Source organism: Phoenix dactylifera, chromosome 5, assembly GCF_051530095.1.
Source record: "Phoenix dactylifera cultivar Ajwa chromosome 5, Ajwa_hap1_PhDact_Kaust_v1.1, whole genome shotgun sequence".
Taxonomy (NCBI): domain Eukaryota; kingdom Viridiplantae; phylum Streptophyta; class Magnoliopsida; order Arecales; family Arecaceae; genus Phoenix; species Phoenix dactylifera.
The window spans coordinates 6,483,737-6,545,892 of NC_143194.1; the positions used below are offsets into that span (position 1 = coordinate 6,483,737).

At 39.3% G+C, this 62,156-nt stretch overlaps 3 protein-coding genes and 1 long non-coding RNA gene across 5 annotated transcripts; 3 read left to right on the plus strand and 1 right to left on the minus strand.

The window, feature by feature from the left end:
* The first annotated feature begins 2,309 nt into the window (after positions 1-2,309).
* LOC103721127 (uncharacterized) lies at positions 2,310-20,936 on the plus strand. Its single transcript, XM_008811192.6, has 2 exons — positions 2,310-2,955; positions 17,106-20,936. Exons 1-2 carry the CDS (start codon positions 2,575-2,577, stop codon positions 17,259-17,261), a joined length of 537 nt encoding a protein of 178 aa, XP_008809414.1. The 5' UTR covers positions 2,310-2,574; the 3' UTR covers positions 17,262-20,936.
* Positions 18,622-41,856, plus strand: MEE11 (RNI-like superfamily protein). The gene is made up of 4 exons (XM_008811197.6): positions 18,622-19,020; positions 40,070-40,380; positions 40,922-41,209; positions 41,439-41,856. Exons 1-4 carry the CDS (start codon positions 18,622-18,624, stop codon positions 41,452-41,454), a joined length of 1,014 nt encoding a protein of 337 aa, XP_008809419.4. The 3' UTR covers positions 41,455-41,856.
* Positions 41,857-42,743: 887 nt separating this feature from the next.
* LOC103721129 (SGNH hydrolase-type esterase superfamily protein) lies at positions 42,744-44,785 on the plus strand. 2 transcript variants are annotated; one of them, XM_008811193.6, is made up of 6 exons: positions 42,753-43,250; positions 43,330-43,457; positions 43,554-43,680; positions 43,778-43,890; positions 44,008-44,257; positions 44,376-44,785. In XM_008811193.6, exons 1-6 carry the CDS (start codon positions 43,010-43,012, stop codon positions 44,603-44,605), a joined length of 1,089 nt encoding a protein of 362 aa, XP_008809415.3. In that variant the 5' UTR covers positions 42,753-43,009; the 3' UTR covers positions 44,606-44,785. The 2 variants fall into 2 exon arrangements, with proteins under 2 accessions (XP_088577634.2, XP_008809415.3); XM_088721508.2 differs by having other exon boundaries at positions 42,744-43,250; positions 43,330-43,680.
* A 6,739-nt stretch (positions 44,786-51,524) lies between these two features.
* Positions 51,525-58,737, minus strand: LOC148703344 (uncharacterized). The gene is made up of 2 exons (XR_015986941.2): positions 54,796-58,737; positions 51,525-52,106 (listed from the first exon to the last, which is right to left on the minus strand). It is a non-coding gene; the product is annotated as an uncharacterized LOC148703344 (long non-coding RNA).
* Between the last annotated feature and the right edge of the window lie 3,419 nt (positions 58,738-62,156).

A 62,156-nucleotide genomic window follows, 5' to 3' on the forward strand; every position in this document is an offset into this window, starting at 1 on the left:
AAGATCTTATCGACTCCAAGATCTTCTGTAGTCCAAACAAACCTTTAAGGAATGGCTTAATAGATGATTGATTGATAGGCTTTTCTTTATTAGTTTATTCGTTTACTGCCTTACTAATGCTTGGGACATGATTTTCTCTATCTCCTTACTACGTCTTTCACATATTTATGGATGGGAACTAAGAAGCTGAGTTGTCAACAAATGAAAGTATAAAAGTTTGTATTACTAATTTTCCATTTGAGTTGTGGAATTGTATTAGAGACTATTTGAAAGAATACGATAGAAAGCCTTAACTCTCATTTACTTATAAAAAAATATTATTATTATTTTTATGATATTTATTATTTTGCAAAAAAAACTTTTGCGGCAATTCTTGGTAACAAAAAAAATTTTGAACCCATATAATGCTTGAATGACAATTTATAATCTATTAAACCTCGAATAATAATGTTTGCATAAAAAAGATATATTCGAAGGATAGTTGATATGGCAAACAAATTTTCATCAATATAACACCAATTTGCAAATTTACCTAATATTATATGTTGATAAAGTTTAATAACCAATATTTAGAACTTAGAAGAAAAATCTAATATTTAGAATTTTTAATTTATTTATTTTTCAAAATATCTTTCTCTCTCTTCGCACTCTAGTAACTAAGGCCGCAAATGGGTCGGATCAACCCGTGACCCGACCCGACCCGACCTGCGTAGATCCGAACCGATCCGAATTTTAGGACCCACGGATTCGGATCGGATCTAAAAATTGGATCCAAATCATTTTCTGGGTCGAGTCTGGGTTTACCGAACGGACCCGATTCAATCCGAATGGACCCGAAGAGAGAGAGAGAGAAAGAGAGAGGGAGAGAGAAAAAAAAAGAAAGGAAAACTCGGATTCTCTCTCGATCTATTACACTGTTGAAACCTCTGGTGTCTCGGTAGCTGGGTTTTTTTTCCTTCTGTTTTTTGGTTTTTGTTTCTTTTAACTTTTGAAGGGAGAAAGTGAGGAACGCTGAACTGCATATGGGTCATGTGCCAGTTTCTGCAATGGAATTGGATTTTGGAAGAAGGTCTGGGATTTTCTTTGCCCTCCTGAGAGGGGAGCTGGGAGACACCAAGTTCCGTCCAATGAGTCATATAAATAAAAAATAGTGTGATATGAAATATGGCTTGTAGACAGACTTACTTAGTTCGTCACGGGTCATATATTCTGACGGGAGGTCAATTGCAAGTCTTTCAAGCCATGGGTCACCCAGGCCCAGCACCTCATAGTTATGGTATGGCCAAATTAGATTTGCCCAAAATTCTTTTCCAAAAGCATAAAAAATGGATTCGATTCAGATCGAACCCGACCCGACTCGGATCCGGACCCGATCCGGATCCGACTCGGATCCGATCTTCAACTGGGTCGGATCTGGATCCAAAATTAGGATCCGAACAAAAAATCGGATCGGATCGGGGTCACTTAGGATCCGACCCATTTGCACCCCTACTAGTAACATAGGAAGTCTGCGGCAAGGCTAGAGGTGGCAATCGGGTCGGGTCAGGCATAAACAGGTCGGGTCAAATACAGGTCGGGTCAGAAAACTATAAATCTGAACCCGACCTGTTTATTAAACGGGTCAGAAATTGCAAACCTGAACCTGACCTGTTTATTAAACAGGTAACCCGACCCGACCCGTTTAACCTGTTTAATAAACAGGTAACCTGTTTACCCAACCCGACCCGACCTGTTTAACCTGTTTGCCCAACCTGACCCGTTTAACCTGTTTAGACCTGTTTAATCTGTCCAACCCAACCTGTTTAACCTGCCCAACCCGACTTGTTTATACCTGTTTAGACCCGTTTAACCTGTTTAGACCTGTTTAACCTGTTTAACCCGTTTAACCCGTTTAACCCGTTTAACCTGTTTAGACCTGTTTAACCTGCCCAACAGTTAAACGGATTAAACGGTTTAAACGGGTCAGACATCTAAAACCCGTATCCGACCCAATTAATAAACAGGTTAAACGGGTCGACCTGTTTACGACCCGAACCTGTTTAGGCCAAATCCAAACCTGTTTATGGCGGGTCGAACACGGATCGGATTGGCGGGTCGGATCATATTTTGCCACCCCTAGGCAAGGCACCCCGCTACCACTTACCACCGTCCTAACGTTCAACGACAGAGCCGTTGGATGTCAACGGGGTAGCAGCGTCACTGGAAAATTTGTGTCGCGGGCGGTGAATTTACCCGGATCTCCGGCATTTCAAAACGACAATGAGTTAAAAAAATAAAAAGTTGGATTTGGTGTTATATTTTTCGGTCCCATGTCTCCATCTTCCTCCTCTTATTGAGTCCAAAGTTGAACACTTCTCGAACGCGAAGAAAACGGCAAGAGAGAGAGAGAGAGGGGCCGAGACAGGCCCAAAGAAATACGCCAAACGCCATAGGAGAACTTGTCCACGCCGACGCGAGAGAGAAAGAAAGACGCAAGCGGAGCCACCCACCCACCTCCGGCGTCAATCGTTCGATCCACGTCGTCGTCGCCCTACGTCTCCGGCGGATGCTCCGTCGCCGCCGGCGGTGGCGGCGATGAGAGAGGAGAAGAAGACGATGGAGGGCGCATCGGAGGAGCTTGAGCGACGGAGCCGCTACCTCAGCTCCCTCATTCAGCGCACCAGGCTCAAGCCCGACGGCGAGCCGGAGAAGCAACACCATCAGGAGCCGGCGAAGCCTGATAAGGAGAAGCATCACCACCACCACCATCAGCGGCAGGAGAAGAAAAAGAAGAAGGAGGGAGATGAGGTTGTCGATGGCGGGGAGGATGATCCACAGGAGCAGCAGCATAACGTGCGTGTGAGGGCAGCGGACATGCCGCCGGAGCTCCAGAAGCGGGCGTTCCGGTGCGCCCGCGAGACGCTCGCCACCATGCCCAAGCTCGACAGCAAGCGGCTCGCGCTTGCCCTCAAGAAGGTACGCTTTCTTCTCTTGTTCCTACTCTCCCTTTGTTTTAGATTTGTTGTTCCCCAGGAATTTGCTTGCTAGATTTCACCTCCGCTCTCCGAACCCTAATCCTCTGTGGGGACAGCGACTGTTAGATAAATATGTGTTTTTGTTGTAGTTATTAGTTATTTATTAGTGTTTAGTATCTCAATTAATGCTTTAAAATATGGGTCCGATAGAGTGTCTTGATATGGATTTTGGTGGGGACTGGTAGTTCGTTTATGGTAGTGATTAATTTGTGGTGGAGTCTGAACTTTAATTGCTAGCTATAACGGGACATGATGTAAGTTGCTTTGTGGTCACCTATCATGTTTGGATTTGTAGCTGAGGATGGAGATATGATGTTGTAGTTTTGACCCTTATCATAGCTGGTACGTATTTGGATTGCTGATACTTTATACAGTGATATAAGAAATGTACCAATCGCTATATTTCATACAGCCATAAAATTTCTGATCTGCAATTTTGACATGGCTGGTATCCTCTTAATATTCTTCACAAATAATATTTTGTTAATATTTTTTCTTTTTATTAAGGTTTACTGTAACCTGCTGTGAGAATACATAGTTGATTTCCTTTTCTAGACTAATTGACTTTGTCCTAAGCCCACAAAACAATATGGAGTTCATCAGCTTTGTGAATTTTATTACCTCAAAAAAAAAAGAGAGGCAAAAGTAGTAAGGAAGACAATAAATTCAAGACAGGAAATTTCTAGTTGTTTCCTTTTTGTTGAGTTGATTCCTGCCTCTGATCTTTCCCTTTTTTCCCGGAAGAGTCTTTTTGGCTGTATAGATATCTGGTTACCATGTCCTTGTGACATCTACTGACTTTGGTGGAAATTAGCTGAGAAGAGGAGGTGGGATGGAGAAGTATAAGAGATTGGGGAGACTCTTGATAGCTGATCCTTCAATCCCCATTTTTCTGGGCACAAGGAATCACATATTGGGTCGGTTCACCTTGGGATTGTGGGATTGACAACCTTCTCGGTTCTCACTCTCCTCTCTTCTTTAGACTATGCTCCTTTGCCAATACTGATTTAAGCGGGAGGTGCCATGTCAGATATGGTAGCAGGAAAAGTTTAGCTTCCATGATGTCCAGGAGATAGAACACTACTAGATCTTGTACTAAAGGGTCACATTTGCAACACTTTGTTGATTTAGAAAATCTTGCTATTGTTTTGCTAGCAATAATACAATTGACACAGTTTCTTTGCACAATGTCATTTTGAAGATGATCCTTTTAGAGGCTTCTAAATTTCAAAATCTTTTCATTTTTGGGTTAAGTGTGCTTGTTTCTGGCTACTTGGTTGATATGGATTATGGAGTTTAATAGGATGCTCGCCTTTGGTTTGCTGGTCTTTACTTGGTGGAAAATTTTCCTTATATTTTTTCTTCTTTTCTGAGCTGCTGCTGTTTCATGCTTTTATTATCTTGATCCCTCATAAATGGATTTTTTTGTTTTGTTGTTAATTGGACTTGTTATTCAATTACTGCTTCTGAAACTATGCTTGTCATAATTTATTTTGAATCAAATGATGGATCTTTACTGGACCTCATGGCCAAGTGATTTTCTTCGACAGAGCCATATTAAACCGGTCTTCAATTACATCACGGATATTATCAGGCATTGTCCATGATACCATTTCTATCGTAGCAATGTCTTGTGGCTTTCATTGGTTATGCTTTTGAGATGTTTACATGATTGTAGAAGTAAGACGATTCTTGGTAACTCCTATTTAAAGTCTAGCATTGTCTTGTCGACTTTTGTTAGTACTGATTTGATATTAGTCTGCTCCCCGTGGAATGTGTCTGTATCTTCCAGTGAGCACATCTATATATTATTCAAGTTTCATTGTTGCATGAAGATATTTGGTCATTTTCAATACATTGTTCAGTAGTTTGTTACATGCTATATGTGACACTTTTAATCTTCTGTCTGCATTCATCTATAAATATATGCAGGCCAGACATTGTTGAGTTATTTTGGATTCAACAATTATCATTCTTGGCTATATGGTACTAATGGTAAATTCAACTTTTGGCCAAAATGTTTTTTGCATAGCTATACATCTATATTATTTTAAATGTAATTGTTAGCATGCAATCCTGATTTTATTTTGGTAGTTCTTCTTGGATATAAATGAAATTACTAGTTTAGGAAGTGTTGTGAATATGAGGTCCTGAGTTGATTTGAACTTTTTAGGGATTTGTCTAGTCCAGCACCATATTTTAGTCAAGTTGCGGCATTCTAGATGATGTAGCAAGCAAGGTTCAGGCATCATATTAATAGTAACATCACGCATTAAGGTTTCGACTGCCAGATTGGAAAGAGCAGAAAGAAGATAAGAATGTGCTAGGGGCATCTAGATTCACGAAGTTTGGGGATCCTTTAAGATTTAAAAAATGGATTGGTGAATGTAGGATATGCAGGCTATCTAGAGGGGGAAAAATACATTGGATCCGATAATGAATTCCTTCTCATTAAACATATGTAAGGATTCCTAAAGAACAAAAATTTTGACGTAGACAGTCCTAAAGGCTTCTCATTAAACATGTGTAAGGACTCCTAAAGAATCTAAATTGTGACTTAGATAACGCTAAAGACCTTATTCAACTTATACTATTAGTCCTTCGTAGGTAAATCAGGACCCTTGAAATGTAAAGAGCTAAGAATATTAACTTGGACTATCTGGAAGAGTGGTTGATAGGATAGTTCCATTTTTTAAAACTAATGAGTAAGAAATTTCATGTGCATTTTACATGATTAACAAGCATTCTTCCTGAAGTTGGTACTATTGTCCTTTTGGATGAATTTATTTCCTTTTTTTTGGTGCTACCTGCCACTACAATAGTTAGGATTTCTTGAGTGTTGTTGACACACTCCAGGATGCTCGGAAATCAGAGTACAGCATGACACTCATTCGCACCCAAAGAATGTCACATCTTCTTATGTCAGCTGCATGTCTAGACACTTACTGCAAGTTAAGGCACTTTAACTCAGTGTAAGGCAGTGGGAACTTCATGTGGAATGTCATGTAATTTTTTTTTATTAATCTATATGGCACAGTTCATGTTTTGTGACTAAGAAAATTAAAGGTAGTCACTGTATTTTGGTTCATTTGTATGTTTCTGTTTTGAATATTTGTTTCATGCAAGATAACTTTGGCATCTGTTATTCATGGAGGTTGAGATCTTAGATGCTGTAAGAGACCTAGACATTTTGACATCATGCCAAGTGACTATTAAACACTAATTTATTGCTTTAAAAGCATGTTAGTCCCATAAAAGGAAGTTGGATATCTAATCCTCTTTCTTTCTTTTACAATTTTTATGTATTCAGTGATTTATCTTCCCTTTCTTTGCACATTCCCAAATCACCAAGGGGAATGATCCCCAGTTGAATTCAATCCGTTGCTGTGTTTGCTGATTTTGGATTTCTAGAAATCCTCAATGATGAACTAGATCTCTAAAGGAGTTTTGGGACCATTTTTGTGATTCGATGTATCTTATCAAAAGATGGTTTTTGTACTTTAGTTAGTAAAGATCTTTGCATGGTTAGCTGAGTAAATCATAACCATAACCATCAATTCTTATCTCGGTTATTTCAGGCATGAATCCTTGTTACCACTTATTCCTACTTAGGGCTATCTATGATGTTATTGCAAATTTCTCCAAGTCCTTTTTCAAAACTCTTGCCCATGTCAACATAGATCTTCTCTCTGTCTTCCAAAATCCTTGACTAAAGATCATAGTACTTCACCTCACCAGTTTGTCCTAGACTTCATAATACATGCCCGTGCTATCTAATTGGTTCTTCATGGTCTAACTCCTATAGTTCCTTTGACATTCTTATTCCACACTCTATCCTTCATACTATTGCCTCACGTGTTTTGAAATTCTCACTTCATTGTTGTGGGATCCATTTCATAATATGTATGCCTTTTGCAAAAGTATGTCAACCACTATCTTTTCTCCCATCTTGACTTGTTACTAGGAAAATGGCTTAGCTAAGAACTCCTCCTTCTTCTCCTCCAAGCCTTTTCCCATCAAATTTTAAAGGCTTAGTTAAATGTTCCTTACAAAGACACAAATGACAAAAAAATCTTTTCAAACATCACAGTCTCCAATTATTCAAGCTAGGAACCTGAAAGAGAGCCCTGCCATGGTATGTCCTCCACCTCCAAGCCTTTTCCCATTAAATTTGGGAAATGGCTTCTTTACAAAGGCACGCAAGATAGAAATATTTTCAAACATCACAATCTCCAGTTATTCAAACAAGGAATCTGAAAGAAAGCCCTGCCATGACATGTCCATCAAGGCTTTCTCATTTCAATAAAATGGTTCAAATTTTGTCTGATTTTCGATCTGAGCTCAGAGAGATGATAAATGAGAAAGGTAACAAGAAAGAAAATAAATGAGAAAAGAACCCAAAACTAGGCCTGTGGAGTCCACCCCAATGAGAGGACTGAATGCTAGTCCACCATGATTAGCTAAAATGTCATTGAAGTGATTTACACATGTAAAGATCACGTCTTTTATATATTTGGAGGACAAGTTACCTACTAGCATATGCCAATTGACACTTCCAAATCTATGATTTCATCTAAATAACTCATATTGTTAGAACCTGCTGAATTGGGATTTTGATCTTAAACGGAGAGAATGCTGGAGGCAAACTATAATGCTGAATGACTCCTTAAAAGTATATATTCCTCCTTACCTTATTCTTTTCCTTTTTCTTGCCATAGCTTTTCTTTTGAACTAGGTGCATGTCGTCATAATTGCTGATGGTAGGGATTAAGTGGCCAGGACACCTTCTGGTGCTGATTGGATCCAAACCCAATTTTCTTCTCCTTCAATGTGTTGCTGCTGTTCTCATCTAAGAATTCTCACTCCCATTATTCATATGCCCATCTCATCCTTCTCTCATGAAGAGACAAAAGAATTCTTTCCAGCATCTTTGGTGAACCCAAGAATGAGTTTTTATGCAGCTGTTTTGTGGAGGAAGAAAGATAGGGCATGATGTTGGAGGCAATAATGAGACAATGAAAGCATATTCTGGCTAATGTGGCCCAGATCAGAGTCAGCCAGGAAATAATTAGATAATGATAGGCATATTCTGGCATATCGACTTCTCTATTAATATCTCTTATTTACTCATTCTGATCATGCCTTTAATTGAATTTACAATTCACATTATCCTCTTCTGGATCATGTTGTCAAACTGCCAAATAGATTGAAGTTCCGTTGAGGCATCAAGTAGTCATTTTCAGTCAAGCTAGTATGTTATGTTAATGATGAGAGGTTAGGTGACCTTAATACTTATTGATCAGTTACTAATGATATCTTGATAGTTCACAATGTTTGTTCTTATCTTTTTGACTTCTCAATAACAGAAGTTGCTTGAATGGTGCTGGGGCATATATTACTCTTGCTGCTGTTATGCAGACTAATGTGGTTATGAAATTTGTAGACACGGGATGATTGAGGATATGAAATTGCAATCTCAAAAATGTACTGGGAGAAGGTAGCATGGAGTACAAGGGTGTGATAGGACTTAAGGCGACAGGTACTAAATTTCTACTTTCTAAAATTTTTGTTTGAATGTAAAATTAAAATTTAATTATAAAAGTTGGATTGAAAAGTGAAATTGAAATGAGATGTGGAGGTTGATTTAAGAAAATGAGGAGAAAGGTTTTATTCTCAGCTTTTGGTTATGGGTTATGTAAAATTATTGGTAGCCTAGATATTTACAACAGGCTTGACACTTCAGTTTGGATATCAATGACTGAACTAGTCTAAAGAAAATGGAAGTAGTGCATACAGATGTTGCAGAGGATATGGACTATGGAGAAGGGGTTCTTGATGTTTAAAATGGGTTGAGTTACTGATGATTTGAAGGTTTTAACCAATGTAAGATAAATGTAACTTTTAAGAGATGAATAGAAGCTTAGATGAAGATTGCAGCAAAGAGGATCATAATTGGTGGTCCATGCCACCAAGATGCTTGCATATCAAACCTAGGGTTATGTAACTTTGCATGCAGAGCCACCTTCAAAAATAGACAAACTCATTTATTGTTCAGAAGATGTTACACATCAGAGCACAAGTATTTTACAAGCTCTTATGGGTTCATGTAGTTGCTGGAGGGACATAAAAGGGGAAAAATCCCTACTCCTTGGGAACAAGTAAAAGCTTATTAGAAAGGAGAAGAATCCTGTTATCTCAAGGGTTAGATTTCCTCCTATTATCTCCTAATTAAGCAAATCATTTGTAGGTTATCGACCTTTCCAGAATGGAGAAAATGTACCCTGGCTCAGAGAAATTTTTTTGGCATTGTCATACCTGTTGGAGATTTTGATTTGTGTGAGTAGGAAAATTATGGAGAGACCAAAATGGAAATTTAAGTTGTCAAGAAGAGGACAAAGAATGAAGCTCTAATGTTTTTTGTAGCTCAGAAATGTTTGGAGCATTTGATCTCCAATCCGGCAGGAACTGGATACTCTTTACTACAAGAAGGGTGCAAGATCCAAACTAGGTGTGGATCTTAAAGTCCTTACTTGCAGAGAGAAGATCAAAATTATATGATGTCAAGGAGAAAATAGCTAATGGCCAGAGCTTGGAGAAATTAACATGAGCACATACATCATCACAATTGTAGAAGAGAAAAATCACATTGGCAATTTGATAGTAGAAAATGCAATTCAAAGAGAAGATGAAATTTAAATTTTCCAGCATGCAGTCCAGTGAGGATACTTAAGACCTGGATTTAAGGATTTGATACTTCACAGGTTAGGAGAATCTGGTTCAGGAGTTTTAAAAGAGGTGCTTCTGCCTATCAAAGAATTAGAGATAATGGTCTACCAATGGTATGTCGAACCCATCCAAACAGGTGTATACCGTACCTTATCAATGCCGAACTAGTACGCAGTACAGGGGGTGTCTTGAGTATTGATACACCAAACTGACCCGCATTCCGAGCATACCCACTGTTCCAAGAAGGTACCTATATAGCATCCATAAGAATTTTGAAAGATGAGTTTCTACAAGTCTCAACTCTAGGCCTTCTTGTTTTCCTTTTTGTTATTTATTCTAGGCTGTCTGGTATTACCTCTTAACATCCTTGGCAATGATATTATAATATGCCCGTTGTCAAAGAGCTTGCCCAGTCTGTTTCATCTCAGAGCATAATGCTGCAATACATGATGTGTGATTTCATCATGCACAGTATAGGTGCTTGAATTACTCTCACTTTATATTCTTCCAAGAAAAAGTTCCCTATAGAAGCTCTCCATATAACAAAAAAAGATATTAAAAGGCTGCACAACATGTGACATTGTTGTGTTTCATAGCATCTTATTCTAATAATATTTGGTTCCCAATCTGGCGAGATGGTTGTAATAGACTCTTCTTGTGAGAAGACATCTATCTCCCAGCTCCAATATCTGTCATCTCTATTCTCTAATATTTTTGTCAACCTTGTGAGACATAAGAACGACTCAAATATGCCATAGATGTCAAGCTTTAGTTCATCATAATTTGCCTTCTACAAATAGGGCTTTGCATGCCCCTTCATCCATCAGACAATGCTCACTATCATCTCATGACTATGAACCAATACAAAAAAATCTTCGAGACTCTTGCTTTCCCTGCATAATCTTAGAAGATCTAACATTTGCCATTCCAACTATGTATTTTATGTTTTATGCCTCCTGAAGGCTTCCACCTCTGCAAAAATATCCTTCAAGAAAGGGCTTTCCACACCCTTTCACACACCATATAGTACTCTCTCACTACTACATCATGAAGAGGAACCAATATAGAAAATTAGAAACCCTGAACACTGATGTGGAAGTCCTTTCCATTCATAATTTTGAAAAGTCTTGACCATTTTCGCCATTCCCAACTTTGTACTTTACATTCTATGTGACCTGCGAGCTTTCATCCTCTACAACAATATCCTCCCAGCACTAGAAACAATTTATTTTCCTTAACCACCTATGCTTATCGATTGTAACAATCTTTTTCTAATCACCCTTGTATATATTAAACCCTTAGAATATGTAGGAATTTACCTCATTAAATTTTAAAGATGCTGCACTACTAAGTTACCCTAATCTTTCAAATGATTGATATCTCCAATTTTACTAAACTAATAATGCCTTTCTCTAGCATATTGCTAACCCTTTGCTTTTGCAAAAGATCCCTTTTATCTTTGATCAACTTAGCCACAATGGAAGCAGGTGGCCTCCTAGAAGATGAAATAAGCTATATTAGCCTTTTGGTATGGAGCTCCTTATTGTGTTAATCAGGTTCCATAGCTGTTTTTTTTTTTCTGTAATACTAGTAGATTGAATAGAGTTGTTTTAGAATTTGTGTTTGAGTCTTGCACATCGATGATTATTTGTACATCTAACTTGATTTTAAATGTTAAATACATTTTGATGAGTCAAAAGTGTGCTTTAATGATTTTAAATATGTGATGTCGAACAAGTTTGCACGAGAATCTAAGCAAAAGTTGGATTGGCAAAAGTCATGCAGGATTCAGTAAGAGGTTGACTCGGAGACACATAGTTGGCCTAAATTGCTCAACAAACTTTTGAAAGTTAGCAAATTTGCCATCTAGTACTTGGTTTGTAGTGAGTCTATTATTTTTTAATTTTTTTATATACTTCTTTGTTTCAATAGTTGTGATAGTTGTGTTTAAAGTTGGGTAGAAATTCCAGTTCTCTTAGTTAGGAATCAAAATCTCTAGTCAAGCTTTAGAAGACCAAGACTTTTCTTTTCTAAAGTTGACTAGATGGCAGACAACTTAAAATATACCAAAGAGGCATAAGTACTGCAATAGATTCTTTTGCTTTTTCATTAATAAATATTGCTATTTATTTTTCTTTTTTATTTTTTTGTCTCTTGTGAAGAGGTTGTGGCATTCTCTTGTGAAGCCAAAGGAATAGCTAGCTTGTTAGTCCATGAGCTTCAGAAGATATTCTTCCTATACCCGTGAGCTTGTTTTTAAGAAGATGGTGCTCCCCTCCTTACTCGTGCCGTGTTAATATGTATAAAAAAAATTAATTAAGATAAACCATGAATTTTTTTGGCATAAATCTGCATATCATTTGGTGTATTTATATGTGTTATGGTGTTCATATGAAGGAATGCTGAACCAGCCTGTACCGATCGGCTCAGACCGTACCGAAGAGATCAGACCGGTTCGACATTAAAAAATGGTACTGGCCCGTACCGGCCGGTACCGGCTAGGAATCGGTGCGAACCAACCGGTTGGTTGCACCGGTTCCAGATTTTTTTGGAATTTGGGATGTGTGAACCAGACCGAACCAAGGGTACCGGTTCGATACCGGTTCGGTTTGGTCCGAACTAGTACTGAACCGGTCCGGTGGCCGACCGGTAGCAAGGTATGCTGAACGGACTGGAACTGGTCGGTTCAGCCCGTACCGATGCCGACAGGCACCGGTCCGGTACGACATATAAAATCGGTTCCGACCCAGACTGTACCGAATCGATGCCGACAGGCACCGGTCCGGTACGACATAAAATCATGGGTCAGAACCGATCGGGGAAGAAGAAAGAAGAGGAAGAAGAAGAGAAAGAGAAGAAGAAAGGAAGAAGAAGAGAAAGAGGAGACTTACCCGTACCGGGCCTCGTCGAGGTGATCCTTGGCAGGGCGATCCTCGTCAGGGCTTGCTCGCGGAAGAAGAGCGGAGGAGAGAGGATCCTCATTGGGGCTTGCTCGCGGGAGAAGAGCGGAGGAGAGAGGAGAAGAAACGAGAAGGCTCGGGAAGAAGGTAGGAAATTCCGCACGAAAAACGCTTCCCACAAGAAAAATGGCACAGAAAACGCATTTGCGGGCTGCAGTTTTAAGTAGAAAAACGAGGAAAACGCACGGAAACACGGTCCATGGGTGCAGGGCCACGCGTCTGCGCGCTCTCGCGCGCGCTATCCCCGAACCGGGTCGGTACGACGAGGTTCGGCTCGGTATGATACCAGTACCGGTGCCCACCGGTACGTCGGTACAGTCGGTATGGCGTACCTTGATCGGTACCGATTCGGCGATCCTTGATTCATATTAGTACTAGTGAATGCATACTACCAAACATTACATCCTAACATGAAGTGCCTCAACCAATATTAGCATGGTACATGGTACAACATGTTTGGTTGATAGAAGAAATATCTTTCTATCATAAAAATGCCAAAAAGGATTTGAATAATTAAGGCATGCATCACATTCTTAGAGCATAAAAGTAATAAAAATTTTAAATTTCATCATCCTTTATCAAAACATTTGATGACTAGGTTGGTGGATTCTTGCCATTTTTAAATGATTTTTCATTTTGTCTCTGATTCTATTGTTATGGTTTTATAACTGCAACTTTGCTTGTGCAATGGTACCTGGGGATCGAAGATGGAGTGAAAAATCCAAGGCATAAAGCCAAATATGTACAATCACTGCAAGCTTACATGCAACAATCATGACAATATACTAGCTTGCATCTACCAAGAAAATAAGTTCAATTCATGCAATTATGTGGAGACTAACGACGCAAGAAAATCATACAAAGTATGCATGCTTTTATGAATTATTGGATTACGTATAATAAAATAGGATGAGGGTGGGCCTTGGCACAATGGTAAGGTTGCTCTTGTGACCTAGATGGCATGGGTTTGAAACATGGAAATAGCCTCTTTGCATGCAAAGGTGAAACTGTGTAAATCAAACCCTCCCTAGACCCCGCAGGAGCTTCGTGGACTTGGACAACCTTTTTTTATATAATAAAATAGGAAGTTATTTCTAGCAGAACCCATCAATTCATAGTATATCCCCCAAGCCCCCCTATTAACCCCTCCCCCCCTCCCCCAAAAACAAAAAAAAAAAAAGGAGGATTCCACGTCATCTGATAGTGTGCATGTTGGATTGAGTGCGCCTGAGTTCACTCAAAATGGGACAGTACATTCTAAAGCTTGTAGAAACCATTTTGTTCCTAATTGATAACATATCATATTCTAATCTAAAAGAATTTGAAATGACATGATTCATTTTGATTATAATGTGAAACTACTATTTCTCTTGCAATGTGTAGGCCAAGAAATTATTCACTGAAATGTTGGAAATGTACAACAACCATTTCTAACCTAGCAAACAAGTGAGAGAAGCCATTTTTTTAGCTTCGGTAATTGACCATTCATGGTAGGTGTCAACAAGAACTCAAATGTCACCTGATTTGATAAGTTGATATAATGATTCATTACAAGCTTTTTGCCCTAAAATTAACATTCTTGCATGTGTGCACTTGTATATATACGTAAATATAGATAAGGTGAATATAATGGAATTTAATGGACATCTTTCTGTTCAATTGTTTTAAGCAAATTAACAAGTTCTAAAAAATCTATGCTAGATGCAATTTCAAGCTATAATACATGTATTTGATCATGACGGGTATAATAAAAGCCCAAGCAATACTAATTCCGTTAGGCCTACAAGGTTTCCTTGAACAATATGTTTTTTTTTTTCCTTTTTTCTCTATGACACTAAGAGCGACAAAATGGGGCAAAGAATGATGAGTTCTAGCTGCATGACATCTGACCGGGATTAGTGAAAGCTATTAATCATGCAGGGAAAGCATTTTAATGAAAAATTTATTCTTAATATGTATATGAATGTATCATATAAGTTTTTTTAAAGGATAAAGATTTTAATAAACTTAAATTATTTTATGATTGAAAAGTGGCAAGTAACAGACAATATGCTTCTAGTGATTAATGTCTTTTATACAATGATACAACAGATTTATATTGACATATTGTCCTTGGGGACCAAATCAGATGCATAGAATATGCAAGAAGTTTACTATATATATATATATATAAGTCTGAGGAAGTTTAGTTAATAAAGATATTACAAGTATTCCAAGTTTCCGACTCAGAACCACTATAACTATTGATATCTTGAATTTTTAGGGAAATGAAGTTTTACAATCTTTAATGATAAGTTGATAATACTAGTTGGTGCTTAGCATAAGCAGTTGGTATTCCTCCTCTATTAGAGGTAATATGCAATCTTGCATGAATATTGACATCTCAATTGGATTGGGATGCATGACCAAGTGCTTGACTTGGCATGGGGAAAAAGGGAGTTGGGTTGGGGGGATAAAGTAATTGAAATAAAAAATATATAGTTAAAAATTATATAAAAGAAAACTCAAAGATGTCATTTGTTAAGGTCTTCCGATATGCATATTTCTCATTCAAATTTCCTAATTAGCTAAATGATTTTGAGAACATGACATTTTGCAAAGTTATTTTAATACCTATATTTTTTGGACAATCTTGAGAAGATAAAACCTCACTTTTAACACTATTATATTAGGCCAAACTCACTGGTGGAGCACTCTAGCTCTCTACTAGTTTTCAATAGTTGTAATTAAAAAAAATGATAGATATCCAAGTATTTGACGCTCTCTGGTTTGGCTACATATTTGGCATGGATTCTAAGAGCTGGATGTGAGTGTCCAGGTAACATAGGTCATGTATTTTCAGATTTTTTAAATTATTTCTGACAAAGGGATGTAATAAAGCATAGTGGCTTCTGCCCAATGGGCCAAGGGGCCTTTTTTTCTTTTCCTTGGCTTCAGGGCTCGAAGTTGAAAAGAAATAATGAGGCATAGCTGAATGGGAATTTATGGAATCCCATTAGTTATTCTTCTGTCTGATCCAATTTCATTCCTCATGCTCCATAAGCCTGCAACTAGAAATTGTCTATTTCGATTCCATTAAAGATATCGAAGGAAATATCAAGGTTTGCTGTATCGTTACCAGGTATCATATTGGTGGCTTGCAGGTATGGTGCAGGTTGGTAAGGCACGCCTCTATGCCAACACATGGGATGATGTTGGAGGCGAGACAACAGCTATGCCATGTGTTGGTACAATATAGCCATACTGTATCATTTGTTGAATCGAGCCTCCATACCATACTGGTAACTCACCAACACAGTATGGTATGCTTGGTACCAGGTAGTACGACTCGATACAACAAACTTTTAGGGAATATGCATTCTCCATAGGCTTGTTTGGATGCCCCCATAACTTATTGACTAAATTTTCTTTATTTAGCTAAGGTCAAGAAGATGTTAGTGGTGACGATAGAGGAGTCCTTGCTGGGAAACCATGGACCATACCATTCTCAAAAAAGTGGGGATATTCGAGTTCCCCTTTCACAAGGAATCTGGTATCCCTATATTTCTGAGGTTGTGCCATCTAGAGGCTTTCCTAATTACAACAATCTCAAACTTCCCTTCTCGACACCCCAACTTTGGTGCTTAAGGGATTCATTTGATGGACAACATATTCAGCCACCCAAGCAGATCCCAAAAGTTTGGTATCAGTATGAAAAGATATCAAAATTTCTGAGGAGGGTCCATTATCCTTCATTAATGGAACTTTAGCAGCCACTTGTTCAGCTTGGTGGGCTGGGAGAGCTAGGCTCATCAATGTCTGGTAAAACTACTTGGAGCTCATGTAGCCCATGCCATATTAATCTTTTTTTTTCCATACTTGGTATCCAGAGTGCTTAATTTCCTATGCAATCTTTGGCTTTGGAGGTATTTATCATGTGCTTCTTGGACTTGAAACTCTTGAAAAATCTTTTCCATTCTCGAGCATATTTTATGTTTGTATGTGAATGTTAGGACCTCTAATCATTTTCAGTAAGTGAAAGTGACAATAGCCACGATCAACAAACTCATCAATGTGAGATATCAATGTTCGAACACTTGCTGTAGTATGTTTGTTGTAAAACCAAATATTTTGTGGTCTCCAATTTCTGAACAGGATATCAGATGACATTTGAGTAGGTTAACAAGGATTCTGTTTAATTGGTTATATAGTTTAGAGTTTGGCCCGTAATAATATTTTATGTAATATTTCATTGTAGATTAGCCCATAACTTGTTAGCATGGTCATTTTTGATAAAAAAAATACTGCCTTTTTGCACCTCATGGTCCTTTAGCATCCTTATTGTTTTTGTCAAAACTAATGAAATGCTTCCCCTAACTATTTCTTCCTTTTGGATTGCTGAATGTAAGTTTCTTTTCATTTGCAGGAATTTGATTCATCATATGGGCCAGCTTGGCACTGCATTGTGGGTACAAGTTTTGGTTCGTATGTCACGCATTCTTTGGGAGGTTTCTTGTATTTCTCCATCGATAAAGTCTACATTCTTCTCTTCCGGACGGCTGTTGAGCCATTAAGCCATTGATGGGGACATCACAACTCAAATGAGTGGTTCTACGGAAATATAGATGCTTGGAATGCTGTTCAAGTTTTGTTAGCAGACCTTCGCATTGCTGCTGAACATGTAGTAATGATGTGAAAAACATGTACAATTGTAATGCAACAAGGACATGAAACAATTGGCTGTTTTTTCTGTGTCTTGGCCAACATACTAAGCACTGCTGCGATGGTTTACCTGTGATATCAGACATGCTGAATGTGTTTTTCCACTGATTGGATAAATATGCAGATTTAGATGTGTTCGAGCATGATGGAGCTTGGTTAGTCCTGCATCTTAACTTTGTATTTGGCCAAGGTTATCTGCTGGGTGTGTAGTATGCAACTATTTCCTCACTTATTTTTGTCCATTTTCTTTTGTGTGGTAAGCTTCTTCATGCAGTTTTAGAGACCAGGACTCTTAAACAACTGCAAATACCATTACGCACATTTATCACAAATTTTGGGTGTCTGGAGGACTTCTATCACCTTACAAATGCTTTTATACATGTGTTAAGAAGAAAGTGTGTTTCTCCATCATTTCATGCTCATCATACATATGGTTTAATGTTGCACTAATTCAATCAAGACATCAATGGTTTGAGATCTCATTTTGCAATTGAGAGGCTGAGCTCAGTGCTTGAGTGGGCTTGGCTTAATTCTAGATGGACTTCGTGTATATATTTAATGTGCTAAATTTTTTTAGCAAGCCAATGTATTTCAACAATATTTTGTTATACCTAAGCTATGCTTAAAAATATTTGTTGTAGTACTGCCGTTAGCATGCTAGATTTTTAGGCTTATTGAACCATGTGATCTTTTGAGAGAGACTTGTTGAACCCCATAGTTCACTGCCAAAAAAAATATTAGAACCAAGTAGGTCTTAATTATGTGTTGGACATGGACCGCATTGTTCTTGAAAGGAACTTAGTCATAGTGATCAAGTGAATCCAAGATCCGAGTAGTACGGTTAGTGAGATGCGGTTGATTCACGTCATTTGTAGACTTTATTCACGTGACTTTTGGATAAGTGCGCTTTCTATTGGGTTATTCATGGCAAATAGCACGGCGGATTGAGATTTTATTTGGGATGGCCAGATTTTCGGTTCCATCTTTTTTGTTTTTGTTTTTTTTTTTGTGACTTTAAAAAGCTTCACTCAAACCGTTGCACCAAAAAAACAAAAGAAAAAAAAAAGAAAAAAAAAAGAAAAAAAACAATGGCTAACTTTCAACCTGGCCATGCAACGCACGTGCCATGAGGTCGGTTCCTCTGATGCCCTTCACTCGTTTTATGGCGTCCATCTGCGTTATCATCTAAACCCTCCACTCTCCACTCTTTCCACCATCCAATGGAGCATTCTCTTCCAACTAACGCCAACCCCGACGCTCCCTTCCCATCTTCCACTCCCTCCTCGTCCACCGGAAGCCCCTCCGGCGATGCCGCCGGCGCCGATCAGACGGGCCCCCACGGCGCTCTTTTCTTGGTGCTGGGATACCTCCGGTTGCCGGAGCTGTTGGCGTTCCAGAGGGTGTGCAGGCTGTTCAGGGATGTGATCGACGGCGACTCGCTCCTGTGGCAGCACATCGCCGTCGAGCCGCCCTTGAGCGGGAAGCTCACCGATGATGCCCTCTTGAAGGTTACAGCGAAGGCGGAAGGAAAGTTGAAATCTTTGGCTCTGTTGGATTGCTGGAAGATCACCGATGCCGGGCTCCTGCAGGTCGCCGATAGGAATCCTGGCGTCACCAAGGTATAAAATTGGTGAAATTTTGGTTGATTCATGGTGGTATAATTGTTGATTTGGAATTTGTTTGAGTCTAATTTTGGTATGAATTTGCTTTTCAAGTGGTTTGTTCAATGCGTATCGAGCTATGATGGTGCTCGTAACAACGGTTAGAAAGAGGAAATGAAGACTGATTCGAGGTTACTTATGACGGTCACAGATTTGTAATATAGGAACCTTGTTTTTTTATTCATTGGGTTCTATTGAATGTGGGGAGAGAAGTCTTGTTGAAAAACTCGGTCCTTCTGGGAGTAAGGTTGTCGGTTGGGGCCTTTCTAATTGCGGAAAGTTTATGAACTCTATTGAATTGCACTTCTTTTGTTTACTTGAAGAAACAAAAACAGTGAGTGCACAAGGAAACGTGGTATTCCAGATTGTGCAATGTGTAGACCCCTTGCAGATCATGGGTAGGAGAAGTGATGATTTTGGTTAACAGAAAATCTTCTGCAATAAAATTGTTGTTATTGAAAACAGTATTTTATAGAGATCATTTACATTCTTCTAGTAATTTTATAGACTTAGTTATGACGAGATAGGTATGATAGGCATAATGGGTATTCAGTATTCTGATCTTTTGGGTTGTAGAGTCAGTTTTATTTATTTATATACTTTTTATTTATTCTTTGAGAAGAGTCGAATTAGTTTTATTAGATTTAGTAATACTTGTATTTAGGAAAAAAAGGCTGACATGTCTATGCTGTCATAGACTTTTCTTGATCTGTTCTTGTTGCCAAAAGATTTTTGTTAGGTTAATTTAATATACTAGGAGGATTACTATATTATTCACCCTTGGACATTTTGGAGCGTGTAGAGAGTTATAATTTATTGCAGGCCGATGCTATAGGTTGAATTTGAACCCTTATATTTTATGCATATAATTAATTGTTAGCCACAATTATTTCAGAGGAGACTCTATGCTAGTATTAGATGACATCTTTAGATGATTTGACTGGGTCATAGTGGTAAAATGGAGTTTTAATTGGATGCCGCAGAAAGAATGGTTTTGTAAATTTATATGAACAAAAATACTTTATTCGATGCTATATGATGAAGGAAAACACAGGAGAATCTCTATATGCACCTCAAAAATTTAATGCACGAACAAAGAATGAAATTTTTAAAATCTGAAACTAAACCATTCAAGTAAATGCCCCTAAATTCTAATAAAATTAAATTCCTGCTAGGTAAATATGAAGAGTGCACAATAAATGATCTAATCAAATGCATCAAAATAAACATAACACGTGCAATGCATGGTGCTAACTGCTAAGATTATATGTAATTATTTTAGCATTAAAACTAGAATATGCAGCTAGGAGGTCTATGTGGGATCAAGTTCCAGAAGATTATTCCAGCAATAAAGTTTTTTTAATCTTAAAAGGTTTCTTCCTGTGATATGAAGTGTTTGGACACCAATTAGCGTAGTCAAAAAGCTACATAATGAGTGATGTAGGAAGTCCTTGGAGATCCTTTCCTGTGGTAACTGTAGATTGAAATCAATTGGGCCATGATTGCGACAAGGGCTATGTATAAGCTTTAGTGGACAAATGGTAGCTAATTGTGAGCTGTGAACAAGCACTCAGTCTAGAAAATAAACAAGGTAAAAAGGAGGGCAAGATTGACCATCTAGTAGTAAATTACAGGCAAATAATATGATCTGACCAGTATTGGTGTTGGAATATACCTGATTGTTTTGTTCTTCAGGCCTAATAGCAGACCATCTATTAAGAAGTTGTTGGTTCCTGTCTGTTTCCAGTAGATGGTGCAGCAAGAAGGCTTTGTGAAGATTTCATATGGTGAGGTTAGAGTTTAAGGAAGAAAAGTAGAAGCTGTAGCAATATAGCAGAAAAGAAAAGGGGAAACAAATGAGAGAAGGTGCAAAAGAGGAGAGAAAGAGGAAATATAAGATCCAGACTCACTCCGGATAGGCCTTGGATCTATCCATGAAGGAGTAAAAAACCTTAGACATGAGAAACCAAATTTTTACAATTGTTTAACATAAAAAAAGTACGAAAGGGGGTAACTATAATAAATAATATTCTAGCATTTTTATCAAAGGTTGATATACCGGACTGTATTGGTCTGAATTTGCTTGTGTCCATAGTACCTAAAGAGGAAGAAATTGGAGTCTTGATTTCTATGCTACTTTCACTAGTCATTTTAGCAAATGTTGAAATTGGGCCGGAAGGTATCTCATCTACTTGAACGGACTCTAGAACTATTTACTATGAACCTAGCTACCATGGGCCGGAGAAGAGCTGGCTTAACCTACTTGAGTAGGGAGGGGAAACAACATGATTCACGAGAATAGGGGTAGAATCAGAGTCAGGGACCATCAAAAATCAAGAGAAGCCACCAAGGCAGTAGTGGGGGCATCATTGGTGTTTGGTGTACAACTAGGGTGTCAAGATCATCATGTTCATCAATTTCCTAGGGTTGTTGGGGTTATGTCCATCATAGGAGGATTTCTGGTAGCCAAAGCTCCTAATCATTTTCCCTATACTCCCAAGGATGCTGTGAGAATTGAGGGCTGTTCATGAATTAAGTTTGCATGGTAGGTGCAGACAAAGTACTTGTAATTATCAACCGTCACTTTGATAGATCTGGGGATGACTTTTATCACTCATATGGTGATAGCATAGTTGGAGAGGTTAAGACCATCTAGGGATTGTCTACTTATAGAGAGAAGTGAACCAAGTGCATTAACTATTTAATGGATTGCCTCCATGTTCTATAAACAAGAGGGAGGCTGAAGAGCCTATATTGCACCTTGAAATATAGATCATGGTGGACAACTTCAAATTTAACATATCAAGGATGAACATAATGGGAGAAGACTCTAGTATTGTTGGTTTCCCTATTCATAAAGTCAAAAAGGTTTTGCTTAGAAGGAAAGGTAGCCAAGAATGATTATAGCCGATATTCCTCCCTTGCCAAACAGGGTTGAACGTGGAGGGAGGCAAAAGATTTCGCTTTGCAACCATGATGTAATCAAGCTCACCACACCACAGAGGGAGACCTTGATCACCCTTTCTGAGCAAGACCATGGTAAGCATTTTAGGTAGCTCTCTTTATAGGGATGAAGGTGGTCACATGATCCACCCAGTTGGGAAGCTTTTTTCTCCTTGCTAGGGTTAGATTGTTTATAGGCTATGGGGGTTTGTATCCTAAAAAGAATAGAATGACACTACTAGCTTGATGAGCTGCAAAAATTTTGTGGGATTCAACTTAGTTATGGTGTGTGATGATGAAGAAGAAGCACATGCTACAAGATTGCCCATAAGGAGTTCCTGGTAAAGGCAAAACTTCACATATATGGAGGACTATCTAACCCCATTCTCCAAAATGTAAAAGGAGAAGTCAAATGGCAATTGGGAATTGGAAAGTTCATTAGCATTATGGAAGATGATTGGTTGACGACAATTCGTATTAATAGCATCGATTTATTTCAAAAGTGGAAGGAGTCCTCCAGCTTCAAATAGTGGAGAAGCTTATGAAGCCAAATAGAACTTGGAATGAAGAGTGCATCAAGGTATTTTTCCACCTTGACTTGCTACTGAAATTTTTAATATTATTTTTAAATTAATATGCACACTTCAATCAATCAATATGGTACTCATGATGATATCAGCATATCACTGCTCTATAGGAAATGAAAGTAAGAATCAAGAGAGTATTTGGAATGCGTTGTGATCCATTAAGGTACATTTTCATGATCATAATTTTTTGTGTAGATGTTCATAGTCCCTACTTGTCACTTTATCAATAAAAGGTTCAAGTATTGCTATGTATCTTGCACTCATTGCATTTATTGCTGTGAAAAAATAGAATATATTTTATGCAATAATTGTGAAACTTCTTCAATTTGGATAAATTATTGCCTTATGTACATGTGGAACTGAATCCTCCTTCACACAATTTACTAAGTTGGTTTCATGGGGAAACTTGAGGCATAGGACTGCCAGAAATTTTTCGAAAAGGCAGCAATTGCAAATGACAACATGATGGTTATGGATGATGGATGACTTGGTGCAGCATTGTATATGCCCACAAGTTTACAAGGAGTTGATGAGAACCATTCAGCAAAAAAAGGGGAATTCTTTGATGCATAAGGAGGAAATGAGACTTCAAGACCGGATGAGACAACCAAAGATATATGTACTCTTGATGAAATTGGATTCCACAATATTGACTGTGATGTGTTTTGGAATGGGGAACACACTAGGTCCGAGATTGGATCCATAATGAAAAAGGATTATTCATTAAAGCATTTGCTGAATCTGCTCAAGAAATAAATCCTGTGGAAGCCGAGGCTATGAGCTATCTATTCATATATCAGTTACTAAAGATAATTAGAGCTCAATTGAGATTTTAAAAGGTAAAAAGCAGCCAGCATAAAAACTTGTTGATTGTGGAGAGTATCCTAGACTTCATAAAAAATGGTCTCTCTTGTAGTTTCATCTCCAGACCAATAAATTCAAACTAAGTAACTGGCTGACTAGATAAGCATGGAAGGGAAATTGTCAAAGTTTTACATGTGCATGTAGAAAGATATAAAGTAGATAGATTTTAATATTTCTTATTAGTTGATCAATGAATTGCCTTTGACCTTATTCTACCAAAAAAAAAGAAAATAGATTTATTGCCAACTCCTCTGTAGGAGACATAAACCGAGCTATTTTAGCACCCTGTCTTCTTGTGCCCTTTGTTTCCACAATAAAAGCACATGGCCAATTTGGGGATTCTTGGATGATTGGCCTCCCATACTTATGGTAGCATCACCACAAAACCCTCCATTATCCCTTCTAAAAGTAGCTCCAATGAGCGACTATCCCTTTTAACTACATAAGCCCATTTATCACCTATAACGTTCTCGAAGATTAGAGGAACACAAAAGGATGAGGGGAGAATTTGATCTAGATTTTGGAATGACAACATGGTGGAGGGAATTGGATTTGGAGAAGACTAGAATATGCTCAAATCTTTAATATCTTTAGAATTGAGCAATTCAAAATGAGCAATCAAATTCTAATAATTATCTTTAGAGATGGCCTTGCACCACTACCATGAGGCAAGGAAAGGGTGGAAAGATTTGTGAAGAGGAGAGAGGGGCAACCAAGTGGGTGTGAGGATAGTGAGAGGGAGGATGTCGAGGGGATCAACCACGGGGGAACCTTCCATTAGGAAAGTGGCATTGGGGGGTGGAGCGATAGCTATGGGTGAGGGGAAAGAGAAGGGGACCCATCAGTGCTGCACCTTGCATTAAAACAACGGTTTTATAATTTTAATCTTATTATCTTAATGAAGTTATCAAATGAATTCATTGTCATCATCGCCATCCTCAGTATTATTGCTTCAGCCTTTTTCCATAATATACCCTATTGATGCCAAAATTTCTAGGCAAGGCATAATTGAGCAATTATGAAGCCTACCATGAAATCAATATTTTCAGTTGGCACATAAGGAGATCTTACTTTGTTGGTTGCAGTTTAAGATTGTGCAATGAAGGGACAACCATCAAAATTTTTGTATATTTGTACAGAGCTTAGGTCGAGGGGTAGATGATACTTTCAAAGACTTCTATGTTGACAAAACCTTTTTCTTTTTTTAGCAAGTAGAAAATGGATGTTAAAGGGGTTTTTTCTTGTTAGTTGGAAGAGGGTGTTTAATCCAAATAGTAAGGTCACATAGGAGAATCAAAAAGTCAAGGTACATAAAGAGACTTTGCCCAGACAATAGTGAAGTTGCTAGAAAGGTTATGAAAACACTCATTCTAGAAGCAGATCATGGTTGGTGAAGGCTACCAAATTTTCTAGGTTTCCTCTCCTAGGAGGAATTATGGAGCTCTTGATTATATGTCTACTAGATTTTGGATGGATATTGAAGGGACCTTTTTGATTTTCATTCACATCGACTTTTCAAATTTCATAGCATGAGGATGCTACAGTGGATGAGTGAAGTCCAAAAAGAAGGTGATTGATAGGAAATACATGGTGGGTTTCATCATTGTTGAGGGAAGCTGATGAAACTAGGAAGCAAGCTCTGTCATAGTTTCAACTTTCAGAGCTCCCTTAACAAGGCTAAGGGAAAGTAAATTCAGATAGAAGGATGTGGAGATCAGACTATCCAATGATTTCTCCCTAGTTTATCTTTTTATCAGCTTCTTATTTATGGTTTATTGTTGCATTTTTGCTAGATTTATGTGGGGTATCCTGGTTTCTTTGAAGGGTTAGCTGGGTGGGTAAATTCTCTTTTGAGCATCTAGAGAGAAATTGGACTACTGATTCTAGTCACAGAGGCTTGGAATGTTACTTTTATGTTTTGTAATGTTTTGGTAAAAAGAAATTGTATCTATGTACTATAATGGAGAAAAGTTAGCAGTTTGAAGATTTTCCAAATCGTAGATGTGGAAAAGACAAGGGTGTTAATGAGCTTGGCTGAGGCCTGATATGGCTAAAAACTTAGGCCTAGGCCTAGTTGGCTTGAAGTTGGCCAAGGTAGATTAGACCCAAAAATTGTGCATGCCTGAGTTTCTGAGTTTCTTGTCCAACTAGGCCTAGTTCTATTTTATCTGAATTTTAAGCATGGGTTGAACTTGTACTTTCTCAATCATTAATATCTCTCGTGTTGGTTTGGCCCAAAAACCTTGTCCCTAAACTGTAACTCAGTTTTGTTCTTAGCAAAGTCTTTGAGTTGGTTTGTTTTATCCCACTGACTCCTCTTGTCTCCAAGAAAGATAAAGAGAAACATCTAGGCCATGAGACTCTTGCATCCTTAATAATCAGTATGCCAAAATGACTCGTAATTATTCAGATGATAAAGAGGGGATCCTTGGTTACTCCTTTTTTCTCCTTTTTTTTTTGTTTTGTTTAATGTTTGTCTTTGTTTATTTGTGTTGATTTATTGTTGGGTGTACTTTCAGGCTAGAATTTTGCGAAGGTTTTATTGATTTGCTCAATGTAATGAAACTTATAAATTTTGGATATCCCCTTGCAACCCAGCTCATTAAGCTCATATCTTCTCTTTCTCCCTGAAAATAGAAAAAAGGAATATATATATATTGTCTTCTTTCTTTAACTAAGTTAATCAATTTTTGTCAACTATTTTACCCATGCTCCATGCTGTCTACACAAAGGTTGCATCGAAGGCACTCTTTAACAATTAGATTAAAAAGTGTCATTGTTAGACCTAGATATCACAAACTTTACTAAATCCAGACATCAGATCAAACCTAAACAAACAAATGGAAGCAAGTCCTTCCACATTATTATTGGGTTAAATAAAGGGATCACACTTAATGCAATTGTGTTGCTGCATTGGCCATTAAAAAAAAATTGGCTATTCACCTGCTGGAGTTTCAACCATTGGCTGCCAAAGTTTTCTCCGTTAAGCTTTCAATCACATGAGCTTTGCTCTTGGTTTGGATAATACACTTTTCTTAATAAAATACTTAATATGTTACTAGTTCACCGCTTGTAGTTGTTGGTAACTTTTAAATTGTTGTATTCACTATACACATGGAAATTGTTACTGCATTTGCACGCCGATTGAGAGTCAATGATGTATAATGCAACTTGTTGCCCAGAGATGGTCACCCAAGAGGGGGGTGAATTGGGTGTTTTAAAATTTTTTGTCCAATTAAAAATAAAACACACAAATGTATGAGCTAAGGTAAAAATAGAGGTATGAAAACAGACAATCGCAAACACAAGGTTTTATAGTGGTTCGGAGCTTCCACTGCTCCTACATCCACTCCCCAAAGCACCTTTGGGAATTTTCACTATAATTCAAGATTACAGTCCGGTAGTTTTGCGAGTGCACTACCCAACTCGTTGTTTTACACCGGGCTAACAACGAACCCTACAACCCCCAATTTCACCTAGGCTTGGGACGCCTTTCCCTTGTTCCAAGTCCCTTGACTGGAACAAGCACAATAACCAAAGGTTTTACAAAAGATTTGAAAGCTCTAAATAAGCAGATAAAACAGTGAGAAATAACAAAACCCGGAAGAACCCTTTTAGCCGTTGGAAGCGTGGAAAATGGTGGTTCTTCCGATGTGGATCGCGTTGTCTTGAATGTGAGCTTTGAATGCCGATCGGGAGAGAGTAGTTGAGCTCGAAATCAGTTGGGAAGCTTGAAAGCACTTGATTTCTTCACTTGAATGCACTAACTCCCTTGAACCTCTTTCTCTTACTTCTCTCTTGAATAATCTTGTGTTGGGTTGGTGAGAAGTTGTTGGAAGGCACTTAAGAGCTCCCTTTTATAGCCCAAAAAGCAAATATAGCCGTTAGACACAAAAAAAGAAACGTTTGAAATTCAAACAAACCTGCAAAAAGGTGTCAGTCGCGTCCCAGGCGCTCCGGAGACGTCTCCGCTTCAACGCGAGACGTCTCGGCTGTAAGATTTTTCTTTTGACGTTGTTTGGGGTCAACTCGGCGCTTTACGGGGACGACTCTGATGATGAACTGTTTGAATGCTTGTTTTTCTGTTTTTCTGAGAGGGTCGCCTCGGCACTTTACGGGGACGTCTCGGGATGTTTGCACTTTTTGCATGGGGACGACTCCGCTGCCTCGGGGACGACTCCGCTGTTTTATCTTCGAAAAACAAGTCCTCTGGAATTCTCTGAGAGAGTCGACTCCGCTTTTTCAGGGGACGTCTCCGCTGTTTTATCATCGAAAAAGACATCCTCTGGAATACCCTGAGAGAGTCGACTCTGCTACCTCGGGGACGACTCCAGAAGTCTGCTTTTTACTCGCGGGGACGACTCCGCGTCCTGTGGAGACGACTCGCGCGCATCCCTTGAAATCGGCCTTTCTGCCGCCTCTGAGAGAGTCGACTCCGCCTCTGAGAGAGTCGACTCCGACCATGGCGAGACGCCTCGCCTGGTGCCGGGGACGTCTCCAGACGTGCCAGTTCTTCCTGTTTGTGCCAGAGACGTCTCTGAGACAACCCGGAGACGTCTCGGCTGTCCCTGATCTATTTTCTTCAACTCAAAAATTCTTCAATAAATCCTTAAAAATTATGAAAACTTGCCTAGACATTTCTTAACAATATTGTTAATTAATCACCTGAAATTCTCAAATAAATTGTTAAGATAAATGGAATTATACTCTAGTGTTTTGTATTCATCAAAATCCATTAGGGGGTCAACAATCTCCCCCTTTTTGATGATGACAAAACACTGAGTATATGCAAAATTCGAAATTTAAACATATACACAGTATTTGATCAGATGTACAAGTATAATGTTTTGATTTGAGCTAGATACAGTGTGCATAATTCAAAATAGTCAACTTTCAGTTCCATCCTTATGCATAAGATTGATCTTAATAGCTCTTAAGCAATTTTAGCATATCAACTGAATTTGAATCAAGTTAAAATTTAAATTAATGAAATATTGATGCTAAAGACAATTGAAGGCTAAGTTCTTTTTGACTCCCCCTTTCTTTTCCAGAAGGGCAATTATCTTAAAGCCAATATTCTTCAATTTTATCTTTTTCTAATTCAATTTTTTTTAAGTATGAGTGTAAATTTTGCATTCCATATTTAGGTTCTACTCCATATACTCCATATATATATATCTACTCAATACACTCCATAAATTTTGCATTCCAATATATCCAATATCCATATTGGTTCTACTCAACCTTTTTGTCATCAACAATGAAGGGGACAAATTATCCTTAGGTACTTAAAACTCAATTCCTAGTAGAATTCAGCATATTACCATGAACCACTCAAGGATATTCAAGTTATTTTTATTAAAGAATTCAGCCTTCATTTCACTCCCCCTTTGTTTTGGAATTCATTTCAGACTCCTCTTTTTGTTTAAAATAGTTATCACAAGATGTGCTCCCCCTGTTTTATATGCATTGATAAATTGTGTCAAATTTGAACACTTAAGGTATGTTATGAGATTTTTATAGCACAACACAGAATCACATACACAAAGTTTGATTCCACAGGATTTGAAACAAACACAAGATTTCAAAAGAGATTGTATGTCATTCATATGTCATTGCAATCATTTGAAGGCATTACAAGGTTAAAAAAAAAAAAGAGGAAATCATTACAAGTATTGATTCCTAATACAAAAGAAGTGTCAAAATGAGCCTAGGGTTTTACAAAAACAGATGAACCCTAGATGTCTACAAAATGTCCCTCATCGGCGACGTTGCTCATAAGCCCTAGCAGCTGCATCTATAAATGCATTAATTGAATCTAGCAGTGTTTTGAACTGATCTCCCTGAGACTGATGGAAGGCTGCCACTAGTGCTTCAAATTCAATGCTTGTCCTTTCAATTCTTCCTCTAAGTTGGGCAACCACAGTGCCCACATTGCCTCCAGGGCTTGTCAATTCTTGAAGGCTTTTTGATATGCTCTTCAAGTCATCCTGTAGCTCAATTGATCTGAAGGATTGGGTGGCACTCACATGAACTAGTTCTGTCGCTGTAGCTTCTATCTGAGCTCTAATTTCCTTCAACTCTTGTAGAAGCCCTTCATGTGAGGTTCTGATGGGGGCCAACTCAGCAGAAATCATCGATCTCATCTCCTCCCTCATCTGCTGGCATATTACAGATGCTAAAGTGCGCATCTGTTCTTCTGATAGGGAGAAGGGCCCACTGACTGGAGGAGGAGGAGGCACAGATGTGGAAGGTCCAGCTGAGCTGGAGGGTACATCAGGGAAGGCCATGTGGCTATGTGGAGGAGAGTGGTGGTCAGGCTCCTGATGTGGGATCTCGGGCTCTAAGGTTTGAGATTTTCTTTTTGGTACCTTGACCCAAGACCCATCTACCTTGTGAAACTCCATTCTACGCATTGTGCTTTCATTATAGTAGTCGGTGTTTCTCAAGGATTTTGCAGGCTCATTTTCTGGAATTTGAACCTTGAAATGTTTGAATACTAAGGTAAAGATCATCCCATAGGGTATGCTAAACCTAGAATACCTATGACATATAGAAATGTAGTTCAGCATAAGTCTAGGGAGATTTAGGGGAATTCCTAGTAGGATGTGGTGCATGATGACTAAATCTCGCTCCGAAACAAAATCGAAGCGACCGGTTTTTGGAAACAAGACCCGGTTGACAATACTCAAAAGTAGTCTCATCTCGGCATTTAGGTCTTGTGAGTTAATCACATCAAGAGGGCCGCAGTCCTCTCGTCCTAAAACTAGGTTTAGGGCTATTTTCCTTTGGGGATGTGAGGTCGGAGCCTCACCGTCTTTAGGGATTTGTAATACACTAGATAGGGTATCCTCATTGATCTCTATCAATGTCCCTCGGACATAGGCAGTGTACCCCGAGTCCCCTAAGGCCATATTACTAAACATCTCTCTAACTAGACCGGGGTAGGTTGATGTGTTGAGAGTACAAAGATATTCCCAACCTTGGGCACGGAGTCTCTCTCCAATAGAGAACCCCTCACTCTCTAAAAAGTGGAAATCTATAAACCTACCCGTGGTTACTGTGCGATTCGCACAGGAAATGGTCGAGGTTGGCGGAGCAACCGGAGGAGACGGTGCGGAAGGTTCTTCCCTCCGTTCCTCGGCGTCGGTCGCTACCCTAGGACGCCTCCCACTTGTTCTCCTAGCTCTTTTGGGTGCCATGGATTAGAAACCCTAGGGAAATGGGGAGTTTTGGTTCGGTTTGAGGTGGAGAGAAAAATGGAGGCTAGGGTTTTGTGTTTTGTTGGGGACGAAAGGGATAGCTCGGGTCGGCTCGAGCTGTTTCGACCTATTTTAAAAAAACCTTCGTTCGGTCCCCGAGACGTCTCCGCGACTAACGCGAGACGTCTCGCTGGGGGGACGTCTCTGCGATTTGCCAGAGACGTCTCCGGCACTGAAAAATTTCAGACTGAATTCTATCTTTTCCCAATTTATTTCATTTAACCAACTAATCAACATGATTTCTTTTGGTGAATATAGGGTGAGTTTGTTTGTGATCCTTCCCTTTAATAATATACCCTATAAAAGTTTGATAATAATTTTTGAATTATTAATATTGAAATGAGGAATGTTTGACCAAATTTCGAATACCTATGAAATAGGCTCTGAAAATATCTCCATAAAGAGTCCAAGGGAGGGTAACCATCCTCCGGAAAGTCAAACAGTTCGTCATTTAACTTAGATAGATTCATGCTTTTACTTAATGAATACTAGGTTTGCTATTTGTGACTTTGAGGTGGATTACAAGTTTGAGTAGCAAAGCATTGCAATACAAGTTCAATTTATTTGCTGGGATCATACAAGCTCAAAGCATTCCTTAAGAGGTTGAACCTATCTTTACAAAGGGGCTTTGTAAAGATATCGGCCAATTGAATTTCAGTACATACATACTCAATCATCACATCATTTTTCAGCACATGATCCCTTATAAAGTGATGCCTAATCTCTATATGTTTTGATTTTGAGTGTTGGACAGGATTTTTTGTTAAATTAATTGCACTTGTATTATCACATCTAATTGGTATATTGTCCATTTTGATACCGAAGTCTTCAAGTTGTTGCTTAATCCAAAGAACTTGGGCACAACAGCTTCCAGCTGCAATGTACTCAGCCTCAGCTGTGGATAAGGCAACTGAATTTTGTTTCTTGCTAAACCAAGAAACCAAATTAGCACCCAAGAATTGATATGTGCCACTTGTGCTTTTTCTGTCGAGTTTGCACCCGGCAAAATCAGCATCGGAATAAGCAATTAAATTTATGTCAGATTGTTTAGAATACCATAAGCCTACATTAGATGTCCCTACTAGATATCTAAAAATTCTTTTAACAGCTTGCAAGTGTGATTCCTTAGGACATGCTTGGTATCTAGCACACATACAAACACTGAATAATATGTCTGGTCTACTAGCAGTAAGGTAAAGTAAAGAGCCTATCATACCTCTGTACAATTTGCAGTCTATACTTTTACCTTTTTCATCTTTGTCAAGCTTGCAACTTGAGCCCATGGGTGTGCTGATTTCCTTTGCATCCTTCATCTTGAATTTTTCCAACATTTCCTTGATATATTTGGACTGACTGATGAAGATGCCTTCCTCTGATTGTTTTATTTGTAGCCCAAGGAAGAAGTTGAGCTCACCCATCATGCTCATTTCAAATTCTCCCTGCATAAGCTTGGCAAACTCTTGACAAAGACTATCATTAGTAGCACCAAAAATTATATCATCCACATAAATTTGTACAAGCAATAAGTCATTTTCTTTTCTTTTAATGAAGAGGGTTTTGTCTACATTTCCTCTCTTAAATTTATTTTCAATTAGAAAATTACTTAATCTTTCATACCATGCCCTAGGGGCTTGCTTTAGTCCATACAATGCTTTATGTAATTTATAAACATAATCTGGATGTAAGTGGTTTTCAAAACCTGGAGGTTGTCCTACATAAACTTCCTCCATTATATAACCATTTAAAAAAGCACTTTTTACATCCATTTGATAGAGTTTAAAATCCATGAAGCAAGCATATGCCAAAAGTAGCCTAATAGCCTCTAACCTAGCGACAGGAGCAAAAGTTTCATCAAAATCTATTCCTTCCTCCTGATTATAGCCTTTGGCAACTAGTCTAGCTTTGTTTCTTATAACTATTCCATCTTCATCTAGTTTATTTCTATACACCCACTTGGTGCCTATGATTGAAACATTAGGGGGTCTTTTCATTAGAGTCCAAACTTGATTTCTTTCAAATTGATTTAATTCCTCTTGCATAGCATTTATCCAATTTTCATCCTTTTCGGCTTCCTCTAGTGACTTAGGCTCTATTTGTGAAACGAAAGCAAGATAATTACTAGTATTTCTTAGAGAGGATCTTGTCCTTACCCCTTGTGAGGGATCACCAAGGATTAAATCCCTTGGATGACCATGTGCATACCACCATTCCCTCGGAAGATCTTGATTTCTTGCTTGAGGTTGATCTTCTTCATCTTGCTGAATTGTATCTTCCTTGACTTCATCTTCACGTTGTTTGTCTTGTATGGAGAACTCCTTCATTCTGTCTTCAAGTATACCTGCATCACTATCTTCTTCTTTTCTAGAAGAATCTCCATTAGCTTCATCAAAAACAACATGAATGGATTCTTCAACAACGAGAGTTCTCTTGTTGAAGACCCTGTATGCTCTACTAGATGAGGAATAACCTAAGAAGATCCCCTCATCTGATTTAGCACTAAATTTACTTAGATTGTCCTTTCCATTGTTTAAAATAAAACACCGACAACCGAAAACATGAAAGTAACATATATTTGGCTTCTTATTATTCAGCAACTCATAAGGTGTTTTCTTTAAAATAGATCTGACTAATGCACGGTTTAAAATGTGACATGCAGTATTTATTGCTTCAGCCCAAAAATATTTTGGTAGATCCGATTCGCACAACATGGTACGAGCCATATCTGCTAGTGTGCGATTCTTCCTTTCTACCACCCCATTTTGTTGGGGTGTCCTAGGGGCCGAGAAATTGTGATTGATACCATTTTCGTCACAAAATTTTTCAAAGTGTTGATTTTCAAACTCGGTACCATGATCACTCCTAATTGCTTTTAGTTTGAGATTGAGTTTATTCGAAACCCTATTATGAAACTTGATAAAAGCGGAAAAGGACTCATCTTTATGTGCAAGAAATGAAACCCATGTAAAACGTGAAAAATCATCAACAATTACAAGACCAAATTTCTTACCCCCTAGACTAGCAGTTCTAGTGGGTCCAAACAAATCCATGTGAATTAGTTCTAAGGGTTTTGATGTTGAGACTATGTTCTTAGACTTGAAAGAACTTCTTGTTTGTTTCCCTAATTGACATGCAGCACAAATTTTGTTCTTTTCAAAGTCTATTTTTGGTAGTCCTTTGACTAGATCTTTTGTAATTAATTTAGAAATTAAATTCATGCTAGCATGCCCTAACCTACGATGCCATAACCAACTAGTCTCATTGACTTTGGGATCCATGGCTACAAGACATTGGCCATCCTTTATGGTGAGATCATCAAGATCTACCATGTAAACATTTTCATGCCTATGTCCTGTGAGTATGATCTCATTGTCAATTGGACTACTAATTATGCATAGTGATGATTCAAATGACACTTTAAATCCCTTGTCACAAAATTGACTTATACTTAATAAATTATGTTTTAGTCCATTAACTAACAATACATTGTCAATAAAAGAGGAGGGTGATATGGAGATTTTACCAACACCAACGATTTGACCTTTAGCATTATCTCCAAATGTGACTACTCCTCCTTTTGATTTCAAGGTGACGAAGAGACTCTTGTCACCGGTCATATGCCTTGAGCAACCACTATCAAGATACCACATTCTCTTTCTATTTCCGGCTGCAAGGCATACCTGCAAAATAATCAAGTGATGCTCTTAGGTACCCAAGTCTTCTTGGGTCCTTCTTGGTTAGTATAGTTGGTTCCCTTAGGCACCCACACTTTAGTTATGTTTTTACCTCTTACAAATGTACTCTTGTTAGTTTGAATCTTTCTTTGAATGCAAGAGTAGGCTTTATGTCCACTTTTTCCACAATGAAAGCATGTAGGTTTTTCAGATTTGACATCTTTTGCTTTCACAAAAAAATTCTTTAGATACTTTTGTTGTTTGCTAGTTTTATATCCTAGACCGGCTTTATTAAAAACAGCTCTTTGATTGGATAGAATAAGATTTAACTTTTCAGAGCTATGTGTAAATTTTTCAACAATTGGTTTGTACTTATGTACCTCATTCTTGAGATCCACATTTTCTTTAACTAATTCTTCCTTATCCTTTTTAAGGAGTTCAACATTTTGCGCAAGTAAGGTATTACTATTGAGTAGGAATTTAACTTTTAGATTTAATTCCTTAATTTGTGTTTTTGCCGTTTCATTTTCAATGCTAAGTTTTGAATTTTTATTTTCTAGGTCAATGGTATTAACATTTTTGAAGCTCTCCTTCTCAATCAATAGGTTTTCAATATCATCCTTTAGTTTTTGATTGGAGGCTTTTAATTCTTTATTCTTTGCTCCTAACATACTACAATCACTCATGAGTTCTTGAAAAGCTTCATATAATTCTTCTAAAGTAAAATTTGTAGTTGAGCTATGACTTACCTCATCGTCTTCGAATGCCATGAAGCACAAATTGGCGGTCTCTTCCTTCTCTTCCTTTTCCCAATCATTTCTCCCTCCAAACTTCTTTCTTGGGAAGGGTTTCTTTCTTCTCATGAATTTCTTAAATTTTCTTACTATTAAACCCAAGTCCTCATCTTCGCTTTCTTCTTCACTCTCACTACTTTCTTCTTCACACACACTCGAAGTAGCCTTGAGTGCGATTGTCTTCTTCTTTGGCAACTCTTCTTCATGTTGCTTCATTGTGAGCTCATGCGTCATCAATGAGCCCAATAGTTGTTCAAGTCCCAATGTGTTGAGGTCTTTAGCTTCCACGATCGCCGTGACCTTCGCTTCCCATGCTTTTGGCAAGGACCTGAGAATTTTACTCACAAGTTCTGGGTTAGTGTAGGATTTGCCCAAATTCTTTAGACCATTTATTATATCGGTGAAGCGTGTGAACATGCATGAGATGGTTTCGTTGGGTTCCATCTTAAATAACTCATACTTGTGAACTAGAATGTTCACTTTAGATTCTTTGACTTGATTTGTACCCTCGTGGGTAACTTCAAGCCTATCCCATATTTCCTTAGCGGAACTACATGTGGAGACTATTAAATTCATTCACATCTAGAGCACAAAATAATGAGTTCATGGCTCTAGCATTGAGTTGAACCATCCTGTTATCATTCTCATCCCAATCCTCCTCAGGTTTGGGAATTCGAATGTCATTAACCATGTGAGATGGTTCGTGTGGTCCCTTGATTATGACCCTCCACAAGGCATAATCTTGTGCTTGAATAAAGATCTTCATTCTAGTCTTCCAATAGGTATAATTTGTCCCATTGAAGAGTGGAGGTCTATTGGTTGCCTGCCCCTCAGCAGGAACATTGTTGAAGGGTGTTGCCATCTAGATCTTTGGCCAAGACGGTTAGGTCTTCAAGAAATACACAGAGCACCTGCTCTGATACCACTTGTTGCCCAGAGATGGTCACCCAAGAGGGGGGTGAATTGGGTGTTTTAAAACTTTTTGTCCAATTAAAAATAAAACACACAAATGTATGAGCTAAGGTAAAAATAGAGGTATGAAAACAGACAATTGCAAACACAAGGTTTTATAGTGGTTCGGAGCTTCCACTGCTCCTACATCCACTTCCCAAAGCACCTTTGGGAATTTCCACTATAATCCAAGATTACAGTCCGGTAGTTTTGCGAGTGCACTACCCAACTCGTTGTTTTACACCGGGCTAACAACGAACCCTACAACCCCCAATTTCACCTAGGCTTGGGACGCCTTTCCCTTTTTCCAAGTCCCTTGACTGGAACAAGCACAATAACCAAAGGTTTTACAAAAGATTTGAAAGCTCTAAATAAGCAGATAAAACAGTGAGAAATAACAAAATCCGGAAGAACCCTTTTAGCCGTTGGAAGCATGGGAAATGGTGGTTCTTCCGATATGGATCGCGTTGTCTTGAATGTGAGCTTTGAATGCCGATCGGGAGAGAGTAGTTGAGCTCGAAATCAGTTGGGAAGCTTGAAAGCACTTGATTTCTTCACTTGAATGCACTAACTCCCTTGAACCTCTTTCTCTTACTTCTCTCTTGAATAATCTTGTGTTGGGTTGGTGAGAAGTTGTTGGAAGGCACTTAAGAGCTCCCTTTTATAGCCCAAAAAACAAATATAGCCGTTAGACACAAAAAAAGAAACGTTTGAAATTCAAACAAACCTGCAAAAAGGTGTCAGTCGCGTCCCAGGCGCTCCGGAGACGTCTCCGCTTCAACGCGAGACGTCTCGGCTGTAAGATTTTTCTTTTGACGTTGTTTGGGGTCGACTCGGCGCTTTACGGGGACGACTCTGATGATGAACCGTTTGAATGCTTGTTTTTCTGTTTTTCTGAGAGGGTCGCCTCGGCACTTTACGGGGACGTCTCGGGATGTTTGCACTTTTTGCATGGGGACGACTCCGCTGCCTCGGGGACGACTCCGCTGTTTTATCTTCGAAAAACAAGTCCTCTGGAATTCTCTGAGAGAGTCGACTCCGCTTTTTCAGGGGACGTCTTCGCTGTTTTATCATCGAAAAAGACATCCTCTGGAATACCCTGAGAGAGTCGACTCTGCTACCTCGGGGACGACTCCAGAAGTCTGCTTTTTACTCGCGGGGACGACTCCGCGTCCTGTGGAGATGACTCGCGCGCATCCCTTGAAATCGGCCTTTCTGCCGCCTCTGAGAGAGTCGACTCCGACCATGGCGAGACGCCTCGCCTGGTGCCGGGGACGTCTCCAGACGTGCCAGTTCTTCCTGTTTGTGCCAGAGACGTCTCTGAGACAACCCGGAGACGTCTCGGCTGTCCCTGATCTATTTTATTCAACTCAAAAATTCTTCAATAAATCCTTAAAAATTATGGGAACTTGCCTAGACATTTCTTAACAATATTGTTAATTAATCACCTGAAATTCTCAAATAAATTGTTAAGATAAATGGAATTATACTCTAGTGTTTTGTATTCATCAAAATCCATTAGGAGGTCAACACAACTACCCAATCTATTAATCTATATGTGTGTAACCCATGAAAATGAACCAATATGTGAAATGCACCAATTGTTGTCAAGCATCATTTTAAGTGGCATGCTTTGAAGAATAATATATAAGACATTTCTATCTGGTCTTTTATATTTAAACAATGTTTAGGTACAATGAGATATATCAAACCTTAATATTTGAAAAATCCTCATTATTCGGAAGTTAAAATTTTGACTCGTAGGAAACATTCAAAATTTTGAAATAAAGTTAAGAAAATTAACTTTTTATTTTTGAAAAATTGAAATTGAAGTATTTCTATTGAACTCAGATAAGGGGTACTTCCTTATTTACCTATAATGTCTTAAGTTATAGAAATTTAAATAAAAATAAAAAGGAAGAAGAGGATGTTTACTTAAATGATATTAGATGCAAAAAAGCCTATGTCTATCCTTGTCCTAATCTGCATGCCGAGTTCCTGACTTGTTGGACTTCCGCACCCAATTGACTTGTTCCACCTACTGGCTACCAGCTTTAGGTGGGGCCCACCTACATAGGCAACTGATCTAGTAGGTCAACTAACCTTGTCAGCCCAACTTGTGACCGACCTGCCTTGACTATAAATAGAGCAAGGAGCACAAACAAGGGAAGAAAAAGAGAGAAGGGTGGCTAAGCTAGGGAAAGAAGGAAAAGAAGCATGAAAGCTTGTATATCATTTGTGCATTTGTTTTCTTCATCATGTAAGGAACCTTGTCCATGACTTTGAAATTAAGCTTTGATATGACAAGCATATTTGAGTCTCATAGTTGGTTCTAAGCTTATGCATAATTATGAACAAGATATGCCGAACCGGACCGAACTGCTCGGTTCACCCCGTATTGAACCGAACCGGTGTGGAATCGGCATAGTTCGATGCTGTTTTTCAGAAAATATTGTGAACTACTCCGAACTTTGAACCGCTTGGCCAAGTGATATATGTGGACCTCAAGGACTTTTTGTGGCTTCATCTGCATTTTAGGGAGGACTTATTTGGCCTCATCCAATTTACTGGAGGGGATTTTATATAGCCATCTCTTTAGCGAGGATTTATGGGGCCTGAGGTATAAGTGGAACTTTATAAGATGATGTGAAACTATGTGAAATGTAGGAGTTTCTGAAATATAATTTGTGCTTTGCCCATTTGATTTCGAATTAGTATTCAACCGATGATTTTATGTAAACTATTTGGATTATTTTCTAAAATTTGATTCAAACTTTTTATGGCATCCCATTCTTATTGAAATATTGCTTTTGAAATTTCATAACAAAATGATTTTAGTGAATTCTTATTTGAGCTTTCTAGTGATAATTTGATTATGTGTTTCATTTCAAAGTCATTTATTTTCATATAGATCCTTAATTTCGTTGATCATGGTAGGAATTTACTTATTGAGCTTTGTGGCTAGCTTCATTTATTACATAATTTTTGGAGTGATTAATGAGACTCTAGTAACTTATTTTAAGAAGTGGACTCGACATTTTGAAGTTTCATTGGATCCGATGATTATTGAACTGGCATCAGCATTGCTTCGGTTTGTCTTCAATTGCTTGTATCGTTGAAGGTATGGTATCATGTACAAAAGGTATGGATATCTATTTAGGAGTTGTGGATTGTGATACATTTATGTTATGCTTTGTTTGATCATAAAATTTGGTGATGTTAAATATTTGGTAATTTGATTTGCTTTGATGATCCGATCTCGGAGTTTGGATGTTGGGGTGTGACATAATGATATGTACCATAACCTTATCTTGTGAGCTTTCTCCATTTCTTCAAGAAAAGTTAGCCTTATCCTATATAGTTTATATAATTAGAAATAAGTAGTATTAACCAAAAAACTTAAAGATAACTAATCAGTAGGCTGACTACAGTTGCATGGACATCTGTGGCAAGATAAAAATATGCGAACCTTAAGAACTAACAAGCCTTATCCCATCTCTTTGGGGTTATTTTCATGGATTTTTGTTTCACCATTTTTTTCTTTATCTTAGTTGAAATCCTCTCGTTACGATAATGCTCTCAGATCTCATGTTATGACAACCATCCGTGAATTATTTTCAGCATCTTAAAATCCTCATTCTTGTCACCGGAGCCACTGTTGATAGTTGACTGTATATATTAGTCCTTAAGTCATGACCTTGCAGAAGGTTCTAGGATGAAGGTCTGCCCACAAATTCAATCCAAAATATGCTTGTAATATCCGCAACTATCGAGGTACATCCCTCAGTATGTGAAGTATAATAAATGGTCATACATCATTTTTCAAGGGATTCAACACTCATTTTAGTTCTAATTCTTGACAGGGCAACATCATCTTTTGATTTTGTATGGAATACAGATGCTTGTGTACTTATATCGTTCTCAAAACATTGCAGCTTTATGTCCCTGGATGTGTATACTTAAGTGTTGATGGTGTCATGAAAGTAGTGAAGCGACTTTTTGAGCGCGGAGGCAATTTAAAGCATCTTCAACTACGTGGTATCTGCAACATAACAAAAGAACACCTTGATGTCCTTAACTCTTTGTTGTGCAAAAACAATCCACGCCAAATTTCACAACCATCCTTCTACAGCTACTGGCGCATTGTCTCATTTAATAGTGATGATGGCCGTCCAGTTGATGTTGATATGTGCCCCAAATGCAAGAATGTGAATCTGGTTTTTGACTGTACAAGGGAGAACTGCAGGTTAGTACATGCTGATCTTTACTACCCATATGAATCTCTGTCGTAAACTTTGTACCTTTTTTTTTTTTTGAAGTCATGTTTAGAATACTCAACTCAATTTATCATACTTTCAGGAGTATTCACCCATAATATAATAAAATATATTTTTTTAGAAATTCATTTTTTATTTCTGTTCATCATAATAAATGTATGCACACCCAGCAAGTCTTGTCCTGTGTATAAAAATATACTCCAGATCTCTGCCTATTTTGATCTCTGGAAATGAATATATGATGTTAAGCTGCTATGCGGTCCTTTTCCCGCCAAGCTTGTGAAACAAAGTCTTCTGCAACTTGATTTCTCATGTAACTTTGTTACTGATGAGTTTTGTTTTCTTGCCTTGCCAATCTTCTTTTTTCCTAATTTTCAAGAGCCATGAAGTTCCACTTTATCCTATCCCAACTTCAGACTCTGTTCTGAACTAATTTTGTAAAATATACCTAATATCTTATACCTGTTGTATTGTATTTAAAAAAAAATCCTGACAAAGGGTGAACTGCAGGATGATGAAATCTAGGTGGAGGGAGTGCAGAGGGTGTTTCTTCTGCATTGCAAGGTGTGAGGAATGTGGAGGTTGTATTGACTTTGAGGAATCTGGCGAGAAGGCTATTTGTTTGCATCTTTTGTGTCTGCAGTGTTGGCTGCGTCGTCCAAAGTGTAATATGTGCAACCTTCCGTATTGCAAATGGCATGCAAACCTCTTTGGTAGTTCTTCCATGTCTGCTGGGTTCATATGTGATCAGTGCAGGGAATTGGAAAGCTCATCCTATCATTCAGCTAGTAGTAACTGGTATAGATTGCAAGCCCATGTTATTCGGCATGAAGCAGTATTTCATTTTTCTCATTTAGAAACAATTTTTATTATATTAATTTAGTAAGATATGTGTATGTGCAATTTAACTTTCTTTGCACATTAGCGGTATAATAAATGTTTCTTACCTATGACCTCTATTGTCTATAGACGTTTAAACTGATCTTGAAATGTTCTTAACTAATAATGAAGTTTGTTTTTCTGATAGGGAAACCTTTGCTTGACGATCACCCAGACCTTCGGCTGGGTTGTTTCCAAGCATGATCTGGTCAGGTAATTAGAAAATGAACAGGCAGTTTCCATTCATAAACTGAGCGGAAGAAATGCACCGGTGACCAGGTTACCCCAACCTGAAGGGCCGGGCGGTTGGCAGACTATGATGTGAACAGCTTAGGAAAGATGATCCAACTGTCATTGTTCTCGAGGAATGTTCGCAGCATGATTTCTTTGTGATGCTTTTCTTTATGTTAGAACAGTAAAGGATGTAACTTTCCAAAGCACAACTTGTAAGGAACATTGGGATCAGCTGTTGCTTGTAATATGTGAGAGCAATGACATGATTTTTTCCATCTTATTTTCACATTGATTATCAATCTAACTTCATTGATTTTGTTTCTCTTCCTTTATTTGTATTAGTTGTGCGTATGAATGTATTTAACATCCCTGGAGATGTCTTCATGGATTTTTCCCCTTTTTTTCAAATATTTTCTTGGTGAATGCAAGTATTTATAATCGAAGCTGGAAAATGCACTTTTTCAGGCTTAAATGCTTGATTGTCTCCGCCATTTATTCGTTTTTGTGTTCCTTTTCCTTTTCCCATCTCTCAGTAGAATCAGTCCATTTTTTGGATCACTAAGTTTGCCTCTGATTGTTGGTTATCGGACGAAATTTAGGCTGATAGGTAATGTCTGACTCAATTTTTTGGATCCATTTTTTGGATAAAATATAAAGGGCTTTACTATCCAGGGCAAGCACTTTATTAGATTTATTCCATTTGCACCAATTCAATCTAACTCAATTGAGTTAGACGTTCACTCATCACTTCTGAGAGGTTTATCGTCTAGTTAACTTAAAAGTTCTGAAGTCGGACTCCACAAATGCAATAATTGATAGTAAGGGATGGTTGTCAGGTTTCCTCCTCTCTCACGTCTCAACTTAGAATAAAATTAAAATAAAAAAAGATAGTTTAGGGATGGGGATAAGACCTTTGTTCTCTGTTTGGACTCAACAAATGCGATAATTGATAGTAAGGGATGGCAAATGCGATAATTGATGGTAAGGGATGGCAAATGCAATAATTGATAGTAAGGGATGGTTGTAAGGCTTCCCCCTCACAACCTAAAATAAAATTAAAATAAAAAAAAATAGTTTAGGAATGGCTTCACATAAAAGAGATGTGAGTAAAATCTTGAGTTTGGTACAATTTGCTCGTATGAGACCTTTGCTCTCCTGGAACATTCTATAATAAACTATAATCGAGATTAAATCAAACAAGCCAACTTTTAGCAAAAATCCTCAACAACTGCACCCACCACCCTGCTCTCCATTCTCTAAATCCAGGCTGTTGCCTTCCAATTCTCCTCTCTTTGCTTATACGAATGATATTTGCTGGAATCTCTCCACCAAGGAACGGAAAATAAACGCTCAGAGAAAAGCCAAACTTGTTGAAATGAGCATGACTTCACGGCACCAAGCAAGCTATAAAACCCCATCACCACAGGCAACCCACCACCCCAAAGGCCAGGCCTAGAAAAGAAACAAGGAAAAAAGAAAGAAAAGATGGCAGCTCTTATGGCGACCGTGATCATTGCTCTCACTCTCACCATCTCCATTGCCATGGTCACTGCAGCGAGCTCGACAGTCCAATTTGTGTTTGGGGACTCCTTAACCGACGTCGGCAACAACAATTTTCTCCGGTACTCACTCGCAAAGTCGAACTACCCTTGGTATGGAGTTGATTACTTAAATGGACAGCCCACTGGGAGGTTCACCAATGGAAGAACGATGGGAGACATTATATGTAAGTCATTTAGAACCTCAACGAGCACCTTAGCAGTCAAATGACTTAACTAACAAAGTTTCATGCTATGGAAATGTAGCTGCTAAGCTTGGGATTCCATCACCACCACCATATCTTTCCTTGTCGATGAATGATGATGCTATCCTCCGGGGTGTCAACTTTGCATCGGGAGGAGCTGGCATTCTCAATGAGACCGGACTATACTTTGTACCAACATCTTTTCCTAAAAATATTCTCATTTTCTCATGCATGTTATTGTTGCTTACTTTGTTCGACGCCCATAACTTTGATGCGGTACTGCAGATCCAGAAGCTCTCTTTTGATGATCAAATAACTTGTTTTGAGAAGACCAAGGCTGCGATCACACGTAAAATTGGCAAAGAGGCTTCTGAAAAGCTATGCAATGAGGCAGTCTACTACGTTGGCTTTGGTATGGCAATCTTAAACTTCTTACATCATAACCAACGTGAGTTACATTCTTAACCTGAAATCCAATGTATTCTTCAAGTTTTCTTCTTCCTTTGTAGGTAGCAACGACTATCTTAACAATTTCCTGCAGCCCTTCTTAGCCGACGGTCAGTTATACACAGACAACGAGTTCCTAGAGCTCTTGATTCTCACCATAAATGGGCAGCTAAGGGTAATACCCAATTTACCAACACATGACACTAAAACTGGGCAATTAAGCCATCAGGCTGACTTACAAATGGCATCTGATAATCCTTGACTGCAATGTGTTTGTGTTGTGTCTCTGAAGAGGCTTTACGGGCTCGGGGCAAGGAAGGTGGTGTTCCATGGACTGGGGCCAATGGGTTGCATCCCTTCTCAGAGGGTGAGGTCAGGGACTGGGGAATGCCTGGAGGAAGTGAATCAGTATGCGCTGGATTTCAATTCACGTGTGACGAAGCTGCTCGTTGCTCTCAATGCTAAGCTGCCCGGTGCCCAGATGACTTTGGCCGATTCCTATGACATTGTCTTGGATCTCATCAACAACCCAGAACGCTATGGTACGTGAAGTAGTCGAGCAGACTCATGATAACATGAGCTAGCCTTTTCCACCGAGTTCATGGAGTTCTGAATGCATTTTTAAGTTTATGTATGAACTTTTTTCTTCCTGTTGCTTAGGATTCAAGGTTTCAACGACATCATGCTGCAATGTGGATACCACCGTTGGCGGCCTATGCCTGCCTAACTCGAGGCTTTGCAGCAACCGCTCTGAGTACGTGTTTTGGGATGCATACCACCCGACTGATGCTGCGAATGCAGCGATCGCTGAACGCATCTTCGCTGATCCTGACATCCGGCAAGCTCCTTCCCCGGCACCTGAACTCGCCCCTGCACCCTCCCCTCTTTGAAGAGCTACGACATCCTACTTTCCACCAGTTGTTACAGACTTTAGATTTCATAGGGGTTTGTATTCGACTGTTACAATGACAAAAAACACACAACGCACGAGTGTTAGTGAATGCATATGCTCTATTCCTTCTAAAAGAACAGAGAAGATTAAATGCACATGTTCTGTGAAATTTCCATTACCTTGCGATGAGTTGGATATATCCCTTGAATTCATTCATTAATTTCTATCTGTACTCTGCAATAGAGGAGGCTGGCCAAGGATTTCTGATAGCTGAAAGATTTTTTTGGTTTTTTTGTGCCACCTTTTGGGCCGACCGGACCAGAGAAAATAGATTGAGCATAAAATAGTTAAAAGAAAAGAAAGACTGGGCCATGGATATTGATTAGAATTCACTTGGTTGTATGTGTTGCCGCCGGATCCTGAAACACTAATATATAACACCCCCGTGGATCTGCGAGATAACAAACAAATAGTAAAGGCTCGCCGGATTGGCTCAAACTAGGCCCTCTGATGCTTAAATTAGTAAAAATTTCTTCAATGAAAAAACAAAAAAAGAAATTAAAAAAATGAAGAATTGAGGAACAGGATCTCCCCCAGGTTAAGATTGTTAGCCTCTTCCTTTGCTAAGAGCATTTGCATCTGATCACCATATAGGTTTTGAACTGGATGAATCCTCATGCACTATATCATAACGGTTATTAATTGCCACAACAGTTCATTGGTTGCTGTTAAATAATTGACTTTTTTATGAGAACATTTAAGTGAGTCATAGTTTCTGATAATTCTTTTGGCTACATAGACAGTATAACCACCACAGCTTTTGTATTGAAGTTCTACTTGAGAGGGAGCTGAAGCAGCCTGTTATTAAATTTGCAGAGGCTAACATGAATAAGCTGTAATTTGTCACCAATAAGTTATTTCAAGAGACCTCATCTTGAAAACAGAGGTATACACTTCAAATTTATCCAATGGAGTTGCTTTGTAGCAAAGCACAGTGACAAATGATTGGTTAAGGCTAGAAAAGGGAACATAAAGAAAAGGTAAAAACATGGAATTAGCTATGGATTTGATAGTTTGATCAGTGTGGGCTACCTGGTTGCCAATGTTGATTCCTCATTCCTACACATTGAGCATAAAAGCTTGCCACTCATGAACCCTAGAATTTCCTCAGGACATTTTGAGCAACATTCATATGGTGGCATCTTATCGTTGGTACACATGTCATTAGTGCAGATTTCAAAGAAAATACTCAAAACTGATGAAGGGAATTTTGGATGCTAAAGCTATGCACCTGGAAGGCACCGAACAATGGAAAATGTTTCCTATCTTGTTGAAGGGAATGAGATCTGATGTGGCTCAAATCTAATCCGCCTATCAAGGGTCGATATATGGCAAGTATTTAGAAAAGATTTGAATTGAAAAATTTTGAAATCTTGGCGGGATCTAAACAATGAAGGATATTACGATAGATTTGAATATAGATAAGGAAGGAAGTTACAGCAATCTCTCGATTTTCGCCTTCAAATCATAATGGATCCACGCTTCCTCCTCTATAAATAAGAACAAAGGACTCCAAAATGGGAGGGGTGGAGGAATGGCGAGAGACTCCCAAGCACAGATGGTGAGAAGCTCCCAAGAAGAGGCTTTCAAGCTCTTATGGAGAGAGGTTTCAATGGAGAGGCTTTCAAGTTCTCATAGCTACCTCTATATTTGCCTCCTCTGCTACGGCCGTCTCCACATGCTATCTTTTCTCCAGATGGGATGCATGTCCTTCGAGACTCGGGTGCACATCCTTGGAGGCCACCCTTGTATGCCAACTGAGATCCAAGCATCGCGTGTACAAGACTCGCATCCTCGAAGACCAGGATGCGAGTCCCTCGAGACTAGGACACGTGACTGCCGGTCAGAGTTACGTTGAGCTTCCAACCAAGCTCGCAATCTGCACATCCTTAGAGACTAGGACGCAAGTCCTTGAAGATCGAGATGCACGACCACCGACTAGAGCTATGTCGAGCTCCCAAGCCAAGCTTCCAATCCACACATTCTTATAGACCAGGATGCATGTCCCTAGAGACCGGGACATATGACCGCCAACTAGAGCCATGCCAAGCTCCCATTTCGTGCTCCCAATCCCCGCATCCTTGGAGACCAAGAAGGGAGTCCTTGGAGACTAGGATGCGTGATTGCCGACTAGAGCTATGCCGAGCTCTCAATCCATGCTCTCAGTCCGCGCATCCTTGGACACTGGAATGTGAGTCCCTAGAGATCCAGACATGTGACTATCGACCAAATCCATGACGAGCTCCCAAGTTGACCTCTCAGTCTGTGCTTCCAATCTGTACATCCTTGGAGACCAAAATGCGAGTTTTGAAGACCGTGATGCTCGACTGCCTAGGCTGAGCTCTTAGTCTGTGCATCCTTAGAGATTAGGATGCGAGTCTTGGAGACTAAGATGCACAACCACCGACCAGAGCTAGGCCAAACTCCCAGTCTGTGTATCCTCGGAGATCACGAAGCGAGTTCTTGGAGATCGAAATGTGCAACTGCCGACCAGAGCCATGTCGAGCTCCCAATCTGCACTTCTAGTCCATGCACCCTTGGAGACCAAGATACGAATCTCTAAAGACTGAGATGCACATCTGCTGACTAGAGCCATGCTGACCTCCTATACCAAGCATTCTAAGCCGAGCTTCCATACTGAGCACTTTAGGCTAAGTATTCTAAGACAAGCAGTCAAGGTTTAACGATTCAGAAAGATTACTCTACTTTAATGCTTTTTGTTATATCTTCTTGTGCTATTTCACACTATTATTTCAAAGCACTGCCTAACTTAAGCATCGGAGGAGGTCCGACCGAAGCCACCCCTGCAAGCCTTTGTCTTCTCTTTGTGTGCAGATCTATGATTCTCCATGGTAGTTGGCACTCCATCTTGCACTACTGTGAACCGAGCAAGTTGATCTGCGCCCTCCACACCTCCAAATCATCAGAACATGATCGAGCAGAATTTGGACAACAACAAGATCAAGCATCCATAGAATCTATTGGCAGTATAGTGTAGAAGTAAACAATACATACTAGTTGAGTAACTATTTTGTTTCTGATATCTTAATATTTTAATAGGTTGTGCTCTACAAATGGTGTTGTTTCAAGTATGTTTTTATATACAAAACATTTCACCATAGGAATCAACTTCCCTTCTCGTAGAAGCATAAAAAATTGTTGATGCACCAAAGTTTTGTACATTTGAAATACTTAAACCTTAGCCCAACAAGACTATATCCTTTTGCACTCATTTATCAAATCTATCAGCTAATTAGTTTTCTACGACTAATATTGATAATGTATAATATTTCTCTTGAAATATTTCAATCAATGAGGTGAGGAAATGTATACTTAACCAACTATACCAAGCTATAAACAATTAAACTCCCTTATAGATTTTATGCTACAATTGCTATCAGTAATGCACAACATTTATCCTGAAATATATTTTTGAACCAATAAATTAAGACATGTGTAGTTAATCTGTTTGGCAGGAAATTGCTTGGGGCATTTCTTATTGTGTGCCATTAAAAAGCCTTTTTTTACTGCATTATAATATAAATACTGCTATCTTCTAATAAGTGTTTTCTATTGGTGGTACTTTATTGTAAATGCCGCTATAAATTTGTATTCTACAATATATAATTTGAAGTATTGGGAACTAGAACTGGTCTTATGGTATTTAACTAATATGCCACTAAATAATATCATAATTTATAAGATTTTGGAAGATTACCACTAAAACTTTAATTGTTAAGTATTGTACAGAGCTTGGGTCTTGTCAGATTGGGGCCATCAAGTATTACTATATATAGGCCATTAGTTCAATCGAGCATGTATTAAAATATTAAAAATTAAAAAAAAAATATTTAATATAAAAATATAATATAAGAGTATTAATATTTTTTGCATCAAAAATTATTATTACCTTTTATTATAGAATAAATAAAAATAATCATGAATTATCTATGCCTACAAAGTCTGTAACAAAAATTATATATGAATATGGTGACACATAAGAGTTAATTTATAATATTTTTAGCAACAAAACTTTGAAAATATCATAAAAACTAAAATAAAGTAAGTTCAATTTTCATTTTTGTGTAAGAGAAAAAATAAAAAAAAAAGATTAAAATATAAAATATTGAAATGCCCATCAAATAATTATTTAATGATATGAATATAAGTTGATAAGTTAAATAAATCGTATTTATGTAATAGCTTTATAGTTCAAGTGCATGACAGTAAACATGATGAATTAATATAATAGATGGGTATTAGACTTTGTGAGTGTAGCCGTCTTTTTGTTGAAATATGCTCTACAATTATTTTATTTTATTTATTTATTTGTATTAGCTATAAAGAAAAGATTGTTTTATATGGTTTTGTTAAACTCTATTTGCATCAATGTACTCATTTGCCTTATAGACAAAAGAATTTAGAATCACTTTTGGGCATCTTCCTTTTAGATCATTTTGTCTCTCAAAAAGTAGTTTTTGAGTTTGCTAGCCAAACACACAGCAAATTAATTACATTGCTTCAGAACAAATTGGGGACATTGACAACCAAATACTTTGTAGCAAAACTTCCTTGTCTAAAGAAGCTTTTAACCTCATAACACAGCTTTTAAACCAAATGACATAGCATCCCTAATCATATCTTTATCATTTAACCACCTTTACCTTCCTAGATGATTTAGAACATCTTCCTTTGATCTCATATGAATGAAAGTTGGTTGAGAATGAAAGTAGGTTGAGCATAACCCAACCTTTATTTCTCGAAAGAAGAAACCATCCCTATAGCATTGCATTTGTTACTCTTATAAATAGAATTTTCTGAAATAGAAATTATGAATATTATTTCAATTTCATATTTGCTTATTTTATTTGTTAAAGAAAGTGAGTAAAATCTAAATATAAGAGGAGTATGTAAATTGGAGAGGGAGATTAATAGAGGGGGATGCAGGGATCAAAAACTTTGAAGTTGGATGATTCCATCCTCTAGACTGGGATGAGGATTTTTTGAAACCAATTGGGACTAACCACAAATAAAAAATATGAGACTATTCCAAACTAGAAAGGCGTTGCATGCCCATGGTCCTATACATTGTCAATCCCATCTCCAAAAGCAAAAGCCAAGATTCTTCGTAAAAGCTATCCATTTTGTTTTTTTTTTTTTGTACAAATAGCATTGCGTTTAAAGTAAAAATAGCAGGGATAGGACTGAAGTCGGGCAATCTAGGGCATCGGGCACGGAAGCGGTCTACTCTTCTCTAGAAGATCCTCCACTACAGCTCAAGATATAGGGCATGGCCGCATGGGAGTGAAAAAGGGAGGAAGCGGAAGATTTATATATCGGCCATTTTCTTACGAGCTGCGGCCCGTGGGCATGCGGGCCTGCGTATCTAAAAAAAAAGCTGATCCCAAGAAAAATAGGTCAGGTCCGGATCCGAATCGAAATTGGGTGGACTCGACCCGACCCGAAAAATAGAACATGTCCAAATTTAGGATCTGACCTGGTTCCGCGGATTCTAAAATTCGGGTCAGGTCGCATCTTATGCGGGTTGGGTCACGGGTCGACCCGACCCATTTGCAGCCCTAGATATGAGGATACCACTATTTAACTGATTTTGCTTATATTTCCGCCATCTGACCCGGCCCATTTGCAGTCCTAAATATGGTGACAGCATTATTTAACTGATTTTGCTTATATTTCTGAAATAAGGCATGCGCATGGACGCAGGATTGGAAAAATAAAAAAAAATTAAATAAAATTAAATTTTGATAATTTTATATCATCTATAATAGACTACAGAATAAGAACACTTAAATATATATATATATTATGAAGTTGGTTGATCTTTGAATAGAGCGACGGAGGCAGAGCAAAATGCATTACAAAATTAAAACGCTCGAGAAACACGAGGGGAACTCTCGGGAAACAAATATCACCAACAATAATTCCATCTCCTTTATAATACGTTACCAATTATTGATTTAGAAAACTCAAGGAGAACGGATAGGCATTGGAAGAACCAAGAATATATGAACTGAGAAAGATACATTACAAAATTAAATTGCATGCTAATTACGTTATTCGTTAGAACGTTCGAGAAAACAGATAGATGTTGTGAGAGAAGAGATAGGCGTTATCCACTCGGAAACAGATACGGAGAGATACGCCCAAATCTAACTTGGATGCTCCATTAGAACACTCGAGAAACTCGACGTTAAATGCTGGACCGTCTATAAGAGCAAGCAGGCAGAGGGCTGGCATCTGAACCATTATGTTTTCCACCTCTCCTTTTCCCGTCTCCCCCTCCGTGTCTCTGGTGAACATCCCTCATCACAATCTAGAACCTCATCCAAAAAAATATTTTTTGGGTTTCTTAGTTCTTTATAAATATCCAAAATCTCCTAAGGCAGGGGTTGGCATATGAACCATTATGTTTTCCACCTCTCTCTTTCTGATACAACCCGTCTCCCCCTCCGTCTCTGGTGAACATCCCTCGTCACAACCTAGAACCTCATCCAAGAAGATATTTTTTAGATTTCTTAGCTTTTTTATAAATATCCAAAATCTCCTCAGGCAGGAGGTTGGCATATGAACCATTATGTTTTCCATCTCTCTCTTTCTGATACAACCAGTCTCCCCCTCCGTCTCTGATGAACATCCCTCATCACAACCTAGAACCTCATACAAGAAGATATTTTTTGGGTTTCTTAGTTTTTTATAAATATCCAAAATTTCCTCGGCAAATAACTGATGTGTGGCTAGTCTCCATGAATCCGTACTATTACAACCCAAAACCTCATCCCAAAAAGCTATCCGAAACGTATTTTTTAGATTTTTTAATTCTATATAAATATTCAAAATTTTCTTGGCGAATAATGGCTAAACATATTCCCGCACGGATTGCCACAGTTGAGTAACCTTACATAGAGAGAGAGAGAGAGGATGAGGAAACCAAAGCCATCACTGTGCATGATGTCCTCCTTGTGTTTGCTAATGTCCCATACCATCCATACCTAAATACCTTATTCAGGAGAGATGTCCATGGAAGGCGAAGATATACAGCTGCCTTATTGTGGCTTCACCATTAGCTACTGCGAGCCACCAGGGATAAACCATGAGGTGGGAGTGGAACCTTTCTTCTTCTCCGGCTCCACATTGGTGATGGGATGCAAGAGAGGGGAAACCCAAGGTCCACGTACGGTGCGCTGTGCTACGTCTCTCTCGCTCTGACATCAATCCTCAGTTCCGTTTCTGGTGGCAGACTCTCAGATGGCTACAACAAAAGGTTGTCGTTGAAGCATGCAAATCGCCAGACCTGCATCAACTGCACCAGAAGCTGGTCTACCTGCCTTGGCATTGCAGCCGAATGGATGTCTTCATTGCCGGCAATCAACAATGGAAGCAAACACATGAGGTGCCATATATTCCCAGAAGGAACACAACTGCATCAATGAAAAGCTGACACATGATACAATTTTGGATCATGGCATTACGAAAATTAAATGTAGAAAGATGATTTTAATTCCCTCCAATTGTTTTGTATGATGAGCTTAAGTTCAGAATCAAGGTCATCAACATTGTGAATTAATTAAGTCAAGCAATACAGATGACATTTTGGAAAAGGTATTTGCGCTCTTCTATTGAGGTCATAACCATGTGATATTATACATAAAAGACATCCACTTATACGATGGGACTGAATTTTGATAGAGCGAGCATTTACTTTGGATGAGGTAGATCAAAAGTTTAGTACTTCACATGGATGTTTTTGAAATATTGATTAAGGAATAACCAAGTCCAATTTGGAGAATGTGTCTGTCTCTAAATAAATTCTATTTTAGTTTGAATTGCGTGTGAAAATCTTAATTAATAAAGAACGAATTGTATTATAGAGAATGAGTAATATGGTAAATCATAGTTCACCCATAATTTGATGGGGGAAAAGCATACACGAGCAGATGTATCTATTTCGTCTGTACCAATATCATGCCCCAAGCCCAACATTTGAGTTAAGCATGTGATAGAGCATGGTTCTAGAAAATATGCAAAGCCTTGTGACTTGTACAAAATTTTAGCAATACTTAAAAAAAAAGGATATAATGCCCACCTCTTACTCAAACCATAGAAAAATGCTAAGCATTCCGAGGCCATGACAAGAAAAGTAGAAGAAATAATATGAGCCACACAGCTCAATAAGAACCCTATCCCCCCACACACAAAAAGGTTACATATAATTAATGACAATTCATAGAAATTATTAGAAAATGATATTAAAATTTAAATAATATTAAAGTATGATTACGATGAAACTCATACTCCTGTTAACTAATATTTCGATTCTCATACCCCGCACTTAATAGGTCACAATGTATCAATGCATATCACGTAACAAAAATAACTCATTATCATAATTTATAACTCTTTTTGTGAGTTTCCAATCCAGCAGTCTGTCAAAAAGCATAAAATAAGTAAATTATTTATTTTTGACTCGAGACTATCCACCATCGCATTTTCCGCCCGTGTTAGGGCATTGAATACCATCGAGTTCTTACCTGTGACGAGGCAAACTGTAGTAACATGGGTAATCCAGGTCTCATGCCCGCTATTCAGTTAATGTCACCTATCATTCTCACTAATATCACTAGGGAACAACCCAACATTTTAACATTATAAAGATACAATAATATAGTCATTTTTTATGCATAATCAAGACTATTCATTACTATAATTCACATGTACATATCATAAATTGCATATCAATACAAGAAAACATAATAACGGTTTCATACCTTTACCACGCAGCAGTAAACAGTTAAGTGTGCCAAGCAATCCATATATATACCTAACGCATCCAATTAAATTATTTTTAATTGTAGTATAATTGAAGAAATCAACCATTTTCATGAAATTTGAGAACCAACTGCCTAAAGATCATTATAAATAACCATCTTGCAAGCATAGATAATTATATTAACCATTTATTAATTTTTCCCAGATTTCTAATCTGACAACTTTTGGTGTTCCAAGACCAATCTTAGTCCCAGGATTTTCCATCCTAACCCTAATCCATGCTATTTACCTAAATTAAAAGAATAAAAGCTAGTGTTTTATCTCAGTTAAGGGATCAGAGTGTAAAACTCAAACGCTAATCCTCTTCTTGTCCTGGTAGTCATGCGTCTATGCAAAATAAACATGGAGAAACCAAAAGATGATAAGGGAGAAGTGGAGCTTTGGGTTATTGTTCGGATAATCTACAGATGCCTTATTGTTGCTTCACCATTAGCTTGGAACCCCACCTGGGATAAACCATTAGGTGTTAATGGAAACTTTCCGCTTATCTAGCTTCACATTGGTGATAAGATGCAAGAGAAAGGAACCCAAAGGTCCATGCTGCGCTAACTGTGCTATATCTCTCTGGCTTCACCATCAATTTTTAGGTCTGTTTCTGGTGGCAAGCTGATCTACCTAGCTCGGTGTTGCAGCTGAATGGATCTCTTCATTTTTGGCTATCACAGTTCTATAATGGAGGCAAAGACATGAGGAACCATATATATATATTCTCGGAAGGAACATGACTGCAACAATGAAATGCTGGCACATGAAATAGTATTGGATCATGGTATTATGAAAATGTAGAAAGTTGACTGTAATTCCTTGCAATTGTTCAGAATCAAGGTCATCAACATTGTGTTTTCATTAATTAAGCAATACAGACGACGTTTTGGAAAAAATCTTGGCACTTTTTGTTGAGGTCGTTACTATGTGATATTATTCATAGAGAAAGCCCCTTAGGTGGAATTGAATTTTGATAGAGCGAGCACGTACTTTGGATGGGATAGAACAAAAGTTCAGTACTTCACATGGATATTTTTCAAATATTCATTAAGGAATAATTAAGTCTAATTAGGAGTATGTGTCTGTAATAGCCCAATGTTTTCGCACGGCATGGTCCTGCTCGGGCTGGTAGGAATCGGCCTCTTGGGCCTCTACATGCGGGGCACGTGATGGGGGAAGGAAGACTCGATCGAAGTCTTCATCTTCCTTGAGTTCGTCAAGGAAGACGAGTTCTAAGGCTCGCCGGACTCCGATGAAAACTTTAGGATGAAATTAAAAAAAAACCTTCCCTCTTACCTTTATGCATCACTTTTAATCCTCATTCAATCGCCGGCAAGATTCGTCCAATTTTCCTTGAATTTTTTTTTCTTCTGTCGAGCAGTCACGGCAACCCACCATTGATTCGCCACGAGAACGAGGTAATCCGTCTGGCCACTCTTCTATACCTATTCCCAAGTCCCTTGGCCATCGACTATGGTCTGGTTGTCTCCAGTGGTCTCTAGACTCGTGTCCTTCCTTGTTTTCCTTGTTCTTCCCATGTAGTTGATCACCACTATTGTGGGATGTCGCCGCAGCCGCTGTCGTAGGGGGACGACGCTATTGCCGCTACTATGCCGCCGGGAGTCGCCGCCGTGGGGGGTGACCGGCCGTAGAACTATCTCCTTCCTCTCTTTTGAGAGAGAACTAGGGCTGTTAAAGAGTCAGACTCGGGCTCGAGTTTGATACCGAGCCCTGTATTGGGCTCGGGCTCGGACTCGTAAGGCTCGTTTGCCCAAGCCCGAGTCCGACCCCGCCCCATCCCCATCCCCATTCCCATCCCCATCCCCATCGTTCACCGGAGGAGAGAAGAACGAAGGAAAGAAAGAAAGAAAGAAAGAAAGAAAGAAAGAACAGAAGAAGAAGAGAAGAAAGAAGGGGGCGGCCGCGAGCACCGCCGGCACGGGCGTCGGCCGCGGGGGAGGGAGTGAAAGCTGAGGGAATCCTCGACGCAAGGGTTGGGGCAGCGACGCTTGTTGCCTCCCCTGCCGGGGGCGGAGAAGGCTAAAAGGGAGAGGAGGAGGCGGCGGAGCTTCTTGGAGAAGAAACCGAGAGGCGAACCGAGAGGAGGCGGCGGCAAAGCTTCTCAGAGGGGAGGGGGGCATCGGCTTTGGGCTTGGGGGTGAGCCGGCGAGGAGAATGGAGAAGAAACCGAGAGGCGAGAAGAAAGGAGGGGTTGGGATTCTTGAGAAGGTTCTGGAGAAACCGAGAACTCGAGAAGGAAGGATTTAAACAGGCCTTGCGAAGGTCCTCCGCATCAATTGTTCTCATCTCGGACTGGTCACTCATATTCTCCTTGGGACTTGGGAAGGTAGTTTAGTATTTAATAAGAGGTGTTTTGGCAAATGTGTTAACATAGATAGCCCTCATTTAGGCTCGTTTGAGCTCGTGAGCTGCTCGGCTCCAGCTCGAATTTAAACGGATCTCATTTTGGGCTCAGACTCGGGCTCGGGCTCGTTTGACTAACGAGCTGAGCTCGAGCTGAGATTTTACCGAGCCGAGCTCGAGCTGAGATTTTACCAAGCCGGGCCGGAGCCGAGCCCGAGCAGCTCGGCCCGTTGACAACCCTAGAGAGAACTGCAAGTCCTTCTCTTTCCCTCTTGCCTTCTCTCGCTTATTCTCTCCTTTCTTTCTCTCTCGTTGTCACTCTTTCTCTCTCTATTTTTTCTCTCTCTGGATGCCTTAATTGGCTCGAGGAAAGGATCCAACACCTTGTGAACTAGTTACCCCTTGGACGGGTCTCGGGCCAGAACAAGCGCAATGTAGATGTTATAGGACTGAATATATGACCCGAGAGTATAAAAACTTGGAAAGATACATCACTTAGCTCTTTGTTAGCTCACTCGATAAAATAAATAAATATTATCAATTAGAACATTCGTGAAGACAGATATTTGTTACTAGAAAATAGATAGCCGTTATCTATTAGCGCAATCAAGAAAACAGATTGGTGTTACAAAATTGAATGACCCTAATAAAGCAATCAAAAAAGATATGTCCAAAATTAAATGTTGGACGCTCCATTAGAACACTCGAGAAACTAGACGTTTAAATGTTGTACCGTCAATAAAAGCATACAGGGATGGAGGTGAATCATTCTATTTTTCTATTATCATGCTCCGAACCTGGAGTGGAGCAGACGCCGGATATCTGTATAGAAGACCATATAAACATGCAAGACTATAGATTATATCAAAACAATAATAATTTCTAAAATTTATTTAATCAAGAATCTATCCAAATAGTTTTTATAATAGATCGAAAGTGACATAAGTCAACATTTGCTAGCTACTAACATAAATCAAATAAAATATTCTAACTAGACTGGATAAACTCTGACTGGAAGTATCTTCAAAAGAACTAGCACACTCTCTAAGATCCGAGCAATCATGCATCCGGATATGAAAAATAGAAAAAATATAATAATGGGTTATATTAGCCCAATTAGCAACATAACATCCCAAAATGGGATCAAAGCATGCCAAATAATTAGCACAAAATATTGACTGAAAAATAAATTATTTCCATATTTCTTTTGAAGAATACTATTGTTTTCACAAGAAATACCAGAAACTAGATGTCAGAAATCAAAAGTCAGAAATCAAGCTATGACCACGTACCTAGTGGCATCGGTCAAAATGTACAAAGTACCAAAAACCACTATTATTAACTACTAGTGGCACGGTGTCCCAAATATCACTATTTTCATCACCGACGGTGCGGTGTCGAAGCTAGTTTCTCATAGATTACAAGTTAACAAGGCCAACAAATAATTTTCATTGGCAGGGCCAGATCAGATCATAGTCGTGCTGAGAATGCATATTTATAAAATAAATTTTTCATGATTTGCCGAGTCACATTTTTTAGATTTCAAACATAGCACAAAATATATTTTAAATAATCATAACATTAACATGTCTGACCCGTTTAACTAAGTTTAAAACATATTTCATAATTAATTTAATCAAATTATTATTATTTTACTAAAAATTTGAAAAACATACTTTAAAGTATTAGGTTACTTATCTCTTATCACTTTAAAATATCACTCCACTTAGATGGGTCAGGTGCACCAATTTTAATATAATTAAAAAATTATAAATTTCATCATCATTTTAGAAGTCAAGCGAAATCAAAATCAAACACTAGTGGATAATGGCCTCATGTTCCCAAATCAGGTCGGTCAGGTGACAGTGCCTGACTACCCAAGTCGGTCAGAGCAAAGAGGATTCAACAGGTTAGGTGCAGATCAAAAGTGGCCAAATCTAACTAGGGCTGAAGTAATGGGCCGATCTACTGCCGAGTACCGGAGCAATTCAGGGTCTCCAAACTGAGTCAACTTGGATCTGGAAAATAAAAAAAAAAAAAGCAGGGCTTATACTAGGATTCCTAAGCCTATCTATAGAGAGAAAAAGGAAGAAGAGAAAGAATCTGAACTCGGGTTCAATCAAGATTCTGAGTTTGGTATGTCATAGTGGTATAAATCATCACTGCATCTGGTCCATGGGCCAAGAAGAGAAATTAACAATTAGAAAGGAACTATAATATATATATATATATATGAATTAATAAATAAACAAATAAATAAAGGAACTAAGAATGAAAACTAAGAAGAAAAGGAAGAAGGGAAGGAAGAGTGGGAAAGAAAGAGAAGAGGAGAGCAGAGTAGAGGAGAGGAGAGGTTGAGGAAGAGAGTCAGTGGCCAATCCTAGTAGTCGACGGCCAGCCGACGACGCCAGCGATGGCCAGCGGCTGCTGTGGTGGCCGGCGAAGAAGGAAGATCGAGAGCGTTCTCGATTTAGCCCGAAACAGAGGAAAGGGAAACAACTTGGCTCAGCTAAGAATCAAAGAACAGAGGGAACGAAGTTTACCGGCAGTCAATGGAGGTGGCGATTCTCAGCCGAGGGTGGCTCGGTCCGGCGGCTAGCGGTGGAGGAGCTCGAAACAGGGAGAAGGAGAAAAACAAGGCCATTGGTGGTCTAGAGGGAAAAGGAAGGGACTTCAGCGATAGCACTTGGCCGAGGCGGCACCCCGATCACCGGAGAAGAGGAAGGAGAAGGAGAAGAGGTGCTCAGTGGGGCTCAGAGGTGGGCCAATAGCCGAGAAACGGAAGATTTATAGGAGGGTTTTCAAAGGGGATAAGCTTGGGAGTGGTTGCTCTGCCATAATTCTCACAGCGGATAGGCCCGATCGAACTGGAGGACGACCCTTCCTCCTCTTCCACAGGGTTGAATAAGGCTCTACCCAGTGCCTGGATCGTGTAATGTCCGGGCCCAGAACCTACTAGGCCCAATAAGAAATGGGCCCAGTTAAGGGTTGGGCCCAAATGTCACTGTGGGCAGTGCTGTATAAGGATTGAAAAAAAAAAAAATATATATATAAAAACGAAGGGATAAGACCGACAGGGAGGGGTGACCCTCACCCCTGCTGACAGCCGCTGCCGGCGCGCCGGAGACAGGGGGGCGGCGGCCAGTCCCGGAGCAGGAGGGAATGGAGAGGGAAGGGACCTCTCAGAGGGGGGTCTTATCCTCTAAACACTGATTTAAGCCTCTGCCGGCAACCCTAAGTCACAGACCCCAAGAACACGGAACGGGAGAGAGAGCCGAAGCCCTGGAGTCGAAGGCGAAGGAACCCTGAAGCTCCAAGAGGAAGGGCAAAAAGCCAGGTAAGCCCCCTGCCTTCTCTCCCCCTGTTTTGTGCAAGAATAACAAAGAAAGAAACAAAGGAAGAAAGAAGGGAGGAAGGGGGGCTGCTGGCAGGCCGAGGGCGTGGCCGCAGGCTCAGCCGCAGGCACGGCTGAGGACGCCGCGAGCTCGGCCATGGCACTGCCGACTGTGGCTCGGCCCTCCCAAACCCCCCTTCTTCCTTCACAGGGGAAGAATGGAGAGAGGAAGAGAGAGGGTTTGGGAGTGAGAGAGAGAGAGAATATGGGGTGGTGCCGGAGGGAAGGACCGAAGAAAAGAAAGAAAGAAAGAAAGAGAGAGGAGGAAGAGAGGCCGTGGATTCGGCCGGAGAAGAAGAAGAAGACCGAGGAATCGGCCGAAACACCCACGATTCCGGCGAGGGCGAGGAAGAGAAAAGAGTGGAAGAGAGAAAAGAAGAGGGAGTGACCGAGAGAGAGAGGAGGCCGTAGGAGAAGAAGAGGGCCGGAGAATCGGTCGGAGGCTAGGGTCTCGGCGAAAACAGAGAAGAAAAGAAAACGGGAAGAAAGGAAAGAAGGAAAGAAAGAAGAAAAGAGGGAGAGGGGACTCATCAGCTCGGCGTCGTGTGCGGTGGCCGCCGGCTTCGGCTGCGAGCACCGTCGACACGAGCGTCGACCGTAGGCGCGGCCGAGAGCGTCGTAGGCTGGCCGCGGACGCCGCCGGTCGTGGCCCGGCCCCCCCTCCGCTCGCCGTCCTCCCCTCCGCTCGCCGTCCTGCCATCGTCGGAGAAGAGAGGAAGGGGGAGATCGGGATGAAAGAGAAGGGAGGAGAGGAAGCTTCGGGAAGGAGAAGAAAAGAAAAAGGAGAAGAGAAGAAAAGGAAAGAAAAAAAAAAAAGGAAAAGAAAAGGAAAAAGAAAAAGAAAGAAAAAGAGAAACACAAAAAAAAAAAAAAAAAGAAGAAAAGAAAAGAAAAAGAAAAGAAAAGAAAGAAAATGAGAAGAGAAAAGAAAAGAGTGGGTTAACGGGCCGGAATCGGGTTCGGATCCGAAACACGTTAAGCCCAATAATAAGAAATTGGTTTAGCCAATTGAACCTGAACCCGAGCCCAATCAGATTGTGCTAAGTCTGGACGAGCCCAAACTGCAAATTGGGTCAAATCCGAACCAAATTAGGCCCAAATTGATTTGGGTCCGAACCCAGTTGAGTGGAGTTAATCCCAGCAGGCCCAATTAATAATAAATTAGGCCCAGTAAATTGACAGAGGACCCAATTGGCTAGAAAAGGTTGGACCCAATTATAAACGAGACCCAATCCTCCAATTAAAAACCCAATCAACCCATGTGGGCCCAATCTGGTGTTAAGTCGAACTCCAAAGGCTTCAAATTGGACTTGGGCTAAATCCTTGGATAGGACCCAAGCAAGTAAGTTCATAGTATGATGAACTAAGAAATTTTATAATAAATGAAGGGGGAATAATGTAATCCCTATGATGTTGTTTTAGGTGATTGAGGATTAGTCACCTGGACTTGAGCAATTTGGAAAGCGAATTGAGGTAAGTAATCTGCCTTAATCTTATCGTAGATCCTGTATTACATTTTATAAGATGAACCAGTGCTTTTTATACAATTTGAATTGTATGCATGATTAGTGAAGAATGTAAGTAACCTGCCCTAATCTTTATGGATCATACATACATGAAATTTAACATGTCATGCATGTACTGTAGGCTAAGAATGATATGTGTATCTGACATGCTCTAGTCATACAAGATATGATGATATATATTTTATATTCCGTTATGCCTACAAAATATTGGGATTACGTTACATGCTAAGATATGAGTTATGAAATATGAACATGAGTGGTACATGTCAGTCACATAATTCATAGTTGTGCACATATTATGTTTTCATAGCTCTTGTGATACATGCAAAATGAATGGAGTTCCATGTTATGATTTTTCTTAGCATGAATGTAAAGAATGATAATGATTTGCCCTAGCTGCATATTGCTTGTAAGGGGGTACCTAAGAACTACTAACGCTACGGGCCGAATGCAACTGAGCCGGCCTTGCCAGTGGCCGATAATGACTGAGCCAGCCCCGCCAGTGGCCGACTAATAACTGAGCAGGCCCCGCCAGTGACCATTAATGAATTCGCCGTAGCATCTATGAGGTACTACCTATACTGAGCATTATTTATGAACTCTTAAGAGCTACTGACCCAATGTAACTGAGCCGGCCTTGCCAGTGGCCGAGAATGACTGAGCCAGCCCCGCCAGTGGCCGCCTAATAACTGAGCCGGTCCCGCCAGTGGCCAAGAATGACTTCGCAGTAGCATTTAAGAGCATGACCACGGTATGCCGGGGGCACGGTTTCATGTGCATGTTTTATGAAAATTTTGTGATTTACAATACTGCTTTGTTTAAATTGCATACTTTATGAAAATGATATTTGAAGCATGATCATGAGGCTCGTTTCAGAGATTGGGTATATGAGGCGGGTGCTTCCAAATCCTGCAGATGTGTTTTTGGGGAGAAGCAAAATCGGTGAGGGGTGAAGGACGCTTGCGTGAAGCCCCGGAACCGGCCAACATCTGGCAGGGGAGCCCCGTGTTTCCCCCTCATGTGGGCCCGATAGTCACGTGCCCTGCGCAGGCGGGCCGTGACATTTATGAACGTGCCTGACCAAAGCATACATTGTTTTACAACGGGTTTTGGATATATCGTTATGAAATGTTGTATTTTGCTATAACCGATATCTCCTTTAAATTGCATACATATTATGCCATGAAGATGATTAGATAAATATGCATGTCAGCTTCTCAAACCCTGCATAAACATGCTTACCGTTATGTTCGATCCGGTAAGATTATGTATGATTACTTACTGAGCCGTGTAGCTCATATCCGTTCATTTACTTGTTCTTTCAGATCCTCACCACTGATAGCTGCCAGAGACACGTTAATTTGGTATCAGGG

What these genes read in the sequence shown, in the direction of transcription:
- LOC103721127 (XM_008811192.6), top strand. Translation starts at nt 2,575, where the DNA reads ATGAGAGAGGAGAAGAAGACGATGGAGGGCGCATCGGAGGAGCTTGAG. An exon ending in TCGCGCTTGCCCTCAAGAAG is followed by an intron (nt 2,956 to 17,105) that starts GTACGCTTTCTT and finishes TTTCATTTGCAG; the next exon opens with GAATTTGATTCATCATATGG.
- MEE11 (XM_008811197.6), top strand. Translation starts at nt 18,622, where the DNA reads ATGGAGCATTCTCTTCCAACTAACGCCAACCCCGACGCTCCCTTCCCA. An exon ending in GGAATCCTGGCGTCACCAAG is followed by an intron (nt 19,021 to 40,069) that starts GTATAAAATTGG and finishes AAAACATTGCAG; the next exon opens with CTTTATGTCCCTGGATGTGT. An exon ending in TGTACAAGGGAGAACTGCAG is followed by an intron (nt 40,381 to 40,921) that starts GTTAGTACATGC and finishes GGTGAACTGCAG; the next exon opens with GATGATGAAATCTAGGTGGA.
- LOC103721129 (XM_088721508.2), top strand. Translation starts at nt 43,010, where the DNA reads ATGGCAGCTCTTATGGCGACCGTGATCATTGCTCTCACTCTCACCATC. An exon ending in AACGATGGGAGACATTATAT is followed by an intron (nt 43,251 to 43,329) that starts GTAAGTCATTTA and finishes ATGGAAATGTAG; the next exon opens with CTGCTAAGCTTGGGATTCCA. An exon ending in CCATAAATGGGCAGCTAAGG is followed by an intron (nt 43,891 to 44,007) that starts GTAATACCCAAT and finishes GTGTCTCTGAAG; the next exon opens with AGGCTTTACGGGCTCGGGGC.